The sequence below is a fragment of the Helicoverpa zea genome, chromosome 8 (assembly GCF_022581195.2).
Source record: "Helicoverpa zea isolate HzStark_Cry1AcR chromosome 8, ilHelZeax1.1, whole genome shotgun sequence".
NCBI classification, from domain to species: domain Eukaryota; kingdom Metazoa; phylum Arthropoda; class Insecta; order Lepidoptera; family Noctuidae; genus Helicoverpa; species Helicoverpa zea.
Genome location: NC_061459.1, coordinates 4,785,609 through 4,857,697, shown reverse-complemented (window position 1 = coordinate 4,857,697; position 72,089 = coordinate 4,785,609). Strand labels below are relative to the sequence as shown.

Sequence of the window (72,089 nt, the reverse complement as noted above, 5' to 3'; positions counted from 1 at the left end):
TACGATCCCCGAACGCGAAATCTTATGTTGCGGCCAAATTTATGGCCTTAGAAAATAAAACACGACTTAATTGAGCATAAAATATTTAAGATAATGTTGACAATGGATAATCCCACCCTTTCTTATGGTGACCATAAATTAAGTGCACGAGTGTACCGAACGAATGCAGAGACCATTAGACGCCCCACGCAATAGATACGTGCACAAATCTGTTACCCTAGTCGCGTGCATATTTTTTGCAGCTACATTATTAATGTAAAATGAATCCTAAATTGTGACTGTCAAAGTACAGAATTGAGTGCATTTGGTCTTGAAAATTAGAGACCTTGAAATTAGAGCTTTATGCTAAGTGCATAGAGTAGCAAATTCAGTGGTATTTTACCAATCATAGATATAGTCTAGTGACCTACATCTCTGGAGAGACTAAATAGCATTAGTAGTGTCTATTGGGAATAATATTTATTGGGTGCATAATGCACATGACAGTTTTATGTTTTCGGCGTTACGTCGATAGAGAACTATTGTTGCAGAAGTCCTTTTTATTTGTTGGACTTCGTTTGCAGATTGTATCATTCATCATTATTTTTTTCTAGAAAGCCATAGAATGATGGTGAAATATTGATTTTGAAGTATGTTTTTTGTTATAAAGTTTTAGTTATCTGAGTATTTTGGAACATTAATATACTTCTGTTGGTATAATCCCACCCAAAACAAAAATGTGAAAGACTGCCAAGTTCGATAATATGGGAATGCTTCGCCTATAAAAGAAGTGAGATCTGAATAAGTACCAAGTTCCATACACATACCTCAGTTAAAAATAGTTACTTTTTTAATGATGTTACTTGGCAAGTTTTCATACACCTTGTTATAAACCTACTAAACGCAATGAATCAAGTATTTAATTTTCTATTAAAACTTGCCAAGTAATCATCATTAAAAAGTAACTATTTTTAACTGAGGTATGTGTATGGAACTTGGTACTTATTCAGATCTCACTTCTTTTATAGGCGAAGCATTCCCATATTATCGAACTTGGCAGTCTTTCACATTTTTGTTTTGGGTGGGATTTCATTTATTTTTGTAAGGTTGTTTATTTTATTTTTTTCTTATGATGAAGTTAGTTAAAGAAATGTCTCATTTATACTATTTTTTAGATTTTTTAATATGCACTATGTTTCTTACAAAGAAATGAACTAGATTAACTAAATGGACTAGATTTACCAACTGACTGACATGACATGTTATCATATATTATGTTCGTGGATCAAAGTTACACATTCGTTATTTTCGAAAGTAATTCACACTTGGCCGTTTTCAGATTTTTACTTTACTTTGACTAAATACAAACCTTTGTACCATTCGAAGATATATTATATAAATATAGATAAATTTAGTTCGTTTTAGTTCCTTAGGGGAATAAATTTACACCGGGTATAAAACACCTTCATTATTTTGAAACCGACTCACACTTGGCCATTTTCAGATTTTTCCCTTTAACTTGACATAAAGACCTACCTCCATGCCAAATTTCAAGTCAATACGACCATTGGAAGTGGTCTAGGTTTTTGATGAGTGAGTCAGTGAATAAGTGAATAAGTGTATAGTAAAAATAGCGATTTTCTGACGTCAATATCTCAAGACCTACAATAGGTATATTAATGAAATTTTGTATTTTAGATAAGTGAGGGGGTCTCAACAGATACTAGAAATTTGATATGCGTAAATAAAATAGATTTTGAGTTACAGGGGGGTCGAATTTGGCCCGAAATGGTTCGTGTAATATAACCCACGGCCGGTGTGTCGCTTTTTTGCTCGAACTTGGCGGACACACTGCCGTGTGTCTAGATTTACTAAACTCTTTCTTATTTTTTTGCAAAGTATGATAACCTAATAACATTTATGTTTGGTCAAGGTGACATGTGTTTAAATTGTATGCTGATGATCGTCCGGGAATATCTAGCCTGCCGAACATAACAGTACGTGAACTTACCATTAACTCAGTATAAGTTGGATAGTTGACATTTATAACTTTTATTAAACCTCTGAGAAAGGCCTAAACTTCTGTTTTATTTTGCTTAAAAAAATTGGAACTTCACAAATATTTATTTAGACTCAACAAAAAGAGGCGAAGGCATTTAATTCAAACAATGAACAATCCTTTGTTCTTGGAAAGCATGAAATTAACTTGAAATACCCTTAATTTAGGGTCCCTCCAGACTTCCCGAATCAGGTGCTTCTACGAGAAAACAATGAAGCCCTTGACAGTAGTTGACGCCGTTCCAAGAAGCAAGAAATTATTGTTTAATTCTTGTCCCCAAACTCAAAAGGGACTTCGCAGATGGTACCCAATTGTCTACCAAATTGCTGTTTGGATTTCACTACAATGTTATTTGCACATGCAAATCAGCATTTTGTTTTCATCTTGAAACGGGATGACGTCGGGGGTGGGTTGACACAGGGACCGTTTGACACAGATTTGCATAAACTATTAAGAATTAGCAGCTGAGCTTAATATTCCTGTGTGTTTAGGAAGCACGCAATCTCGTTCCAATTTCGGGACTAACATGGAATGGAAATAGCTTGGTGAGTAACTCGCATTGTTTTGTTGAATTCATTACTATTTTGATTTCACAAACGAACATTCCATGCGTACTTTTCTTAACGTTAAAATTTATAATGAACACATTTTCATGAAAAATAAAGCAATAAAAAATACTTTTAATATCTGATAGAAAATAAAATATAAGCATAAAATAAAGCTATAAAAATAAAAATACAAGAACGCGACACCACGCCACTGGGAGCAAAAACTAGTGAAGTTTATCTTTAATTAATAAACCAATTAACTCCATAATCGTTAAAGCTGTACTTACTCATAAGAGATAATAGTTTGATAGGATTATAGTATTTCGATAGCACACTAATTGGGATAATTCAGTGTCTATTTGACCACAGAGTTATCGCGTGTGGTTAATTTAAGGGCCAATGTGTTCTGTAAATAAACGTTTATAGATCTGTTAATAATTTCACTGATTATCGTTGTTTCTCGCAAATTGTTGATATATCAACAAACTATCTATATTTAGATTTGCTTCGTAGAGGTAGGTTCAGGGGCCAAGACCTACATATACAACATCTTTATTATAATATGCAAATGAAGATAACTAGATAATTGAAATTCACTGCAAGAGAATTTTTATTTTCTTTAAAATAATCTCAAAATTCCAGCTTCTATGCAGATATTTTATGACATACGAAGACATGCTAGCTTTAATAGATATACACGTTTCTGTAGACCTAGTAGTTCTTTCGTAAATCCTCATGCATTAAAAACCAGCAATTTATCACACTAATATTATTTCTAAACAATACAAAGCCTAGCGAATATTTGTGAAAAATCAATAGAATATTGCGTCCCCCTAATGCAATGATGGATAGGCTCCACTTATCTGTGCGCGACATCACTGTCCGACAGCCACCCTTTGTCCTACGTGAGCCGCGACGGTGCACAGCGATGAAAAATATTCCTTAAGATAGCAATATGAACAATATTTTCACGAATAATGTGCCTAGTATTACGATGTGTAGTTTCTTCCAGCACCTAGTGAACATACCTAGTGAACCCAGAGAACATATTTAAAGCCTGTTGTAGTGTACGGATAATCATAAGCAATGAAGAATTCAGTAAAAAAATATTACTTGCGTACTTGACGAAACAAACGGATAAGACTTTCTGGATCTAAAAACACTTAAATATTTTTTGTGGAGAAACGAGATGGGTCGGTTAATGGAAAACATAGTCTTCAACCTAATACATAGATAAACAATTTTGCCAATGCAACAAACCCTATTATCGCATTGTGCGCGCTGCAACTAGTAACTCACGTGGGACGTCTGGTCAAATTGTCGTTCTTTTGTTCTGGCTAGCTCATGTTTGGGTTCTGTTAATCAATCAGGTGAAGGGGTTTCATTTTATCGTCTATCAAAGACGATAAAATAAAAAGAGTGCGTTGTGCCGTATGGCGCACCAAAGGGTTGGAAAGGGGAAATCGTAAACAGGGTTGATGTAATGACATCGGCCGGTCAAGAATTATGGAGAGTTGATTTAGTCGTTAATTACGGGAAAAAACATTAACTTTTCGACTGATTTATTTTATTGATTAAAGATAGAAATGTTTGGTAATAAATACGTTTAGAGTCAATACACAATCATAAATTGCTTATAAAATATTCACCACTGTTCCAAAATTTGATAAAAAACTAATCTAGTTTTTTATTTATAAAAGAAATATACTTTACGTTACCTATGTAAGTACAATAAATGATCCATAACAACCTTAAATCACGAACAACACACTAAAAATGAAACGAAATTAAAACAATTGCAACTCGCTAAAATCCATCTGGCAGACACCGCTGAGCTAAAACGAATTAAACACAACTCGTTATACAAAATGAGGATTTCCAGCGCCATTCAAAGTTTTGTACAATGAATAATTACAGCCAGCAACAAATGTATGCCATATTTACGTGTCTAGACGTACTGAAGGGAGCGACAAAGTTCTGTTACAGCTAAGATATCGCTCCATTTATTGGTGATGTTCACGCAATATTTTTCGTACGATGACACAATAGTTGCGCGGAATGCCTTTTGTGGTTTGATGGCTTCTGTTTATGCTGACTGTACTGAAGGGCAATGGAACAGAAATAGAATTCCATATAGTTTTGTAAGTTGATATGCAATATTCATATTGTATTTTGTCGTGGAATATTTCTAAGATTGCGTGATTTAAGTTTCTGCTCTAGAAGGTATACCTACGTATTCTAAAAACGTTTTTTTTCGGTGACTATTCTAAGACCTGGTAATTTGCTATTAGCCAGTATTTTTAGATTATGACATCATTGTTTTTTCAGTGCTTTCGTGGACTCCCTTCTTTGTTACTAGTCAACGCCACTGTAATCATCACCATTTATTGCAATTAATAATCATAAATAACGATAGAATTTGTAACAATATTTTAACATTCAGAGAAACCAAGTTTCTATATTTACAGCTGTCATTCATAAACGACACGCCATAAAGTAAATGCAAAACACGTTTCCCTATTCTAAACTTTCCAAAGCTCGTTCCCACCAAAATAACTGATGCAACAAAATATACTTACCACTTAAATACTTCGATCAGATAGCAAGTTAAATTTCAGCGGGCCATTCCGTCGTCATATTTCGGGGCAGCCGTCGGAAAACTTTAATACGAGTAACTTTGTGAGTAATAGAAGCTTGTTGTCTGAACATTTTAGGTTTAATCTGATGTTCGGACAAAATCTGACCATCATTGTGATGTACTTAGTCTGTAAGTTGCAAATTGTGGCAGTTTTCGAAGGTATTTTATGGGTTATTTGAGCGCTTTGAAGTAAGAGTCGCTTTGTTGGAGTATAGTAATAAATAGCAAGTTTTCAGCGAAATACGTTTTTGTTTACAGAACATAATCATCTCCCTGGTACAAACTATACTTCATAATAATATGATAAAAAGTTGACAGTTACAATCGTTACCTTGTTATTACCTCGTTGTTACCTTAATTGTACCTACTCTTGAAACTTCTACTCTAAAATTAAAATAAAGTGCCTTTTATCGACAAAATTACTTTTAATCAACTTTTGTAACTGTGCACCATAATAAACCACATCAAGTCTACGCACCATACTCTGAAATACGTTTAAAAATTATGAAAAATAAAACATAGGCATGTAGATAAATCGCCACTGAAGAACATTTCTAAAAAACTTTCTGAACAAAGGCACACGAAAATTACACAATGCAAAATTGAAAACAATAGAGTGCAGACAACAAAGTAAAGGTAGAATCATTTTAGAAAACCAGATTCACTGCAAAGCATAAAGGATTTTTAAAAGGAAAATTTAATACAGAATTGAATGAAAGCGTGAATAATGATATTTAATTAAAAATGTGGTTTATTGAATTTTAGTGGCTTATTGCGTGTTCTTCTCAGATTATCTAAAAGTGCCCTGAAAGAGATGAATGATGAAAAATTAGCCTAAACGAAATAATACAAGAAAGGTTTGTGAGTGTGAGTGACATTGTCGAAAATGAAATATGAATATCATAGCCAGATTTATAAAAGAATACTATGGAAAAGGGTTTTTTCACACTAATGGGATAACACAGAACGGTATGGGCTTAGATATAGGTTTCTATTAAACGTTATTTATTAACTGATTCATACGTAATCACGTATTTTCCATTGTTTTATTTCCCCACCGGTAATAGAGGGTCAATCATTCTCTACCAGGAACACATTAATCATCTTTACAAAAACATTATTAAAGAAAAAGCCTTTTACAGTTTATTATAATGGCTATAACGACTGCTTCAGTACATAAGCACATAACCAACACACGCGAACAGTTCTATTCAACACCACTTTTAATACCAAATAACGCATAGATTTCATAGATAATCCCCAATCCGACCCTCCGATATTAACCCGTCCGAGCTAACGACTCCACTATCGCTCATGGGCACACACATGCGTTTGACAGAACTGTTATTACGTCATTAATAAAATTACAAAAGTACGGGCCCATGCGGAGTTGACTATCGCCATTAAACTTTAGAGTCCGTTTTGCCCCATCGCATCGGAAGGGTTGGTGACGTAATTAAATTTGGGCGATTGTCGCAGTGTGTTTGTAAGAACGTTAGTTTGACAGTGACCCCAAGTGAGAATTAAGTGAATTAAGTTGAGACACGTTTTGTATTGTGATGCAGGCGTGAGTTGCGCTTTATGCTTATTTACGAATTGCCTTAATTGTGAAGTAAGTTGTCTGTTGAATGTCCCCATCATTTGTTTCAATGAAGGTGAATTAAATATTTAAAAGTGTAAACCGTAGTTCACGACATCATTTGAAGGTCCCTAATTATTCCCTCAGCGCTCGACTATATTTTTATATGAGACTAATATATTTGTAAGTACCTACCTGTGATCAGAAATAAAGATTAATTCATTGATCATTTTCTAAACTTAGTTTTACTGTCATTACTTTTTGCCATTATTCAGGTAACAGCCTGAATTCAAATAATAAGATTCACTGCGCACTTCTCAACGCCATCCCAAATCATTTGATTCGCCGAAACAAAAACTGCATTCGAAAACAAAACCACCACATGCCCTCAAGCTTACACGAAACACCTGATTTGACTGCAAACGCCATTAAAAACGGCAACAGTTAAGAGATCCGATAAGCACACGTCTAGGGGTGCGATATTAAAAGGCTTACGAGTGTTGCTCTGAAAAGCCGCTGAACATTTTCTGAAGCTCGCCCACTTAAGCACAGTATTAAGGGCACTTTCGGCTTAAGGGCCACCGTATATTATAGCTGTTTCTTTCCTATGTGGCCTGGTTTTTCATGTAAACTGCATGTTATAATAATACATGTGTTTTTTTACCTCAGTATTCGACAAAGAAATATAATGAATACATGCTGTATATAACTATGTACCTGTAATGTAGCTGGTTTTAAGGATAACAGTGCGTATATTAGGTACCTATATAACATATCATATTTTCAAAATTAACTTTTTTGATTACTTGAAACAAAGTCTATAAAAACTCCTTAATCTGAATTAAAAACACATCCCACATACTTACTATAAACCATCGAATACTTGATGGCTTTAAAATAACATGACAAAATCAACAAGTGGACCAACATAAAACTCCATCCTTACACCACTAATTGATTGACAACATTTCATCAGATCACGTTTACGACCGTCCACTCTTCCCAAATTGGGTGCCCAGTGTCCAGTGCCCAGTTTTCCATTACCCTAATTGGTTGGCACACGCTTTTCTGACAAAATCATATATCAGCGAAAAGGACAAAGTCCGATGACACTTAATTTAACAATTAAACCCTAATTTGATTACATACGTCATTGGTTCTGACGTGAGTGGACGATTTGAGGTCTACCGACGGGAGGAGCCGTTGATTTATTTTTGACTGTCGAGTAATTGAGTCGTTTTAAGTGCGTTTTAACGTAATTTCAGTTTGAGTGTGTGAAGTCAGATATTATTGGTGAATAATTTTATAGTAGTGAATTTCATTCGAAGAAATGGAGAGGATTCAATTTTAACTCATAATTCAATGCATTACAGAAAACCCGAAATTCAGTTTCGCAATTGAAATTCCAATCTGCAATCTGAAACTCCACGAAATACAACAGCTACTAGCCCACAAATCACTTCAGCTGACGCAGTCTAGATTTCAGAAAATATGGAGCAGAAACACAATAGAAAAATGCGCACTAGTGTATTCCACGGCCATATATTCTCGAGTATTCTCGAGCCCTCGCCATGATCAGTTAACTTTTAAAGCTCATTAAAATAGATGGTTCATTCGAAACGTGTAAATTTTCAGGCTGGCGGAAAATTAAAATGGCACCCGGGGCGTAGCACACACCGGCGGGATACCTATTGTACTGTGGGTATGAAAGTAGAACGAAAGAGAAAAACTTCGCGTGTTTTCATACGTTTACTTTACTGTAAAAACTTTATCGGTTCGAGTTGGACGGATTTCGTTCCGTTGTTTGAATGTTTGCAAACTGTGTGTCGGGTTGTGTCTTTTGGGAAATTGTGATGCTTATGTGGTTCTGCACGATCAAATCAATATCCTTTTATCTACTGGACACAATAAAAGTTGATCGTAAATACAATCTTAATGCCATAAGTTATGTAAGTAATAAACAATAGAAAGACTTGATATTACATAGCTTTTTAAATTTTTTATGTTGGTTATATACAACCGCTACTATGACATAGAACAACTACTATGTTGTAGTAGGTAGCTGTTATACACCAAACAAGCTTAATTAAAATCAAATTCAACGACAGCAGCTTACAATACAAATCAACACATCAATACAATGTAAGCGCCCCACACTACAAGACAAAGCGGAATCCAATCGGCATGTGTATTAATGTATGTGAGCTATCTGCCTTGCGCAGACGAGGCAACTGGCCGCAAGCCTGCTAAATACCAATAATGCGAGCATACTTAGGAAGAGTGCACGACAGAGATTCGCGGCCATAAATTGAATGAGCCATCCAACAATACGCGCTCATGTTTGGCCCGATTTAAATTCTCATTCATACGTAATGCTTTTGTTGGCTACCATTGAATTTAATTAATGGCAGTTAGATAAGGTTCGCAATGATGGCTTTTGACCGCGGGTTTGCTGGCACAGAAGTGATATTTTTAATCATGTTTGAGTGTCATGTGGACGGTGACGCGTGAGCGCTTTTGTCAAAGCCGAATGTGTTTTTAAGTCGAATTAATGAGGTTTTTTTTGTTTTTGAAAGTGACATTATCTGGTTATAATGTGCACGCAGTCATTTAATTAAGTGCAGGTAATACGGTATTACGAGAATATTAATTACTTTTTTACCCGTGTCACCTCCAAATTAATGAATTTCGAAATCTGAAATACACTGTGCACTCATTTGAATCGATGTTTTAAAAATGTATCGAAACACAATCGACTCGATTAAATTGTCGTTTTGTCTGCGAATGACAGTTGGACTATTACCACACCGGAAAAGTTTTATCCTGTAGACCGCTAACGGTCTAAACTTCTTTCAAAACTTTATTTAAACGAGTTTTTATAGAATAATAGTTGGTCACCAAACAAACTTTTAAGCAAATGCAGTTCAATCACTATTACTCGCACAGCTTCGTTGTTAGTGGTTGAATCTGCCGTATTGACATTGATCTGTCTAATTAGACCGAAAAGGTAGGTACAGCTAACATACCGCAGCCGAGGCGTAATATGTGAACGCCCCTAGAAAAAATTAGCGAATTATTCTGACCAATTAAGTTATTGACGTAGGTGCAGCTATCGCAAAAAGGTGCATCCAAACTAATATTGTTCACCATTACTTTCTATTAATAACGCCTTGTTTATTTTTAGGGTAATATTCTCAACATCAGATTATTACGATACCTAACTACATAGTATTACTTACTTCAGGCTTCAATCTATTGACTTTATGTGCCCATAGTTGCTTAATTTACATCTGAAAGGATTTCCAGGGTTACCCTATTTAGGTATTTTGAGTTCAGTCTTTTGGGTAGCTATCATACATCGTCTTCAACAGTGAGGAATAAAATAAAATGCAATATTATTAGTATTTAAATTATTTTATTAAAAATAGGTATCCAAAGACTAATACAAAAATTAAAATCCATCAAGTTTACAATAATTATTGTGTTGCCATCTATTTCAATGAATGGTCGTATCATATCGCACATAAAAATAGGCCTTTGGGCTTGTTACAATGTTTTTCTTTTGTTATTTTAGTACTACTTCATAAATAGACACCTTGCTGTTTTGTTTTAATGCATTCGTAATTTAAAAGTCTCTCTACACATTACGTTTGTTGACTATCTAAATAAAACCTATATTTTTGCGTCAAGTGCGTTCGTTCAATGTACAAACTGGTGCATTTTGCACGCATTTTTTTTGCGATACGCAAAGGAAATAAAATGGGAGGCATACAAACGTAAATGTGTAGTTAAACCTTTATGACGTTGCATAAATATTGTTTTACGATTTGATTTAGATATTACGAACATAATATTTTGCGATCTCTTTTTTAATTTGCGATTTTATTTAATAAAAGAAATGTTTTTAGTCTGCTTGAATAAACAATAAATGTGGCTTTTTTAATGTAGTTTTGAATAACAAACATGTTTTTAATTTTAATATTATTACGTGAAATGCCTATTGCTCTGATATTTTTGAATAGAGTGCGAGAATAGGAACTACCAAGAATTCTGTTAAGAACCTGCAGTCTAACACCTACGTTATATGAATTTGCTGTACATAGCAAGGCAAGGTATCTAAATAAGGGTGAGGACACAAGATCGCGAATATCGAAAAGCAACATTATGAGATTCTATACGTGATGTAGTGAAACCTTATTATCACAACCGCACAACAGCTCTTATCGAATGATTCTGCCGCTCCATTATAGACTACAAAACAGTCAAAATATAAGCAAATAAGTGGCTAACTTCAAAACGGCAAAGTTATTTGACGAAAGCGGTTTGCCGTCTAGATGCCAAAGTGGAAAAAATTCGGACAAATGCAGATTTTAATATAGGTACTGTCCTTTGCCCAGACTGGTATGTAGGTTGCTGTAGCATTTTAAGATGCGCCTACAGTCTACAGTATAACGTTCATTGAAATGAAAACACGTGAAGTTTCATGATGAACTTTCTTTGAAGAATTCTATAAACGTTTCTCATTTAGATTAATGTCTCTGGCATTCGGTTTTGTCACCGCAACTCGCGATCTTGTGATCTCAGCCCAAAATAGTTTCTTTAACAGTCCACAGAATAAAACAACAGTTGATACATTCATTACGAAGTGAGGAAGGCGAGTCAACTCCATTTTACATTATTTATTTATTTACAAAATGAAGGACTAATTTTATTAACATGTTAGAGTAATTTCGTTTTTTTTTTCTCAGATATGGAAGCGTCCTAATAATAATAACATTCTTTAACTATTACATGACTAAAATACATTTGATATGCAATACAAGTCGTGCTATTTAATATTATAACAAGTGGCTATATAAACTCATATCACATGATCTTACGTAGATTATAATTTTAGTTTTGTAAAAGCTTCATTTGAATTTTATCTCACAACTCCAATGTTACTTTATATTATTTAGCTATGATCTCTACATATGGCACATGAAATAAACTAAATAATAATACTAATTAAATACAGATTAATAGAACTATAGTTCGGCCATTCAGAGAATGCGTTCCTGACACGTCGCGATTGAACTGACGACGTAACTTTGCAATGGCGTTGCAGTTACGATAAAAATATTTTTGCTGGTTGTTTACCGTTTTAACAATTGAGGAGCATTAAAACAACATTATTATATCAATAATCAATGAATGTAGTTACGTCGTCAGTTCAATCGCGACGTGTCAGGAACGCATTCTCTGAATGGCCGAACTATAATAATATAACTTTATTATTCGAATAAATTATTGTTATCTAAATGCAGTACCGAAACAAAACACTATCGTTCAAGTTTCAAATCTATTAGTATTATTATTTACAATGCTATGAATCATTGAATAAGGTTATTTTACTTCAAATTATTGCCAAGCGTTAATTTGTTGTTTCTATTTTAATTCTTTACACTTACACTAATGATATAGGATTACAAATTCGTTTATTGATATTCAGACGGATATATCAATTGAATTTCCAATTCCAATAATAACATTGTAAACATTTATCAGAATTGATTAACTTCACCAAGTTTAGTTACTTCAAGAACATTCGTATTTGTTAAATTATTATTTACAATATTTACAATACTCTATAGATACAAAGACTAGGAATAGTTTGAAAATATATTATTAAAAAAAACATCAAATAAATCACTGTCAGTTATTGTGCGCTGTTAAATAGGCCATACAGTTTTCAAATCACATATTTTATAGGCCTTTTCAGTCCGCAGGACCAAGGATCCAAAACAAAGTCACTCACTGTCACATTTCCACTTTGAAAAGAACAAACGAATCACGATTCTTTACACGAGTATACTGCAACTGTACAACGTGAGGAAGAACTGCGATCTTAGTGACGTCACTACACTATTAGGAAAGATATCGGTCTATACGTCCGTTTGGCACAGGTCGACGAAAACCGGCAAGGCGTGATACTACCGCGTTACAGAGTCAACGCGGGGGTGAGGCGCTGGAGGGGGATGGGTGGGGGCTAGGCTAGGCTTGGCACCTGTCAGCCCCTGCCCCTGTCTGAATGACGTCAGTCTGGCCAGCGTTCGCGTCGCATCGTTGTCAAAATTAGGCCTTTCGTACTGATGCTGTGGTCTCTGCCGCTGCGGCTGCATCGCTTGCAACTCGTCATAACCACCGTCTTCTGGATAATTCTCCTCGTCAGTCTCCTCTTCACCAAATGCTCTATACGTCGATTCCGTTTCGGAATTTTTCCTAGAACTAATCCCATAAGTGCGACCTATTAGGGACTGTGTGGCGTCAGTCTTTGAGTTTTTATCACCTTTTCTATCATCTAGGCTCTGATTGTATCTTATTTGAGCCTTCTGAGTCTTCTCTAAGGAAGGCAAGTCGTAAAACTTGAGGACGTTTGGATGACCTTGGAAGTATTTTTCACTGTACACATTCCTATTATAGTAGCCTCCATTGCTGGCTGGATACATTTCCTCTTCAGGGGCGTATCGATTGTCGAATGAATCAACATTCTTCCCAGTTGGTGGAAACCAGCCCTGTTGAAAATAAAAACTATTTTAATTCCTGCAAAGCATCGAACATTTTTGTGTCGATTGCCTGATATTAATTACATCCCAAACAATTAATTCAATGCAGCTTGAAGCTACAGTTGAGTGAATAAATTAAATAGCTCAAATTCAAGTTGGCAGAGCATCAAATTTTCGAAATCGAGAACATTATATAATTGGACACTTACCAATGAACTCACACATTGCCTGGTATTGGCAACTAAAGTAACCGAGGCGTACGCCGCCGGTGAAGTTGCAGTTTTACTTGTGTTCCATTCATTTGCATTCGCTCGAGAAGACGTCACTTCAGCATATTCAGGTAATTGGTGAGTAACTTTGTCGTATTCTGAGTTGGCTTTCTCTTTGCCCTGATTCGTTTGAGTACCGGACATGCATAATCCCGGTTGATTCTCCATCCACAACAGTGACTCAGTTTTTGTCACCGTGTTCTTGTTGTAACAACTGCTGAGCGGATGAGACAAAGACACGGCCGCTTTTATGTTCATTTGAGTCACTAAGCTCGTTCCGTTGGAATCTAAAACAACATCTCCAATTAGGCATACCACGGATTTCCTTCATTGTAATACCATTTGACAACCATTTCATAAACCGAATGCAAATGATCTCGTTTACTGAATACTTAAAAGATGTAAAACGCAATATAAAACAAACAAAGCGGGGGAAATTGGCTTAAAGGTAACTGGGTGAGTCAACAAACGAATCGCCTGGAGAAAACAAAATAGAAAACATTTACATTTACTGGGTCTTTATTTCTCGGATTTGTATCATTCCTTTGTACCCCGAACGTGAATGCAAAGTGAAAGAGATCCACTGCGCTCACGAGAGGGCTCGCGCTACCTTTCAACTCGAAAGTAATCTAGCTCCCCTCCCTTACCGTCGCATGGCAAAGCCTCCATCAAACAAACGCTCGGCGCCCTGCACCACCCCACGACACCCGAGGAATGTTTTTAATTTTGAAATTCTGATGCTGATTCCTTGGAAAAAATAGCGATTCGAGATAAGCTGAATAACTGTTTATTTTCGAGTTAGCATCGTCAGTTGTTTTATGTGAAAGCGACGTGCTCGACACAATCAAAGGTTTATATCCGAAGCGTTCATTAAAATCGTTGTTGTGTGGGGTGGTGCACTCTATGAACTAACACTTACCATAAATGTTAGGGAGAGCAGACTTTTTGGCGAAAATGTTGTGCTTCCGCACGTAAATAATGCCGCCAATCACAATTATTTTGAACAGAACAATCGCTCCAATCAAAAAGTAAAACCATGTTTCCATAACAAAGTCCCCAGCCACTATAGACACCTCCCCATTTATCGGGTATCTGAAATAAAATAAATATGTCAGGACCGTCCGTCCGATGTTACATGTAATGACATTTCATTTGCGATTATTATATTTCTGCGGATTTTATTTGGGATATGCAATTACCTGGATAAAGGGTCGAGTCCAACGGAGCGAGAATCGATATTTAAATATACTTTTTGGCTGAATGGGCCGAGCCCGACGATAGTTTCGGCGGCAATTTGGACCGAATAGCTGACACCTGACGTCAAATTAGTCATAATTAGACTAGTGGCTTGATGAACGGTCGTGTTGATGGCCACCATGGATTTGTTCGCAGGTATGTCCAGCCAATTAACCAGCACGTTGTAACCAGTAATAATTCCGTTTTGCAAATGGGCCTCCGGAGGGGACCATTTTAAATGAACGGTTGTAGTATTTAAAATTAACATTTCTATGTTAATTGGTGGACCGTCGGGAACTGCAAGAAAAAAAATACGTTAGTCATATTATGTAGACGCCAAAAGACGTTGAATGAAAATAATAAATAATCTGGATATTTACCATCATCCAAAGTTTGAGCAACTCTGGAATTTGAGGGCTTCCCCTCAAACCTCTTATAGAATGGTATGAGGAAAAACTCGTATTTCGTATATTTTCGCAAAGACGTTATTTCATATCCCGAGACATCGTTGGAATGCAAAATAGTTTTCATTTCATATTCGGTCGTTATATTGTCTAGGGGTCTGAAATAAATGAATAAACCTTCCAAGTAGTAAAAATTCAGTATTTCCCACATGAGTTTTATAGTTTTCGAGTCAATCGGTGTAGCTTCAATCAGTTCTACAATGTTGTCGGTTAGAATATTGTTTCTGAATTCAGTATTATTTGAAAATACTCCGGTTTCCCATAAAGAGTTTGCATCGTCACCAATCGTTACAGCGTCGGATACCGGGCTTGGACCCGACAGCCCGTGGGAATTTTCCGTCCGAACTATGAACATATAAGTGACTCCGGGTACTAAAGATTTTGCTACGAATTGTGTATGATGGACCCGCCTCGCCAATACTACCCAACCTCTCGAATTCCTCGGAGTGCTATTCCCGGATAAAGTTTCTCTAGAAAATACTTCTACTTGATATCCGAGTATAGATGATGAGCCAATCTTGTTATTCTGATTCCACGTTATAGTGACGCTCGTTTCTGTAACGTTGTATATTAGGGGTTTTGTTGGTGGTCCGGGTAGAGACGACACATCGGCAGCTCGAAAAAAATGAATATTCGGATTAATCGGGCTATCGACAAGCAACACGCCACTCCACACATATTTCCCATGATGCGAGGACGCGACACACGTATAAGTACCGCTGTCTGTTTTGTCCAAATCCTTCAATATGAGAGTGCCGTCATTAGTAACATTCCTTCTATGATTTTGTATTAATGCTTCCCCTTCGAAATACCAGGCGATGATTGGTTCAGGTGTGCCGACTGCTGTACAGGGGAAAACTGCCATCGATTTTATAGGTAACGTTTGGTTAGAGGGCCCGTTTGTTATGATTGGCGGTGGGCGGTCATCGTCTGACGTCACGGTTAGTTTCCCTCTGACAAACGAACTGCCAGCGAAGTTTACCGCCGAACAAACTATCGTGTTTCCACTTTCATTTTTATTTGTGTCGTTGATTGTTAGTACAGTTACCCCATCTAGTACTGTGGTAGCGTGGTATTTGCCTCTGGATGTACCGGGGAAGATGATAGTTCTGTTGCCTTCTATGCTCCAGAACATAGTTGGTTCGGGTCTGCCTGTAGCCGAACATGTGAATGTGGCCATTGTCCCGGTTTCTACATTCACCGAATTGGGTCTTAGAGTTATTGAAGGCGGATCTAAAAAACACAAATTATTATTAATTAATTAAATTAAAATTACCTAAAAAAGTTTAGCAAAAAGGTAGATACATCAAACATTTCAATCTGAGTACTAACCATAAACAGTCAAGTACCCGCTAGCGCTCACAGCGCCAACAGAATTATCAGCTTCACAAGCGTATTCTCCCTCGTCCCCTAGAATAACGTTGTCGAGTCTGAGGCTTCTGTCGTCAAGAACTTTGACGCGGCCGAGTGGCATGTTTCCACCTCCAGCGGTCCTTCGCCACAGCACGTCCGGGAGGGGGTCCCCCCCCACTCGGCACTGGAATGTGACGCTGCCTCCAGTCTGCGCCACCACGTCCTCCGGGCCCGTGATTAAGTACGGCTTAACTGTGCAGTGAGAAATGTCTCGCTGAATTACATGACAAAAGAGGTGTTCGCGAGAAATGGCTCACAAATGTCGAGTCGCAAACAGAAATTACCGAGTTATGAATTGAATTCAACAAATCTTCGCTAGTTGCGAATTCGAGGTACGAAATGAATTGTAACTCACTGTGTATTCGGAGCATTGCTATGGCCGATTCCCTCGTTCCCGCCGCATTCCTCGCGATACATTGATATCTTCCGGCGTCGGTTTGCCTAGCGTCTTGTATTACGAGATTGCCACCGTCGACTAAATGCATCCTGGGGTAATAAAATATCATAAGCGTTGAAAGTAAACAATTGTTCTAATATTAATAATGAAGCTTTTTATTCCTTCGAACAAAGTGCATAGTAACAAAGTCATTCAAATATGGGGCGGAATATTTCAATGGGAAATTAACATTTAATAAAGGGTCCGGTGAGTCAGAACTATTGAGATTTTTACTTGATTGCTTGTCGAGCTCTTCAAATATCCCCTTCTTTTATAACTTTGATGTACCTCCCTCTCCGCGTACTGCTGTTAATTATTTTTATGCTCCACCATACGTAACTGCGCGCCCTCAAGATGTGACGCTCATAAAAATTCATAGAGAGCCAACTGAAAATTGGCAATATAACTTTTGAGCGAGATTCAATTCACCGTGTTAAGGTTTATGTCATTTCGTTTAAACGAGTTTAAACTTACGTATTAGTTACACGACGTCATCCTAAGAGTGATATCGAGAGATAATTGTCGAGTAATTTTATTTATCTCATTTAGTTTACGACGCATTTAAGAATATTCACAAACTATTGATACAAAGCGAAATAAAAGTATCTATAAACCCTATAAATAAATGGAAAAATCATTGTCTGAAGATCTTAATCAGGTCTCCAAAGGCTCTATAAATATTCCCAGACAGTTAATTGTGACCATTACAAAGTCGCGCTCGTAAAAGATTGTTCGCTCCCGTGGCTAAGATACGCATAAATTAGTACCTAGTTTGATTGCCCGTAAACATTATTAAGTAATAAAAATGGATTGTCAATGTTCATTAATTGTTTTTGAATTTTTATGTTTCTATTTGCTCACATTTTATTGTATTATCTTTCATATCGCAGTTCTCGTATCTTTATGAAGTGAATTACTAAGACATTTTTTGTCTTTAGAGTCACTTTTCTTTATAATCATTTTAATTAATCAGTGAGTTTTGGGCTACAAATCCCTATTATTTTTTTGACTTGAACCTTCTTTAGACACAGTCTCGAAATCCTCGAAGTAACATTAAAATCTCACTCGTACATTAGTCCTCCATTTACTACTTACTCCATGCCAATGAACACGGTAGAAGGTATGAAGATATCCGATATCAAACGACTGTTCGAGTAGCTATTCAAGACTATCATGTTCCTACCATCCCACTCCGGTATGAGCGCTTGCTACCCTCGAATTTGCTTCAAACTACCCTTTATCACGGACGCCGTAACTTCGGATAACATGTTCTTTTAAGGGTAAGTTTGAAATTGCTTGTAATGTTCGTTCGGTTGGTTTCAGAAGGTGGAGTTTTACTTCGATCGGCATTCTTGATCTAGGTACTAAAGAGGGTAATGTGCACTATGTTTTGGACTAGTTATTTTATGATTGTTTCAAAATAAGTTTTTATTATTTAAAGCTAGGTATATGACCGATGGATGTACCTTTTTAACAAAAAAATAAACTGAAATCCAAACTAGAAGATTTTGAAAAAGAATGTTAAACTACCAACCTAGAGTCGCCATCAAAATGCAGCATCTGTCCGTTTTTCTTCCAGTAGACGGTAGGTTCTGGTGACCCTCGTGGTGGAGAGCATTCCAGTATCACAGTTTCTCCTTGCGCCGATTGAGTCGACACTGGTTCCAGTCTGAACTCCTCGCGAAGAACTAGAGAAAAATATTTCGTCATTATATAGTTAGTATTCTAGGTTATTTTTTTGTAATATCGTATTGACTATTCCTTAGCATCGAATAACTTATCTGATAAGATATAAATTTAACTATAGATTTTTTTTTATATTTTTCTCCCGATGCGAAAGGTCCACATCGCCTTCGAACAAAAAAGGTCAACGGCGACCCATATTTGCACTTTACATGGCTTAGCGAATGCGCAATCATGTGGATAAGTACGGTAATCACACGAGCGAATGACCATCTAAACTGAGGTTAAAAGTTCATGCTCCTACTTTTTTAAACCGTTTGCTCCACTTACAAATCAAGATTAAACTGTTACCCATGCAAGAAGAAAGCAGCAATCAGCACAATTACTAAATTACTGAATAATTAACTTACCAGCAACATGCAAAGTTGCGTTTCTACTCCTTGCTGTTCCGTAAGGATTGGTGGCTTCACACCAGTACACGCCAGCGTCGGAGTGAGCTCTTCCATGAGTGGTTCTGAGGAAGAACAGTCCTCCAGCAGGGAGCAAGCTTCTGTGGGTGTCTGAGACTACGAGGACGCCCCCCTTGTACCATCGTATGGTGGGAGAGGGGGAGCCACCAGCGCGGCAGTTGAGGGTCGCAGGCTGGTGACGCGCGACCGTGACGTCAATAGGCTGTTCTATGATGTAGGGTGCTTCTCCCGTGCTGACGTAGTCATCGCTCATCCCACCGTTGACTGGACCTGATGACAACAATGAAGGTTTTAAAGCTGGATGTAATAACAAAATTAGTAGATTATTAAGCCGAGTCTGGAATGGTATTGCAAAAAAATACCAGATTCTTTTGTCTGAGGGCAAACATTAGCACACTACTTCTGCGTCACAACGACCCTAACAATATAAATTACTGTGTAAACACTTATATTCAAGTGTTTATGCAGTAGCGTGTTAGGCCAGCGCCATGAAAGGCGACGTTCGATCCCACCCACTGCAATTTCTCACCAACACACAAGCTTTATTTTAAAATTTTGCCTAACAAAAGCCCTTTCCGACCTAAGTTTTATTTTAATAATAGGTGGAGTATGTCATTTGCAGTTACTCTAAAGCGTCGCACAATAATAATGAGCTATAAACACAGGCTTGCCCATAGCTGAGGGTCCCCCTAGGATGCTGTGCCCCGAGACCCTACTATTTTACTCTGTTTACAACGAACGCGCAGATGTTAGTTTTTGACACTCGAATTGATGTATGTCTATTGTTACTACGCGCTATTGTGACGTAGAAAAAATCGACGAAAAAAATATTCGATTCGGTGTCCGATTTTAGCAAAATGAACCTTCATAATCGATATGCGAGTCGATTTCATTGGCGATGTTGTATTTTGCGAAGGAAATCAATAGGGATTATGCTTTTGTGTGTCGTAATTGTGTTTATTTATTCACGTGTCCCAGAGTTGTGCATGCGGTACGATACAAGGGCTAATCTATAATTGAATCTCCATTCGATTTGCTATCTATGCATTTGTGTGGATAGCCCTATTTTTACGTATTTTGGGAAAGTATTTGGTGGCCCAATTACGTAAAAATAATAATATGTATCTTAGTAAAAAAGGACAACACAATGCATGTATTGCTTAAAATTAATAGTAGTAAACAATATAACACTATCTTGAATGGAGAAAACCTTCAATAATTATTTCTTTCTTTTCTCTATAACAGCATGACGTATTTAGACATGTTTAGCTTTTACATAATACAATCCCCAAAGTTGAGACCCTTCAGAAACTCTCAAAAAGTTGGAAAAAAAACTGTCGTTGTGAACAGTGGATGGTGACAAAAATAATGGGTGGTTCGCGTGTTTGCATTCTTTTATGAAGTTTCTTTTACAACAGACTAGTAAACTATTTTCTTAAATAATATTATTATGTTTACCTATAATATCAAAAACAAATAATAAGACATGAATATTAACAATTTAAGGAAGCATGTTCGATCATTGTATTTGGACAAAACAGGACCGCTACTATGAAGAAGCTACACTTGGGTTACTTATCAAAATAATCATCAGAAAACATAAAATAAATACATTATCCACAAATGAGCTAAAATCCAACCAAAGAACTCCTTTAAAAGGTGGTTTATAAAAAACATCGACCCATAGCACCCAAGAGTCACCATATGAATGGATATAGAGCAAAAAATATTGACCATAGACGACCATAGACCGTCAGTGACGGCTATAAATTAGGTGTCGCCATCGTAAAGAACACAGATATGATACGGTTCACTCCGTAGATAGTAGTGCGTGGCCATAGAAGAAGCGGGAGCGATTTTTGGTCGCACGCAGGCTGTTTCCAATCGGTCTTTTTGGACATCAATGGGTGAGTATATAATCAGCAGTGGACGTTGTATAGTTACATACTTCAGATATACATAGGCTACTTTTGACACATGTTCATGTTTTTCAAAAAGAGCTAATCAATAAGTTGGCGATGGTGTAAATGAAAAACTGACAGAAAATAGAAAAGAAAAAATAGCTAATTAAACAGTTGTGAAACAATACTTTACTCTAAGTATGATACAATTCTCCACAGACGAAGATCGATAGTTTCAAAAATCGCTGATTTCCTAGCCCCACATTCCTGAACGTGCAGAGATAAAAATAAGATTTAGCAGATTGCGAGTAACATAAAATATTGTTTATGTTTATCGCGCATAAAACTAACTTTATCGCTTAGTTGTGCGTTAGAACTCTGCGTATGTAGGTATCGATCATTAGATATATTACACTCGATGTATCGATATATCCTTCCTCAGGTTTATGTTTAGGACGTAAAGTTTTATGATACGATGTCAATATTGATGTATTTTAAAACTGTATGATGCTTTTTACCTAATATCGGTTTTAGTTTCTCCCTTATTTGTATGTATGTGTTAAGGCTACAGAGAAAACAAAACTTGCCCAAGTAGGAACGCTGTTTTCAATTTCTCTAAATTAAATCAAATGCATCGTTACTTCGGCTCGTAACAAATAAGTGTTGCTACTCAAAATTATGATATTTATGTCGCAGGGAACACGCCAACGCCGGCGGGAGTGACTTCACAACTCACACGCGAGTAGTTACGCGCTATTGTTCAAGCATCTTTGTTAAAAAAAAGTTCGCGAGGGTGATTCGTGTCCCCTACTAATTTACTACAGGCACATGTCGACACGCGTCGCAAAAGAAAAGTAAATTTAAAAAATCGGTTATAGAGACATGGCTTTCGCATTTAAGGTGAGCGACACGCGGCCAACCAACTCCAAACCGTTGCAAGTCCGTTTGAACTGATCCGTTAATGTTTTTTGTCGGTTCGAAATTGATAGCTCTCGTATTGCCTCGAACTAATAAACTTTAGAACATACTATTGCACTCAGTTCAATCGATCTGGGTTTATAGATATATAAACTAACGCCACTTTTGATATGGTACACTGATATTCCAATAAAGCTGTCAGTGGGCTCGTTATATCATCAAAGCCATAAAATCCCTTTGATCGTGTGCAGTTAAATTTATTTACGCAGAAAAAATCACATTGCTTCATGTAATTACGTAATTACAGACTGAGTGAACATTTGAAATGTCCATAACTGCCAGAACTGTCACCCCTAGTAACTTGATAGCCGTTTGAATTTCGAATATCTAATTCTAATGGCAGTGATTGGCTCCCTTAGGAGGTAATCATGATTTTTCGAACGAACACGTGTTCAATTTTGGAACCCTTTGCAATATGAAGCGCTAGTCGTTATTAGTTGCCAGTACGTTCGCGACATTACAACTGACTGCACGTACGTAATTAGTGCGAAATTAAAACATATTTTTCGAACGAGTCCTGGCTTTTGTTCTATCCCCCCGGGGCAACGCTCTATGAAGTTGTTATCGCAAATGTTGTCACGCGTCTAATTAGTTTAATCATGCTGTTTTTTATATAACGAGTTCGATGTAACAATAATAATTGACGCTGAACATCCTCCGAGCCTTTTTCCCAATCATGTTGGGGTCGGCTTCCAGTCTATCCGGATTCAGCTGAGTACCAGTGCTTTACAAGAAGCGACTGCCTATCTGACCTCCTCAACCCAGTTACCCGGGCAACCCGATACCCCTTGGTTAGACTGGTGTCAGACTTACTGGCTTCTGACTACCCGTAACGACTGCCAAGGATGTTCAATGACAGCCGGGACCTACAGTTTAACGTGCCATCCGAAACACAGTCAATGGTGTCTAAGATATACTTAGAAAGTACATACAAACTTAGAAAAGTTGCATTGGTACTTGCCTGACCTGGGATCGAACCCGCGCCCTCATACTTGAGAGGTTGGTCCTTTACCCACTAGGCCACCACGACTTTTTTTTTTGAAATGCTGAAATAAAAAAATATATAATTCAAAAGCATCTAAATAGCAGAATAACATTAGTTATCACTTTATCTAGAAAATTCAATATAAAAAATATACAGTGTAGGTAAGTCTACCATAAAATTCCCGACCCGCTCAAAAATTGTAACAATAAACACCATTATCTAACTTTAGTGTTTTATTGGTAGCATTTTGACACATTCAACATAACACGAACACGTGAAACTGATGCCTTGACGATTCCTACTAAATGAACTATACTCACAAACGGCCCAACGACACGCTTAATGAAATAACACTTATATTTTATGGCGCAAAAAAGCAAGAACATGTGCTAAGAATTAGCTCGACGGATGGCCGGATTACTGAAATGTGTTTTTCGTGAGTTACCATGTTTGTCTTGTAAGGCGGTCTAATGCACGAAGGGACAAATTGTTGACACAGTGTCATCTTTCTTAGGGACCGATACCTGGCTGGAACTGGGGCAGCTAGCCGTGTAATAAACAACACCGAATTTCTCAAATGCAAAACGCTGTCCTGCAAAATTGAACCTTATTACGTAGTCCTAAGGTTGTGAAATGTATGATTGATTGTAAAGTTTGTTTGGTTTCGCAAGGTGTAGCCATTTGACAGCGTGTTTACGGAAATGCGTCGGCGACAGTCGCGTCGTCTCAAAAGGAACGGTTTGTTGTTATGTCAGATCGGCGCGTGGGCAGATGGAATAACAGATTTTGATACTACACAAAAAGTTGTTAGAGTTTCGATTTGCTGTTGAATTTTCTTGTATTGCTGTGTTGAGACTCCTACAGATACTTTTATTTTAAAGTATAAGACTCTATAAAAAACTCGATTAGACATGTTTTGTCCTATTCTAGGAGAAAGTTTTAAATACTCAGGAACCTATGTACGTACATGCAACGCTTAATAAATGAAGGGGATAGAGCAACTACTCAAATATAAAGTAGATTGATTACAGAGAGAGATCACTATACTAAGTAGGTAAAACTATAATCCAAACACCAAAAACAGACCGTCTCTTAGAGGACAATAAAAAAAGTTGTACCTATAAGACAACTTCCAAGTCGGCTCAAATAGAAGCCTAAACATAATACAAAATCGGAAGCCATTACTCTTAGAACCAGGTACTTCGTCCAAAAAATACAAAAAGGTAGTTTGCAGACTTAAAGTTATCTGATCTTCGAAACAAAAAAGTTCTCGAAAGCCGCTCCTTGCTTACTGATTAGTTAGCGAACGACTATATTTAGAAAAGAGATAAGAATCGGCTGCGAATTTTTCAAAAACAACGCTTTTTATTTTTGTTACGTAATCTCTCTTTAAAAAAGATTTAGATAATGTAAAAGAAGAATATCTGACTAGAACAAACTAAATTGATTCAAGACAAGGTTCGGTACTAATAAAATATTCGTCAATGTCTTTCTTCATGAAAAGATTGAATACGAAATTAGTGTCTACGAAACAATGATTCAATTCTATTTATGAAAAATAGCCGTTCAAGGCAATATCAATAGTTCCAATTTCGGTCATAACTTCACGAACAAAGCACCATTTAGACTGATTTACATCATGCCTATAAAAATGGTACTCAGTTCTAGAACTTTATGAAAAAATGTAGTTTTATTAGGGGTCGCACACACGTGTCAATGTTCATAAACGTCATACCTTTGTTTGGGCTAGTGGCGTTTGGGATACCGACCGATTTTCAAATATCGAACAATGATGTTCACTAAACGAACAAGCCCTTTGTATTCTAGCTACATTTTTTTTCTGTTGCCAGTGTTAGCACTGTTTTTAGGTTTTAAAGCCAATTTTTCTTGATGCGCAATCATTGTTCGAACTCCACTTTAACTATTTCCGATACTTACAACAATTTTTATGATTTTATACAAGCTAATCTAATTCACGGTATACTTTGCAAAAAATGCAAAAAATGCCCTTGCAAAATACTTTTGGATAATAAAAAATAAAAGGTCTGTCACATATCCCTTTGTACCCGGATAAAGCTTGAACGTGTATTTTTACTCCATAACGTAATTTTCCCATAACCCCATCGACGGAAGCTATTGAACACAGAAAACTCCATTAAAACTCCACCAATTTTAGGCGATCCATAAACAACAAATGGATTTTTTATAAAGTAAATCGGGCCACAGATTATTTTGTGTATGAAACTAGAAGGTCCGAACTACAATGAAACCTTGTCTATGACCGCTGTAACTATATGTCTAGACGTGAAAAAAATCATGTATCCTATAAATAGCTATAAAAAGCCTCTATGCTGGCTATTTATAGATAAGTAGTGTGTAGATAGACATTTACAATAGGTGACTGTGAAAAACTGAAAACGTTTATTAATGATCACATTTCAGAATTATTTTTAGTCCTATCATATCATGAGTGTTTAATATCTAAAAATAAAGGTTTTAATATTAGATCTTTATAGATTCGGAAGGCAAATGTTGATAGACTCGGAACTTAGCTGTGCTAACAATGTTCATAAAAAATAGCAGAGTACAAAAAATACTATAAATCATCATTTTGATACGCTTTCAATGCATGTTAAAGTTTTTTCACCGTATATTGTTGTTAAGCGTTAGTTACAAAAGATGGGCTTCATACAACATTAGCTTAACTTCTTTACGCTTTGATGGGCAAATTCTGTCCTGCTTTGAAGTTCTGTAGGGTAGTGGAGAAACCCTGCTGTGATTCTAGTGTAGTTTAAAAAAAATGCTGTGATAATGTGATCAATGAAAGTGTTTTTTTTTTAGTTTTGATGTTGATAGTTCGATAGATAAATTATATACCTAATACCAGTATCCTATGAATGGTTAATATTTATTAATTTAAATAAATGTACAAAAAATGGTACATTGGTAGACTTATTGCAAAGAGCATTCTGTACCAGTCAACCATCGGCTTGTGTCTATAAAAGTCTTGAATATGTTATTGCCAGATTATCCAACAATGAAATAAGATAAACATTTTTATTTCAATGCAATCTACAACCCCCAATTGTACTTGAAGACTGATATTATTTCATGTGTTAGCTGTATATAAAATCTTTTTTTATATTTATTGACCAAAACGGCATTAATTCTTAAAATCAACTTGGACAATGACCAGATACGGCATCAAACCGCCATAGACTATAAAATACGCGACAGACAGATGCGGCACACACATGTGTTTTGTTAAACTAATGAGATTTGTCAATAAGTTACGCTTCCCGCTTACCATTAGTCCCGGGAGTATCATTTACTTACTGTGTTTATTTTGTAAAACACGATTTTTACCGCTTTGAAACAGTGGTCGTTTTTATTGAGTGTAAAATGGTTTTTTGGGTTTTTTATTGGGTAACGTATATGAAGTTGAATTTAGGGTTGTTACTCTTCCATTTTAAGCCAAAAATAGAATCATAGGAATATCTTCTGAAACCAACTATTCCTAATTAAGTATCGGTTATAAAATCTTAAATACCTGCATCTACCTATTTCACAAAATCGATAGAATCAAGAATCAAATTATGTTTGATTTTTAGTAAGTCAAATATCTATATGCATACCCGAGAAAACTAATGCAAATGCAAAAGAAAACTAAAAAATGCAATTATATTTTTTACAAACAAACATTTACAACCCTAATTTGTCAAGCCAATTAAACAAATAAACAACAAAATTATCCAAAAGAATAAGCAAAGTCAAGGTTCAACAGTAATAGCTGGCCTTGGTCCCATGGGGTTGCGATCCCCATACATTCAGTGCCTTGCGGTACCATCTAAGATTTGTGGCAATACGGCCACCGAAATAACCGTGTCAACGATTCTATTGGCTTTATTTATCACGGTGCGGAATTAGGGCCGCTTTGAACAGAAGTCAAATTTAGAATAGAGACAAATTGCTGGCCTAATTGTCTCTCTCGTTTTTCTTGCTAAATGGGGAAATATTTATTTGGAACTTGCTTTCGTTCGTCTTTCATTGTATGACATCTACTTAAGAGGGCAGACTGTAGACTAAGCAGTCAACCGATACTTAGTTGAGCCGATGGTTGGCTTTTTTTAAGAAAATCTTGATTCTAATCAAAGCTTTGAGTCGCCCAATACTGGCTGAAAACCTAATAAAAAACTAATCTTTGTAATGTGTGTATTACCATTCATCTTCATACTTATTTATGATCCCAAACAAACTATCGGCCTACTTAAAGTTTACAGTGTGCTCTTAGGCAACTATACAGTAAAATATTAAGATAAATAGGTTAGGAAGTGCTAAGTAGCTTTTAGTTGCTTTTAGCTGTGTCCAATATATGGAACTGGGACATCGTGGACTACAGTCGGACAATAGTGCAGCTTCGCCTACGTGACGATTATCATGCTAAGGACCACTTAAATCAAAGTGAGCAATGACTTCTTCTTGTACCTAGGAAGTTGCTTTCGATTTTACATTTTGTATTGAATAAGTTGAGTATTACGTCATTTGAGGAGAAATTTTCTTCCACAGGAGAGGTAGAACGTGCTATTTATGGACTTGATTTTGTCCAAAATATTTTGTCGATAACCGTATACTGTATTTTACATGAACTAAATATACGAGTTTGTAAAAATTGTTCGGTAATGAGACGCACCTGGCAGATGCTTATCTATATGTCTAGTCGTGATCTGCTACAGACTGTGTTGAATGTATTGTATTATTTTAGTTATTTTAATGAAGAATCAAAAAACTTAGGCTTGTATAGAAGTTTAACTTAAGTCTTACCTGAGCAGAAGCATATCAGTCCAAGTAAAGACGTCACCACGGCGAAGGTATCCATGGTGGCTGGCCACTACCACATCTTCAGCTTAACGAGTGATGTTCCTGGACGAAGGGTTTCTTTAACATTTTCTTGCTTTTCTATCATCTGGAACAAAGAAAATGCTTATGTTACAGTTAATTATTACCTATATAATTTTAGTCTGTTAAACTAAATATAATTTTGACTTAACACTAACTTAATTTAAGATACTTTAAGCGTTGACAATACTTTAATCACTACAAGTACACTTCATTACATTGACGAGTACGCTGTAAATTCAAATTAACTGTACTTCACCTAAATTAAACTACCCCTTAGAAATTACTACATTTTTTGCCCCAAAATAAACACCTTTATTTTCATTCAAATATCCGCTGTAATTGTATTAAGTTCATCAATTTAGGGTCTTTTCGTAATTTAGTTTAGTTACACGTTGGATTTCAGAAAACCCTTGCTTCCTTTATTAAATAATATTACGAGATAAGAGGACCCGTGGGTCTGTCCGTTGTAAATTTAAGGAAAGAATGGTTGCGCCTATGTTTCTATTCTCCTTATTATGTGGGTCATAAGTATCTGCTACAAAAGGTATAACTGGGTAAAATGCTGTGTCTTACTCGTTACCTTTTTAATATGTTTTCTGTCTGCATATTTATAAGTTCGATACTGCATATTGATTGACATACAAATATTGGAGACAACGTAAAAAATATACATGCTCTTATACTAAAAAAAAAAGATAACTATCTTGCAAAGCCTGGTTCAATTGGCAATTTTTAGGGTTCCGTACCTCAAAAGGAAAAAACGGAACCCTTATAGGATCACTTTGTTGTCCGTCTGTCTGTCTGTCTGTCTGTCTGTCTGTCTGTCTGTCTGTCTGTCTGTCTGTCTGTCTGTCTGTCTGTCAAGACCCTTTATCTCAAGAACGCGTGGACGTATCAAGCTGAAATTCACATGAAGTACTCAGGTCTATTGTCCCTTTAAGCTGTGAAAATATCAAACTTCTAAGCCAAGCCAATCAAAAGATACAGCCGATTATGTCGATATTTTCAACAAATTTTCGGCACTCGCAAAGGAATCAAAACCTACAGGATACTTCCCGTAAACTCAGAGTCTTGAAATTTGGCATGAAGTATTGTCATATAATGCAAATATAGGAAAAATTACGAAAATCTCATTTTTTCAGTTATATAATGTTAAAAAAAATATTTTAATAAAATGAAACTTACTACCTTATTTCTCACGAACGAATAAAGGTATCAAATTGAAATTTATACCAAATACCTAGGTCTATTGTCCCTTTAGGCAGTGAAAAAATCAAACATCTAAGTTAACGCGATCAAAAGATACAGCAGTTATACCGACACCTTGGACGAATTTCCGTCACACGCTAGGGAATCAAAACCTACAAGGTACTTCCCGTGAACTCAGAATCTTGAAATTCGGCAAGAAGCAACGTTATATAGTACAGATAAAGGAAAAATTGCGAAAATGATAAATTTGAAGTTACATAAAATATTAAAATATTATCAAATCAAATCAAATATTTTCCTCATTTTAATGGGGAATTTAAACGACCAAGTTTGACGGATTTGAGAAATCATCTCTTTCTAGTAAAAGAGTATACTCGTCGTTTATTTCCATTGTCATTCGGTCAGGATCTGATGATGGAAATCCTGAGAAATCGAGGGCAACTATCAGAAATTGTAGGCATGCATAGGATTAAAACTTGATTCTCAGATGTATGTCTGGTGATACTATCAAACAGTGAAGGTTTAGAGCTTTCTTGATGATGGAGACGTGAGAAAGTCGAGAGAACTCCTCAACGGTATGATTTAGTAACGTCGTGTTTGGGCTTATATTATTCGTATTGACGAGAACTTTTCACAAAAGTTAAAAATAAAAACTTTTTACAAAAAAAAAAACAACTTCTAAAATCAACAAGAAAACTGTTTATATGCATCGGTCTAGATCTCGGTGCTAAAATAAATATAATGCATCCTCTAGACACCGACTTCTAGACCGATGCACCTAACATCTTTTTAATTTCTTTCTTGCTTTTGTTTTCTTGTTGCTTTTTAGGGTTCCGTACCTCAAAAGGAAAAAACGGAACCCTTATAGGATCACTTTGTTGTCCGTCTGTCTGTCTGTCTGTCTGTCTGTCTGTCTGTCTGTCTGTCTGTCTGTCAAGACCCTTTATCTCAAGAACGCGTGGACGTATCAAGCTGAAATTCACATGAAGTACTCAGGTCTATTGTCCCTTTAAGCTGTGAAAATATCAAACTTCTAAGCCAAGCCAATCAAAAGATACAGCCGATTATGTCGATATTTTCAACAAATTTTCGACACTCGCAAAGGAATCAAAACCTACAGGATACTTCCCGTAAACTCAGAGTCTTGAAATTTGGCATGAAGTATTGTCATATAATGCAAATATAGGAAAAATTACGAAAATCTCATTTTTTCAGTTATATAATGTTAAAAAAAATATTTTAATAAAATGAAACTTACTACCTTATTTCTCACGAACGAATAAAGGTATCAAATTGAAATTTATACCAAATACCTAGGTCTATTGTCCCTTTAGGCAGTGAAAAAATCAAACATCTAAGTTAACGCGATCAAAAGATACAGCAGTTATACCGACACCTTGGACGAATTTCCGTCACACGCTAGGGAATCAAAACCTACAAGGTACTTCCCGTGAACTCAGAATCTTGAAATTCGGCAAGAAGCAACGTTATATAGTACAGATAAAGGAAAAAATGCGAAAATGATAAATTTGAAGTTACATAAAATATTAAAATATTATCAAATCAAATCAAATATTTTCCTCATTTTAATGGGGAATTTAAACGACCAAGTTTGACGGATTTGAGAAATCATTTCTTTTTAGTAAAAGAGTATACTCGTCGTTTATTTCCATTGTCATTCGGTCAGGATCTGATGATGGAAATCCTGAGAAATCGAGGGCAACTATCAGAAATTGTAGGCATGCATAGGATTAAAACTTGATTCTCAGATGTATGTCTGGTGATACTATCAAACAGTGAAGGTTTAGAGCTTTCTTGATGATGGAGACGTGAGAAAGTCGAGAGAACTCCTCAACGGTATGATTTAGTAACGTCGTGTTTGGGCTTATATTATTCGTATTGACGAGAACTTTTCACAAAAGTTAAAAATAAAAACTTTTTACAAAAAAAAAAAAACAACTTCTAAAATCATCAAGAAAACTGTTTATATGCATCGGTCTAGATCTCGGTGCTAAAATAAATATAATGCATCCTCTAGACACCGACTTCTAGACCGATGCACCTAACATCTTTTTAATTTCTTTCTTGCTTTTGTTTTCTTGTTGCTTTTTTATATGTTTGAAGTTGGATTTGTTTGTAAAATGCTACAAAATAAAATAAAGCCGACTTTATAAAACAAAGAAAGGGACAGAATTACACTTTTGTCAAGGCTCTAGAAACATAAAGCCAGCAGCCCCGAATCCTACTCTCTAGCAGTCGTTGTTACAATTCGACAGTTACAAGTCGTCAGGCAGTTTCGAAAAAAACCTGAAACTGGGGCTCGTTAGGTGATTAATCCCTCAAAAATAAAAGATCCCATTAGTAGTGAATTCTCATCACCTAAAATAAAATAAGCTCCAACACAAGGTTACGTTATAAATTGTAAAGGAGTTCCCATAACTATATCTGATCTTTGCTATCGATCCCACAATGGCAGTCAAACCTATCTATGTGGAAAGTTGCGGCTGGCGCGAGACTCGCTTTTTATCTATACAGGATTTGTACGGAACCCTCGGTGCGCGAGTCCGACTCGCACTTGGCCGGTTTATTTGAATACTTCTAGCTAATTATCTGGCTAATTATAAAATCACACAGATTTTCTATTAATGTTTTTTTATTATCATAATTCTCATTTCATTAAATCTTAATTCAAACGGTGTCAGCAGACAACAAAAACCATTCACTAAATCAAATTCAACCACAGCAATCTGCCAATTGGTGGTTCAAAGTTCATTTACATCTGAAATTCTAAATCCAAAACACAACTTTAAGGGATTGAGCAACCACATCTGTGTCAAGTACCACTGGGCCTTCATAATAATATAATTTATACAAACAAAATAAAGAGTTACTGGCGACATTTCCCCTTGCAGCAATGTAAACAACTTCATATTATTTATTTGGATTTATCAACTGTAAACAGCCGTCAAGAAAGATTTGGGACTCTTAAATCAGTTTTGAATGACTGGCTGGAAGTATTTTGTGAGTCATGCTGTAAAATATACGTGGGACTGGGAGACTCTTAAATAATAAAAAAAATATAAATAAATGCTTATTGTTTTGAGTTGAAAATTATCGCCATAAAGAGCTGTGTAAGGTAATGAAAGCAGAAGTTAGGCTCCAAGCTCAAATACTGTTTTTTTTTTCACGACTTTTCCTGGTGTAATATTAATTTTAATCATATTTGTTTTTTGATTGATTATAAGAGGTCACGAATCACACGAAAAATTAAACAGTTTTCATTTTGTAACACTAAAGTCAGCTACCAGAAAATAAACATAACATTTCAACACATGTAGTTATTAAAACTGACTGTGATCAAAAACTTTATTAATATCAATGTTTATAAACATTTAATCTCGATCATCATCCATGTTACAGCATGTAATTCGTTCAATAACTGTCTTGAAGTTCTGACGACGCGCGGTTCGGGAAAATGTGTCATGTTTATAAATTTCACGAAAAGAGTTACCGGCCACAAGTCGGAAGACATTAAAAATAATGATTTTTATTAATTTTGTTTCACCTACTTTTGAAACGTTAAGCAACGTTTAGCGAAGTTTTGTTTATTTTAAATGGATGTTTATTTTGAAAATTTATTGGGGAATATGTTAGATGTTGCGTCTGATGTGACAAATTAGTGCAATATCAAGAGTTATTAATGTACGCTGCATGATACAGGCGGAATCTGTCTACAAATAAATAAATGAAAGCACAAAATTATTTGAAATCGGCGTTATTTGACTTCGTAAAATAAATAAATGCTATCATGATTTTTATTGCATTATTTCAGGAAAGAACTTAGTCCACATAGCTAACATTTTTCCAAAGATTACCAGAAAATCCGTTCGCACTATGACTTGACATCCTTCAAGTCATGTGTCAGAAAACATATACCAAGGTTTACTGGTAAATACAGACAAGACACGTAAAAGTACGCCAGTCATTTGTCATCCACGTCTCGGCGTAAGCCGCTGTGGATGAAATGTGGAGCAAGTGACAACTGGTGTGTAGATTTTAAGACCTGATATTACAATATTATCACGTATATAACTTTCATTTATTACGAGAAGGACATTTATAAGGAAATATTACATGATTTATCTTTAACTAGCTTTTGCCCGCGACTTCTTTCGCGTGGAATAGTAACTTCCGGTAGGTTTGACCAATAGGTGGCGCTATATGTCCGGAATAAATTTTATTTTTATATTTTTTTGTAATAAAAACTATCCTATGTCCTTTATCAAGTTTCAAACTATATCTGTACCAAATTTCACACAAATCGATTCAGTAGTTTAGGCGTGAAGAAAAGACAGACAGACAGACAGACAGACAGACAGAAAGACAGACAGACAGAGTTACTTTCTCATTTATAATATTAGTTAGGATTAGGATAGTTAGTATTAAATGGCCATAAAATTCCCGATCAAAAATAGATTAAATTGCCAAGCAAACCCACCGAATACTCATAGTTAACACAAACTACTAAATCAACCCTTCAAATAATCTGTGTTGTACGTAACCACTTACGTACGTAAACACTTTGAACCACTCCAAAATCTCGTCGAACTTCCAAAGCAATTTCATGATTGACAAGGATGTATCAATTAAAACTGACAGTCTCTCCATTGATCCAATAATATTGATATGTCTGATTGGTAACAAATATCCAATACTCGTGTTTAAGTGAAAAGCTGTGTGTTGATACTTAGTTTTCAGGCAAAGGATTGTATACTTTATGTAAGAAGTGGTAGGGTTGATTTTGGGTTGTGAGCGTCGAGAGTATTCGATTATGTTCTGCGGGTACCTAGTAATATGTTAAGGAAGGATTAAATTTTATTTGGCGTTTTTTGTTGTTAGGAAAGAAAATAAATAAAACTGCTTACTTTATTTTTATTTGTTCAGCAGTGTTTCAAAATATGAAAAAAAACCGCAGTAGCTCAAAGCTTAAATAAAATGACAGCTTAATCTTGAAATCTTTCATGAAAAATAAGTACCTAAGTGTTTATTGATTGGTAATGTAAATTGATAATATGGAAAATAAAACTATTTTTTTTTCAATATAAATAGCAAACCTAACCAACTGCTTCTACTACACTATGATACTACTAGTATACAATGTATCCTCCGAGCCTTTTTTCCCAAACTATGTTGGGGTCGGCTTCCAGTCTAAACGGATGTAGCTGAGTACTAGTGCTTTACAAGGAGCGACTGCCCTGCCTGACCTCCTCAACCCAGTTACCCGGGCAACCCAATACCCCTTGGTTAGACTGGTGTCAGACTTACTGGCTTCTGACTACCCGTAACGACTGCCAAGGATGTTCTATGACAGCCGGGACCTACAGTTTAACGTGCCATCCGAAACACAGTCATTGGTGTCTAAGATATACTTAGAAAGTACATACAAACTTAGAAAAGTTGCATTGGTACTTGCCTGACCTGGAATCGAACCCGCGCCCTCATACTCGAGAGGTTGGTTCTTTGCCCACTAGGCCACCACGACTTCCCCACTAGGCCACCACGACTTCCCCACTAGGCCACCACGACTTCCCCACTAGGCCACCACGACTTCTAGTACTACTAGTATACAATGTGTGTAGACTACTAGTATACAATGTATGACCCTGATTTAACTTTTGACTGGTTCAAATTAGTTTATCTGAACTGAAGTGCTCTTGACAACTTCCGTGGCGGGTAACATCCACTTATTGGCTACATGATTTCATATTATATCGAATTAAATTGGTAATATATTGTTTGATCGGATGAGTATGGGAAATATTTAGGTACTTGAGATTTAAGGAATGTTTGGTTAGGTGAGTTACTGGCTCGTAAAATTGGTTAGTGTTTTAAGACCTTATATTAACTGAGACTAAAAACTGAAAGAGATTTATTCAGGATTTTTTGTTTAAAAATAAGAATGAATAAGCAATAATTTCGTTATATATTGGTATATTTCTGAGAATGGTCTACTAAATGATTTCTGTCACTACATTTAGAACAGTTATGAAACAAATAACACAAAGTAAGGAGCACTTTGACTTGAACCTTTTGACCTCGGCCTCTGAAATTGAGACCATTGCCAGGTATAAATAACGTTTCTAGGAAATTGTGTCTTAAGAAACAGAAACATATTCCTATTTTATCTTTTTACTTATTTAATTTTTGTATACAAGTAGCTAGCTTGAAAAATTCTTGTGCAATTCAAAGGCAGCACAAGACAGTGGAAGTTAGCGTCATTTCAGATTTGAATAAAATCGCGTTTTGCAATTTTAATTTCTCGGAACTCGGTGTAATTAATGTCGTGCTTTAGTGTTTTTCCTTTTGTTAATGGCCGCTGCTTGATGAAAATATTCTGTTGTACTGACATTAATATTTAGGAAGCTGGAGAAGAGAGAAACTGGGGAAAATGATTCTCTGTAATGTATCTAACGAGGCTTAGTAATACTTGATGTGTACATATCCATCTGCACAAACAGGATTAGAATACATTCTTTTGACTATTGTTAATCCGTTTTTGAATAACACTGTTTTTCACTTGTTTTTATTATTTTTTACGCAATAGACAAATGCGGCTTCTTGGTATGTGCCTATAATTTATTGGTTACATATTTGTAGTATGTGCTTGATAGTAAATAAGTCACGCTATGGGTCATAGAAGGTTTGAAATTAAAACATTACTTTTTATATATTTCTAAGTAACTCTATATCTATAAAATGGAGATCAAATTTTATAGCGACGTCCCATTTTTTGTGAAACACCCGAAGTGGAGCGAGTTGATTGGGGCCATAAGTTATTCTTTCGAAAACATTTTGTTATGATATTAAAATCTCCTGTAATAAGATGTTTTGGCCGACAAGATAAGATACCGACAACGCGTTGTAAATAAAAGGATTAAGGGTTTATATTGGTTTGGTATGTAAGCTTTTTATTAGATCGCTGTTGAACCGAAATATATAAATTCACATTATTCAATTATAGGGACAGCTACCACATTTATAGAATAGTTGGGTCAGTTATGCATAGTGAAAATGTCTGTACATAGGACTTTTTATAAGGCTTAGTTAAATATAAGCTTCTATGGTAATTATACCCAAGACAATGGAAAATCAATTATGTCTCGCGCATATCTGCGCTGGCTTGCCTACAACGCGTTGATTGTCAACATACCTCCTATCCGATATTTCATAATATGATATTAAAAAAGTCGCCTATCACAGAGGAAGTATATAAAGCCAGTAACACAACGGATGCTATTCAGTTTAACGACACATTACACTGCAATGGGAAACTGTTAACATGAAATAAACCTGATTGCATCAAAATAGATGCAGCAGTTGCAGTCATCTCCGATATTAGTGCATTATCGTGATGGGTAATCTGACAGTTTGGAATTCAATCGGAAATCTGTTATGTTTTAGTTGTTTAGTTTCGTGTTTGATTTGTAGTATGGTTGATTTTAATAATAGACATTATTTGTGTTCCTTCCACGTGTATATATCTATACTAATTTTATAAAGAGGAAAACTTTGTTTGTTTGGTTGTAATGGATAAACTCAAAAACTATTGGACCGATTTTAAATATTCTTTCATCATTAGAAAGCTATATTATCTGCAAGTAACATAGGCTATATTTTATCCCGGTGCGGGCAGTAGCTCCCACGGGACGCGGGTGAAACCGCGGGAAAACGGCTAGTAATATATATTTATCAGCTCTTTGATATATCGTATTTTGTATGCTTTGTTCCAGATATGCAAACAAAGTGGAATCTACTTATTTAACGCTGTGACATCTTAAAAACATCTGAAACACAGGTAAGTTATACATAGGTACCATTTTTTTAATACGCTGAAAATTTCAATGAAGGGTTACTGATAAAACACCCACTCAAAAACACAGAACCAAGTAAACAATCAAAAACCAAAAATAAATTAATACAAAATTCTCACGGTGCACATGTCTACGCACATGCGTTGCAGCGTCATTCAACGAAAACAAACGTGACCAAGGTTAAGTTTATAATTTATAGCCACTACAACGATGACAGGTCACTGCTTGAAAATAATTACCCGATTGTATAAACAAAGGGTCCTTAGAAAGAAGTACTTGCGGTCATTAAAATATTTCTCTGGCTATAGTTATTTGTGTTAATAAACTTGCATAGTTTTGTACAAAGACTTCTGTATGTAGGTTATAAATAAGAAATGAGCATGTTTTCGAAAGCATTTCTTTTTGTAGTGATTGTGTAATCATTGCTTACAACTTACTAGATATCACGGCTACAAGGTACTGTAGCTATCCTTATAGGTTAGAAAGTGGTATGGAAATAACAAAAATCCATGTTTGTCGTTTATATTTGCGTACATGTGACAACTGCCTTCAATTTCGGACCACACTAAAAGACATAATAGCTTTGTTGACTGTTTCACTTTCAAAACGCGACCCAAAGATAGCTTCAGCAAACGTCCTAAATGTCTGTACTTCAACATGTTTATTCTTCACATGGTTACATTGCGACTTTGTATACACAACTCGTATATACAAAGCTTACATAGATTTCCCTAAAATATCAACGGAATTTGCCCATATAATACAAGTGTAATATTTACTGTACTCGGCCCTATAAGTCATGTCAAAACGCTTATAACATATGAAAATATTTTGACTGCAGCCTTTCAAGTTTATAGGTAAGTCTCACGAAACCTGCGCGCTCGCACGATCACACGCGGTTGCCGTAAACGTGGGTGTTATTATAAAAATAAATGAAAACATCCATACTGAATAATGTTTGTTTTGAACGGGTTAACCGTGGAGGCGTGGACCCACACAAAGAGGGATTGATCGCACCGAACTTGTAAAATATTAACCGCTCTACTTTTGGAATTGATTAATTGTCAGTTGTGCGTACAAAACGCGAGTGCCTGCCTGTTCCAATTTAAGAACAGTCCCAAATGTCTATTTGTCGACAACGCAGCCAGTTTTTTAATTGCCGTTACCATCAATCGCTCAGCCGACGTTGATTTACAAGCTAACGACCCATCTTAATGGACAATTGGAATTCAAAATAGACGTTTCGTGTGAAAAGTGTTTGACACGGGACGATTAGTTTTTTGGGCGGTTTCGACATGGTAAGGAGGGTATTGTCACTCGGTGCGTGTACCCGAAATTGCACAAGTTTTTACGAAAGTTTTGTACAATGCGCGTCTCGTTGTTCACAATGGTATATTTTTGTTCGTGCGGTCGGTACTGACAGTTCGCGTGATGTATTGGGCTCGGGCAGAGGATTATTTTTACCCATTTCACAAAGTTTGCATGCATCTATTGTGAACGGCGGAAGCGGCTTCACAAAGAGCCTAAAAGATTATTGTTAAGAGGGAATTTGGGATGCTTGTGAATGATTGGGGATTTGAAATATAATATTTTGCAATGGATAATCATCTTACTCATTTGTTTTGGTCAACTGTAGAGCTGAACTCTAAGTATATGCCTACGTAAAAACTTGTCTATATTTTTAGAATGTGGACCAATTTGGATAATTAATTCATTTACTGTATATTGATCACAATATATAAATAGAAAAAGAAGAGCAAAGATTTAATTTTTCTTTTATGACTTCATAGGTTGTATAAAATAACTTTCTACCAATCTCTTAAACCAAGTCTAAATAATTAGATACGTAATCCTTGCTGAATGCTTACCTACCTAACTTCAATTCATCATCAGAATACCCAATACAAATAAAGCTTAAAAACAGAATTACAAGAAACTTACAATCCCAAAAACAACCTAAAGCACCCCGTCCCATTCAGTAAGTAAATAAAAAGAGATTATTAGCGGAGGCGTCAAAGAATCGTCATGTACCAAAAAAATAACAATAAAAGGGACAAAGTTAACACCCCCAGCTTAAGTTAGTGCCAAACTTTTATAACGTTGGCACAGAAAAAGCATGTCGCACCTGGGACAATTCTTTATTCTTTGTACCTTTAGATTTTTTATATTTTTCAATATAGCAAAAGTAAATCGCCCGTAAAAATGTCGTGACTGATGTCATTTGTTGTTATTTTTGCTTTGACAATGCTTTCGCATGCATTGATATACTTTCGAATTTATCTACAAAAGTTATATGTTTCATTCAGAGGCGCCAGATATATTCCTTTTTTTAATTTATAAATTAGTTTGTCATTCTAGAACTGCCAAATTACTGCATCAAATAAAAAAGAGCACTAATCATTGATTTAACAGTCTAATAAAAAATAACGTCTTTTCATCATACATATTAATATAGTAAAACTTGAAAGAGACATAAAACCACAGATCGAAGCGCCACAGACATAAATATTAGGGTGCGTCCACATCTGGCGAATGCGCCGCGAATGCGCAGCACGCGAGCCGATCGCGAGCTACGCGCGTGCAGTCACTGCAATAGTTCGGTGCGCCTCTTTAGCGCAACTCACGCAAGGCTCGTATAGAGCGCGCGAGCGGCGCGCGATCTGCGCGCAATCAGTTCTCGCCCTTACAGTTCCGTATATTGGCTCAGTACTATCGAAGATGGCAGACGTCGCGCGCCGCCTGCGCGCCGCTCGCGTGCGGCGCTTAGGTCGCGCGCGAGCTGCGCGCGGGCGGCGCAGAAGCGGCGCACGAACAAATATGCACGCGCGCAGCTCGCGGACAGCTCGCGATCGGCTCGCGTGCTGCGCATTCGCGGCGCATTCGCCAGATGTGGACGCACCCTAATAGAATAACGTGTGCCAACTTTGAAGTCGTTGTGAAATGTCAAAACGTCTAAAAGAGCAAAAGTTTATGTTTTTATGTTAGTATACCGATCAAAGTTCTGAATTCCTTTGCGGTTGGCTCAGAAACTGCAGCGAGATAAATATAATTTGAAGAATTTTACGATTTTGTTTTATTTGAATTTATTTTATTAGGTTGCGACATTGCTTGACGACTGAGAGACTGTAAAATATATAATTAGTGTTTTATTGTCGTTTTGATTTTTTTATGTGTCGTTTGTTTGTGCGATAAAGTGTATTTGAATGTGTAGTTATTAGCTACAAGATATCCAGTAAATATTATTTTCTATTCATGCATCACTTCAAAAAAGTAACACTCGTAAGCAAACACGTTAAAAACTCAAACTTAACCGACCCCACCTAGAATAATTCACATTGATACATAAAACAACAAGCTTTTATACCATCAACATTCCAATTATTATCATTGCATGCGATTCAATTAGCATTCAATTAACAGCAAGTACTTATTAATACATTACATATTAATGCGTTTATTGATTTCGCAAAACGCCACCATTGAGTGCTTACACGGTTCAACAGAAACTGTCACAAATGTCCCATTAATTATTGAAGATAAGCTAATAATTAATAAAGTGTTGATAACCTTTTTGACACGATTATCTGTCGTATCGTTGAATTCTTGATCTGTTTTGTCACAAAATTGTAGACTGGTTAATTGAAATGTTCATAGATAAGTAGTTGTTGTTTAGCGATAAACTGAAAGTATTAACATAAGCTACCACGAATTCTTTGGCTGTACACTTATTTAAACTCACCCTAGAAAATATTTTTCCCAAGCCACCATAAAAAAATATATATTATCTTGTCTCCTAAAAGGCTTTTTTTCTTAGCGATAATTTAACAAACATAAAATTTCACTTTCGCCCCAAAGTTACGTAGGCAAAAAACTACGAAAAGGTCTTGTTTCTCAATGGACCATCAATTTCCTAATGTTTCTAACCTATTCTTATCAATCAATTAGGTACCTACACCTGCTATTGTTTTATATTCCCATGGGAACTTTCATTTTCCCGGATGTTGAAGAATATACGTTCATCTGGTAGCGATATATCAGACTCCTTGAAGTATATTCAAGATTCTGTCAGATGTTGATAAAATTGTAAATAAACATTTTTAACTTCATCGCACTTTATATGAAGAAAATAATTTTAAGATAGGTACATAATATGTACTTTCATTTAGTTACTATCGGCAAACTGTTAGGCTTAGCGGCCAACATTGAATTATAGGTTTTTGAAAGGGTATTGGTTGGTCTTTCGATGCGCTATCACCAGCGTTTAGCTAAAAACTTCACGTAGAAGGTAATAAATACGTCGAATTAATAAGTACATATTAAGATAAAGAAATAATGCAATAAAAAACATTGCACAGTGGCTATAAAATATTTTCATTTGGCATCTCAAATAAGTTTAGCTGAAATAAAAACTGTTATTTATTATCCTGCTGTGAGTTCAGCCAAGTGGAGCGGTCAATAAATACAGCGAGAACATTTTGTGAATTTCAGAATGACTCATAAGTTGCAGAAGTTAAGACCTATTGTGTAGTGAGAGAATAACCTGGTTTTACAAAACCAGAGGAATTGTTTACTTATTGCCTAATTTACGGCTGTTTTCGACTGTAACTTTAGAGCTGCAAACCCGAATTGTTGTGCAGATCTGTGTTCAGACACAATGGTTCAATTGAATATAGGTAAAATGTATCGTAACTGCAAGTATATAACACATAATATAGGTACATTTCTGAATGACTGTTTTATTATTATAAAAAGTTTATCCCGGAAAATAGGAAAATAAAAATATGTTCTAGATAGACAGATAAAAATTACTAGGTAATTAGACAGATAAAAATTAATAGGCCGCCCTTATATTTTCTAGAAAATCAATTTCGAATATGCTAATAATGTAGGCCACTACTAACTTCATTGCCGTGTTCCCTAATAAATTAAAAGTAAACAAGTTTTATGAGTACAACTAAAAAAAACGTTTTACAATGTAATAAATAGTACACTTCGCGTGTGCCTTTTAAAGCTTTTTAATTTTAACAACCATGTAAAACTATATCGAACCTATTCACGGCATTTACATGAGAACATGTAATATGCAAAATACTTGATATAAAATGTAAGGCTGTGTGTTCACTGGCGTTGCCACGAGGCAACTCGGCCAGGCACCGAGGCAGCTGTGTATAAATCTCTCCGAGCCGTCAATAAAATTTTGAATAATTTGACTCTCGCCCACCGCCCTCGGCCAAGTGTCAAATTTTCCACGTCATTAAACCATGCCTTTAACTTTAAAATTAGAGTTTTAAAAAATTACAAGCGGTTTTTGATTCGCGCCGGGCACGTATTCAACTAAATCATGTTATGCTGTTATTGCGAAATTGGGTGATTATTATAAATTGATGGTACAATTAAGGCAGCTGATTAAATATTTATCGAAATACAACATATAAACATGATGTTCCAGGTAACATCGTGTTTATTTATATTGGCTCAAATAACGTATTTACTTATAACGTTATTAACTATGAGTAATTATAAACGGCCCCTAAAAATCTTCCCAATCAAAATAGCTGACATACCGCTCGATAAGGTACAGAATATAAAATGGAGTTCCGCGAAACTCCCGCCTTTGAAGTTGAGGAATTTCTCGAGTTAGCGGTTGATTCATCGCGGAGGATATTTCTGGCGCCTGAACTCCATGACTATACGTACGCGCGTGGCGAAAGCGCGGTTACATTTGTTTTGCCGAGACGAGCAGTTACACACGCCGCAACGATTAAACACCCATACAGTCTTGCTCAATGTTTGACCACATGTTTCTACCATCATCGTACCACGCGCGCTATCAAAATATTGACCCTCTTATCCACATCGCGGTTGCATTGGTACTTTATACAAGTGTGTCCACCTCTTTATTTGCTTACCCTATTAGCGGGTACTTAATGTTCAGGCATCTGCCATTAAAAATATTGATTTAAGTGGCGTCTGTCCGGCAAGAGTGAAGGAATTTCCTCTTATCACACACGAGAATTACGACCAATTACGGCTACCTACTACTTGTTTTTTCTGTCGAAGCTCCAAATCGGCTCGTTAGGGTCATTTATTTAGGATGAGTTTTTTGTCAAAAAAAGGGATGCTTAACCCTAAAGGGTGGGCTGCAACAATTAAGGAGCCGTTAGAGTTAAAAAATGTCACCCTTTCAAAGGCTCTTCGCGTGTGCAGTGTCCAAAAAAGTGGACAGTTTTTATCACCTGGGTTGGAAGTCACAAAATGTTTATCGCCACTCGACGGCATGTTGATTTATGTTTCCACCCCAAACGGGGACCCAACCGAAATGAATTAGATTGTTTAATTGGTCATTTATTTTCGATGATAACGTCGGTTACAGCGTCGAATGATTTTAGGTCAGCAAAGTGGTGTCCCAAAAAATCAAATTATGATTTAATATTTTTTAAATGAACTGAATTTTAGATGTAAAAGCTTGATGTAGAAAATAAAGGAAAATAAATTTAGGCATCAGCTGTTGATCTAACGTGAGATTTATTACACATAATTGCTATGAGGAGCACGGTATCTCATGTATTATGGATTATGCTCGAGAAATATGGTGTAAGACAAAAGATACAAGAGCTCACATAAAAACTGGCTAATGACCGCCCCACACTTTCCTTGGCCCACCCGTGACGTAAAAATTAAAGGCTTATCTTAAATTATGCTTAATTGAAGGGTCTAAAAATACAGATTGAAATTCAAAGGGTTTGATTGATAGCTCTTACCTTAACGTGGTGTTTTTGATAATGGATAAAATTTAAATTCCGGAATTTATTAGCCTAATTATCATAAGATAAGTTACAGTGTACAGTCTGTAATAAAACGTTTGATATTGATACTGAAGGCGTTTAAATTAATAAAATTTGAATCAGTATCTCATCTTAAAGCTAAAGAGTTTATTAAACAAATGGATTGATAAGAAATGTGAAAGTACTTATGTCTTTACAACCTGTAAACATATTTTATTCATTTAGTATGGTGATTTGGACTTTTCTTACTTTTATCAGTACGTCGATTCTATAAAATTCAGACAACAACTCGCATTTCACTTCGCTATTCACTCTCACTTCGCATTCGGTTCAAAACGTTCTAAAAGTCATCTCATACTTTATCTGTCAAAATCTCGAGTTTAATTTAGTCCAACTCGCAAACACGCTCGCAAGAGTAGCGCTAGTGTAGTTTGAGAATGCCAATCACGAAACTCACGGCAGATTCAGATGCGAAGTTAAGAATGAAGTCTTACAGAATCACACCACAGAATCAATAAAAAATAATTAACTTCAAAGCCAAATACTTTAAAAAAACGTAATAAAAAAGGTGTCTATATTAAGCTCAAGCAAATATGAATATTAAAATAAAACATTTATGCCAAGATGCCTCACATTCATTCCTACTAGAATAACGTAAAGAGCCCGCAAAATACTGACGGAACTTGATACAACACACCGAAACAATACAAAGCAAAAACCACTTAAGGACTACTCACACAGCTTAAATTACAATTGCACAAACATAGCACTCTCTTTGACAAATACTAAACTACTTGTAAATTAAGAGGATTACTCGAAATAAAACCTTTGTAGTACATGTTGCTGTTTATGAGCCATAACATGATTCAAGCAATTAAAGTCTTTTTGTAATGGATTTAATGACTTTTTTACATCGCATGCTCAGACGCAGCCTCGTTAGCGACAAAACAGCGCTCAGACTTTGGTGGCAAATTACGGTAGCTAATAAATTAGTATAAAAAGGAGTGTGTCTTCTATTACGTGCACCTATAAATACTTATACATGTACTAAACTTAGATGGTCTCTTATGCTTTGAGTTTGATGAAAGAATAAAAGAAAAACCACGTAAGATGACACCGTTGTCAATATCTGAAAAAACCTAAACTAAAACTTCATGGACAAGCATCGCAGATAGAGCCACATTAGACAATAAACTTACTTTCATTTAAAAAAGAAACATTTAAGCCAAAGCACCGAAACCTGAACAAATAAAAAATGTATTTACTATGCAATCTATAAGCTTGAAAACACAAAGCTCAAAAACTACTTTCACGAAAGCTCCTACAATTGTTGTCTAAGTCCAAGAACAGAAACTCGCATTTTGTTAAAAGAATTCAACGGAACCATCGCATGGAGATTACCTTTTTACCCAGCTGAGAGAAAACAGGTTGTATCAAATAAATTAAACAAACAAATATCCAGGAAAATGTTTTCTTCTAACCCTACTATAACCGACATCTGTATGCGCGAGAAAAAATACGAAGTACATTTTTTTAACACCAAAAAGGTTTCAGTCGTAATCAAATCCTGTTAATATTCAGGGCTCCGGTTACACAACCAATGCTTTATGAATTCGGTTTAGAGATTCCATTATGTTATTTATGGGTCGAATCGACCGGTATTTATGGCACAACTAATTACGAACATTTGCATTTTAGTGTTTGTTTTCCCACAGCGCGTTTATTTCCTGCTTTCTGTGTGTGTGTGTGTTTTTTCCCTGGCGGATTAAGCTTTAGTGATGGCGATAATCTGATTTAGATTTTGTTTGGTTAATGTTTTAGGCGAGCTTCGATTTGTTAGTGCAAATAAATGGTGTGATAAATCAAGGGCGTGTACTAACATTTCTATGTAATGTATGTGCATAAAACATGCCTTAAGCCAGACAGTAACATAGTACCAACTTGTTCTGTTACTCGAATTGAAATGTTAACACAGCTCCGAGCATAATAAAACCCGAAACACTATTATAAAGAGCTCTTCACAAACTGAGACCAACAATACCACGTGAAATAAGCTCCAAATGAAACAGTTTATTAACACAAAACCTCCACATTTAAGTCTGAAACAATAGAACATTGTTCGTAACAATACGTGCACTATTCTCCCTCCTAATTCCCCTTAAATCATCTAAATGAGGGCCGCTTGAGTGATCCGTGAATTTCAATAACACACAAGAACTATCGTTTTAATTAGCTCAACAAAAACTTACACTGAGAAACATAAAGGTGTTTTACAACAACAGATGTTCGAACAGAGAGAGTCGTTTACGATGTTTTTGCTACTGGACGTTTAAGAAAACGCATATGTTTTTCTTGAGAGGTTTTTTGTGAAATTCTGTTAGCAAAATGGTCTTGTTGAGTTTGAAGTAGCCTACTTTAGTCTGGTAATTTTAGCAAGCTCTCGGTTTTAGTGCCGTGTTTTATTTTTATACGTTCGTACTTACAATGCGGTTGCATCTGAACGTAGCTGCGTAGCTTTGTTTGTTCTCGTTATATAAATAAAATGAAACATCAAAACCTTCAGGTTCATTTGATTTTAAAATCTTGATATGCCAGTTAGAAAATAAATAATAAATATTTTTCACGTACATAATACACAGTGTATACATATAGCTTAATGGTCTGTTTCTAAATAATAAAAGCATTCAATAAACTGCAATTCAAATACTAAAAGCTCAGCAAACTTAAATGCAAAAGTTAACTATCCATTCACAGGAGCACGCGTTCATAAAGGCTAGGTCATTATCACAGTTCAGGATCAGCAAGCGAGACAAATTCAATGGGGACCATAACTCGAACGAAAGAGCCGAGAAAAGTCTGGCCAACGTCAATGGGGCGAAAGGACCGAAAGACCGAAGGACCAAATAGAGATGGCCATCGGATGTGGGTGGGAATGAGACAGTTAATTCTAATTATGACCGTATTGTGTGGCGAAATTTTATTGCTATCTCATTGGCGCGCTCATTACTGAGTCGGGCGGTAATTGTGTTCTATTGTAGTGTTCGGCAGACGACAGTTTTTTTGCCCCAAACCGTGTGAATGTGGGACGGGGGTCGCAATTTGAGTGGAGATCGCTGACATTGTGTTTCGTAGATTTTTGTTTAAGTGTCCGTGATTTTAGTTTGTATAAAATTTTGTTTGTCATGCTGCTTGGGCATAATTTTAAGGGTAAGTCATGAGGGCAGAAAAATATCATTGATTTAATCATTAATCATGGGTTAAACTACCAAAAAATCACCACAACTATAACGGTTAACAAAAACATCATAACATTTTAAAAAGCATCCCGGATAAAAATAAAAACTTTACATTTCAACATCGCGCAATAATCCGATAAATTGACTTTACACCATCGAATTCATAAATCGAAGTTGTCCAAATCCTTGAACAAACAATCGCATTCTATGCGTTAAAGTAACGACCTCTTCGGCTTTCGCTAAAAGGATAACAATATAAATAACTCCGTTTATTGTGTATCTATTTCTGAACATGTTGGCCTTTTAGAAGACCACTGATGGATTCTAAAGTTTCATCGCGGCCTGTCGGAGCGATTAGCGCCTTGACAGCTAATTTATGTACTCAACTTACTGTTCTATTCCCGGAGGGAAGGTTGTAGACCTTGGTACGTATAGACACGGCAAAATGAAATTGGGTGACTGCATTTTTCTAGTATTTTTAAGTTTTATAAATTGATAAAATTGAGTCATTTTTATGAAAAATGTATATCTGAACTAAAAGGAACACTTTTGTCACTTAATACTATTGTATCAAAATAATAAGCGAAAGCGAATAAATGAAATTAAATTGATAAATAGTAACTGCTGACAAGCTTAGCCTAATGACTAAAAACCAAACATTATCCCACCATGCTCCCACTATTAGCCAGTACGCTAACAGTCTGCTTAATAAACATAAACATATATAAATGGGCATATTAATTCCACGACAGCCAATTGCTATCAGTATCGTAAATTCGGCTAAAACCAGTGCATTGCATGCAACAAACGATCATTATCGACTATAATACTGGCAGATGCGCGAAGCTCACACCTCATTGCTTTTTCCGTGACATTGCGCGATACTATAAAAGATATTGACTTTTGTAATAATATCAAAAGATCCTGTTGATTTATGATAGTTTTGAGAACTTCTGTTGCTTTAGAAGAACACTTACTAAATTACATTATCTATGGGACATGAAAATTAATGTTTTGGATAAAAGGACCAGAAGTTTTTGGTCCTTATGTACAGTCAACTGCAGGTCAGTGGTAACAGTTTTATAGGAAATTGTACTTATTACTATTGAGTTGAGGTGCATGACAGTTACCACTGATGTGCAGTTTACTGTACTAAGCTTCATTCTAGCGGGTGGTCTTTGTGTCAAGGTTATCAAGACTAGGTTCATTGCGCGACATAATTACTCTTATGAATGTTTATTTTATTCGTTATAATTAGTCACTACTATCTTTATAATTTATTACTTTATCCAGTCGGGTCAGTATATATTTTTTTTTTCCTGTAATCAGTTTTTTTTAATAATATTTTGAAACAGGCAAGTCTACGGTCTATTACTTAGACTAGTTGACATTGTTACAAATCCCGAACATTGTGGCGTATTCAAACCCCTTTGCCTCTAAATCTGGAACAATTTTCGGAATGGAACGTCTTGACAAATAATTTAAGGACAAATTGGTCCAACAGTTCAACTATTAAATGGGTTTGTTTATGTAGTTAAATATTTCACGCGCCACATATGGAGAAATAGAGCTTTTACTTTTATTTTCATTTTGTTAGCATTTAAAGTGAGTGGGTGGACATGTTAAATACATTAGTAATCTGTTTAAAAATAACCATCTTTCATAGATGACAGATTGCATTAATTTATACTAATATTATAAAGAGGAAAACTTTGTTTGTTTGTTTGGTTGTAATGAATAGGCTCAAAAACTACTGGACCGTTTTTAAAAATTGTTTCACCATTCGAAAGCTACATTACCCACGAGTAACATAGGCTATATTTTATCCCGGTACGGGCAGTAGTTACCACGGGACGCGGGTAAAACCGCGGGAAAACGGCTAGTTACACTGATATTTTGGTCTTATAGTTATAAATTATTCTCATATAGCTCTATTATCTGGCAGAACAGTTAAAGTTCAAAGACGAACCGCTTAACAAAACCAAAACTTAATTCAATTAACCGTCCAGTATTAATTATAGAGATATATTAGTTAATTGCCGCAAGCGTTACCACCTACTCTACTAAACACCGTAATTTAATTCAATATTACGATCACTATCAAGATAGATCCAACAATTTTTAAAGGAAAACACAGTTAATTTCGTACCGAAATATGTAAATATTTCAAACTGTAATATCTACTTCGAAACCCGTATGTGAGTATCAGAGTGCCATCACTTATCATCTTTACAGAGACATAAATTCACGAAAAATCGTTATTCCAGGCCATCACCCTAAAAGCAGGGCTGCTTGTGTGCATTGCATGCTCGTAAATTACCCTACGACGACGCACTAAAATAGCGTAACACCCCAATACCATGGGAACGAAGGACCCACCCCACGACCTCACGCTAAATGCCTTCAAATCTGTCGTTCGAGGCCGAATCAAAAAGACATCCAGATAGACGTAGCGACGCGATTAGAAACGCCCGTTCAATAAACAATTTATAGGGGATAAAGAAATTTCTCAAACACGAATGATAAATGCATCAGTCACGCGATGAAAGAGCTGCGTAAATTGGAATGAGGCGGAAGACGAACAATGAAGGAGCAGGGACGCAGCCGGAAGCATCGCGGATTTTTCCCTGTTATCCCAACAACAATGGAAGTCAGTTTCAATACTCACCTAGCCTACCATCTTTTGTTTAATTAATTATCCAACGGACAGAATAATTAAGCTCAAATTCGAGGCCGTGATTAAAGCCGCTCTATTCTAAAATATTAATAATATCAGGTGCACATTGTTTGGTTGTTAAATGGAGGTAATTATCTGCGTGCTTCGTGTAAATTTATTGCACAAATTTTATCAAAGACCACCCCAGAGGAGAATAATTTCGACGTGTTTGTTTAGGTGAAATACATATTTTCATGTTTATTTAGTGATAATGCGAACAGTATATCAATTAATGTAGATGTCGATAGTTATGAATGGAACAGTAGCAGGAATCGGTGATCGGTCACTCAGTGACACTGGTCTCGATAGACTGGCGTCCAATGGAGCGGGAACCATCTATGGTTTCATGGCACCAGCCGCCATCAATCAGAACGTTCGCAATACGCCCGATAATGTATCGCCAACAACCCAACATTTAATTGTTGATGGATCGCTATGAATCCCCGACAGGCGAATTACATGGGCGAATATAATATTCTCGTGCGAAGAATTTTTTCATTCGCTCCAGCCGTACATATTCGATACGGATTTATTATTTTCATCTTTACATCTTACCCTCTTTTGGGCTAGGAAGCGATACGTGAAATGACGGAAGATATGAAGGGCGGTAATGGAGGAAAATTGTACTTTATTCGATTTTGATAGACTTGGATGGTGGATTTAGACCCGATGTCACTGAAGGGTTTCGATGAGCTGTGATACGTTTTTGATAAGGCGACATTTTAGTTCAGAAACAAGACTAAAAACGTCGTGGGCAAAAATAAACTATAAAATAGTTTCCTTAATCAAATATAAGTTTAGACAAAGTCTACGTTTATCATAATCTGGTTAATTAAAAAGAATTTGATTAACTAACTGACGTGTACGCCTTGGGTGTCCTCCAACATAAAGCTATGTTTTTTTAGACATCATTATCTTAGTTCAACAAGGACAACTTCTGAAGTAGCATTTTGATATATTTGTCTTGCTTAGATAAGCTCCCGGCTCAAATGTCAGTTGGTTTAAAAAGTAGGTAAATAGTTTATTTAACTAGAGCAGAACCTTATATCAATTAATGTGCCTCACGAAATTTTTGTGGGTTGCTTTTTAAAAATTTCTGATATAAATAGGAGCAGTTGCCAGAGTGAGATTCCGAACAAACAATAATCATGCAATTATGAAAATCTGAAGTTGAAACTCTTTGTAGAACTTGCCTAATTATTTTATTTGTTTATATGTTATCTCTATTGACCTCATGAAACTGACCTTTTAATATAAAACCGGCGATATAGAAAGTAGGTCCTGTATAGAATTTATGTGACAACCGCAATGGGCTCTCTATCATAAATATCGTCAATGTCAAGTTTGTCATACATCAGAGATGACTTCGAAGTCTATAAAGCGATGATGTATGGGAAATTTGTTGATCTCTGACGTAGTAAAAACTAATTATTCAAACTGACAATTACGATAAGAGTTTACAGCAGTCATCAACACAAGCTGTTACTTCAGCACTACCCTAATAAAAAAAAAATATACTTGCTATAGTTTAAGTTAAGAAAGCACGCAATTTCGCAATATCCTATTGAAAATAACGCACAATTATTTTCATCCCCCAAGGTCAGATAAAGCGGATGAAAGGGATTTATATCAGTTGTCCAAACCACCCGATTGATTTCAGATAGTATAATTTAATTTATAACCCCGTATCGATAACCCATGCGCTATGGGAGCGGTCGCCCGCACTCACAATTACCTATACGATAAGCGTCTTATTTACGAGCCGACAGACGGCTCAACGAATTAAAATTCATTGTTTCTTATCCTGAAAATACATACCCAAAGATACACTTAGGTCAGAAGATATCTCTGCATTATCTGTAACAAGAATAGGCTTTTAAAACGAGAGGCGCTTGATACCAAGTGGAATAATTACGTGACCTCTTGAAATTGGAACTTTCGAGGCGGACAGGACTTCCAGTCATCCATTTGTTTCAAAGTTAAGGTGATATCGGATTTCGTGAATGGATTCCAAGTTTTCGATTATCGGGTGTTAGATAACAATGGATGATAAGGGTCGCTTTTATAGCTCAGATATTCTCGTAAAACGACGATAAAAGTTTCATTTCATGGAGTGAAAAGTTTATCGCAACTGATTGTTTGTATGGGTTTTTTATTTTTGTGATAGCGTTTAAATTGTTGGCTACTTTGGAATTTATTGATCTGGTATTCTGTAATCCTGTCGGGGCTCAATTCATTAGTGTTAGAGCGAGCAGTGAAAGGTAGTGCACCATGTTCCGGCGTAGCAGACCGCTCTAAGCGCTTTGCAGTGTACAATTGCACGCAAAAGCGCGTACTGTAGTGCATGCCGTGGGCATCGATATTTTTTGTAAAAGTAACGATGAAATAAAAGTTCGACAACCTGCCAATCGACTGAATTGCAACTGCGAACTCTTGCGAATCCTCGCAACGTAGGTTTACTTCACAAACAACTGGTAGTAGAATTTATTTTTTTGCCCAATGTATGCAGAGCTTTGAAATTATTCCTGTTAAAACAATGATGAATACTAATAAGAAGGCGCACGTGCATGAAAACGTACCAAAAATATTTTTCTTAATTTCCCCCTTCATTTTGCAAACAGGACGGGGTTTTAAGCAGTGAAGGGCTGACGGTGATGCTGGTAAATATGCGCATGTATCAGTATTGTATGTTAAGCGTATGATGGGCGCAGTTACAGATGACCTCAGAGGCTGGGAGCCGGGAGCATCGGGGGACGGATTCGAACCATTATTACTCCAATAGCTGTCTCGAGATGGAATAATTCATTGATACTTTTGAGTCACTGTGTGATTGTTCACTCACATGGTGTTTATTATTTTTATCGTCAGTTGCTTTTATATTGAAATTCATCCCTTTGTTTTTAGATAACGTAAAATATTCATTAAAAATATGTTTGCAAAAATTAATCTAAGTTCTGTATTAGAAATAGTGTTTATTTATAATAGCTAACACCTTGCTTGGGCTTATCTAACCCTTCACAACGCATACTTGAACAAACATATTCAAATTCAACTAGGTAGGTACCTTTGACGTTTATTCTGTCGTCATGTTGTGACAACTGTTGACAAGGGATAGATAAAAAAACAAACTGCTCATTCAAGTGACAAGTACCTAAAACTTAAACTTTTTTTTAATTCTTATGTTAACACCACAATTTATTTGACCCTTTTACTATTTGCGATAAAATGACTTAACTTAAATCTATTCTTACCTCAGGATAAAAACTATTAAACAAAAAAAACTGCTACATATTTTATTTTTTATTTCCGTCGCGCTAAGTGAACGTAAAATGGATGTATCAGATGTTGGAGTTACAAGAACTAATGTATCTATTTGTAACTCGTGTTTCCTGCTTTTTACTGTCTCGATAGCTCGGAAATACATGTACATGTATCTTTTAACAGGATTATTGTAGGTATTGGATATACAGCGTGTGTCGAAGGGTTAACTTTTTGTCATTTACTGGGCAATTAATTTTAGAAGTGTTGCGTTAATTTTCTTTTTTATGTTAATTTATTTATTCATTTAAGTAATTCGTACATTACCTTTAAGTAACGAGTATTTTATGTGCAAGGATATAACTATAATACATTTTATATGTCCAAAGCCCAAGTGCCAAGAATGACAATAAATTACAAGTTTTGACTTTTTAGATATCAAGTATTTGCTAAAAGTAATGTATGTTTCAAATACTTCTAATTATGACCTTATAATATAAAAACAATCACAGCTTTTTTTTTGCAAAGGATGCGATTTTTTGCCGTAAGCTTATTTCCCGTCCTACATATTTTCAGTACATTTTTGCTAATTCATCTCGTCTCCTCGGCGTCGATAAGTGGTCGGCTTGGCCGGAACTCGGTTTTTTCATGCCGCAAACTCTCAAGAGCCTCGCAAAATGTCTTCGAAATGGCTTTTTCTCTTTTTTAGTACATTTCAACATTTTTTTTACAATGCCAGCACTTAAGTTCGGTGGTGTTGGGATGTTGGAGCCAATGTTTGTAGAACTCATTCGCTTTGGACAGAATTTCTCTGGTTGCGGCTTTATGTCTTTGCTTTATTAGAGGATACTTCGAAGATAAGTACTGTTGGTTTTTAGATTTAGTGTGTTATGTTTGCTTGTTGAGATCCTGTTCATAATTGTTAACGACTAGAGTAATCAGTGATAAGCATACATATAAACCGTAGTAAGTAGAAACATACAGTAATAGATTATAACGTTGATTAAAAAATTAACCTATAGGTATCACAATCGGTTCATCATACATAAATAATTTAATGAAGGCACATACATAACAGTGTAACAATACATGCATATTTCTGTGTTATCATAACACAGAAATATGCATATACCTATTGCAAAAATTTTGGAAAACGTTAATTTGCAAAATAAACAAACAAGAATAATAACTTACACGAATAACAAATCCATTACAGAAACCACGACAGTCATTCACTAAAACACTCAACAATCCACTAGAATTCTAAATTCAAAAAAGTCACGTAGAATCACACTGACGTTCAAAATTCGCGCCAAAGAAACGAAGCGCGCGACACCCTCCCCGCACGAACGTTGAGGACGAACTAAATCGGTCTCGTCGGCAGTCTAGACAAGGGCGGCTGAGGAGAGCGAGGGGAGGGGATAGGGCGAATCAACCCCGGCCAACATTTGCCCAGAAAACGGCCAAGCTCAAACATCAATAAGGAAGTATCTTATTAAGTATTAATAACGACGACTTTGTACTTCAATTAGATAAAATCATTTGACGTGGTATCCCGAACAGAGATTTGCTGCAGGCGATACCGAACCAAGATAATTAAGGCGTTTTGGTATTGGATCGAAAACTTTTTGCCTGTAAGCAAAGTTTGAAGTTGGAACTTTATTTATTCTTCGGTTGGGGCGGTTTGCGTTATTTGTTTTTCAGTTTTCAGGTATCTTTTGAAACAATTTGGGAATATTTGAGATGTAAAGGGCAAATGGTCGATTTTTTCTTCCCCGACAAAAAAAAACTTTTGCTTCGTTACGTACGTTGAACTTAACTTGACCCTCCTAAAAACCTTCGTAGTATTATGTAAATATCGTCTTGATAACTGATAAAATTTTATTATTTAAGATTTTTTAAAGAAAACATTTTCAGCAATTTCGCAAACACCAAGTACCTATTCAGCCGAAAATAATACAATAGACATATTTTGTCTGCAAGTACACTAGAAATAGATTTTCTTTATGAAAATAAAATCTGCTTGTACAAGAAGTTATTGAACTGTAACAATAACAAGTGCGAATCTTTTACTTTGTTTATTATTCTTAACAACATTTACTATAAACAAATTCCATAGTTTAATCCGAAACATTCGTTGGTACAGATATTTTTGGACTTAAGAATAAAAAATAATTAACACAATTAAAAGTTCGATGGTTTCTTCAGTTAAGGATTTCAGTTCTTAAAATGATTCTGTTGGTATGAAACAACATGTCCGAATTTTTTTAAGAAGCAAATTGTTAAATTTATTTTGAGATGTAGTTATACGTAAAATGGAAATGAATAATTCTATATCACAGTTTCTATAGTTACTTAATATTATTAGAAGTTATTTGATTGATCGCGCTCATGTAAGGAAAAACTTTAGAGATTAGAAAAAAATACCATAGTAATAGGTATTTCTGAATAATTTCCTTTAATTCTATAAACTCAGTCACAGCCTATTCAAAGTTATTTTAAAGCGTTACTAATGGTAACGATGACTTCTATGGTGTAATGTTATTATTTGGAGCACTAGGAACGAAACAGTTTTCAGAACTAATAAATATTATTATTTCTTCGTAGAATCAACGCTCTGACAGTTGACTGATTTCTGTTTAGCAAATAGTCCAATAAAAGTTTCATTGGTGAACGTTTTATTGCGAATGGAATTAAACAAGCAAAAACAAATATAAATTGCTGAAAGAAATGAATACACATTGATTTTCTAGTCATCGGACTTGAGAAAAGTGCTTCTTCATCATCAAAATTAAATATTACATTATGTACCTATTACACTTTTAATTCCCCAGCAAAAATAGATTCATGAAAAATTCAAAAAGCTTAAAATTCCATTCACAAAAAACTATCATCAAATTAAGCTATCTAAAACGAACCCCACTTAATATCGGACCAATTTTTATTAAAACCCACGCTATCATCAGTTAGAAATAACTAATAGATAGATAGGTATTCTATTAATAAAATGTCTGCATTGTTGCATTGAGAATAATCCGTATTGATCGAGTCTAAATTTAGTTCCGCGCTTAAAAGGAAATGTTCGAAGCGCAGAATCACGTGGACACCGATGCGAAAACCGTTTGGAAGCTGTAATGTTTTACTCTAATTGCTTATTGGACTTATCTGTCCTGTCCTGTGTCCTTTAATAACCTCCTGTTAAAGTAATAGGACAGACAAATAGCTACTTTTTATTTAAAAGGACATTTTAGCGAATAATAAAAGTCTATTGGATAAAGGACGAAGTTTGAAGCTGCTTTTTTATTTTGTGTACGGATCTAAGCTTTTTTGTTTTAATGACAGTTTAGAATTGTTAAAATAGACGGATGAAGTTTTAACAGGTTGTTAAGCTTTTCTTTTTACGAGTTTTAGATTACAGATATTATCACTCTTCTCTTGTAACCATGTTTATTTCAATCGAACAGTGTACTACAAAATCCTCTATTTGTTTCGCAAAAGTTGTTACATTAATCATTACTTGCATAAATGCTTATACTAGGATTCTAGACATGTAAATACAATTATCATATTTAAAAATAGAACACGAAATTAGAGCCCTAATCCACGGTTACACCTCAAACAGAAGATGCGGGTGTAATGACAAATTGATGCACTTATGACGCGTCGGTTTAAGCCTACGCATGTACAGGCACTGAATAATAGAGTCGTGATGATGGAGCAGAATTCTGTGTATGTTAGCTATGCGGCATTCAATGTTCTTCAATGTTTGAATAAAGAATTTTGTGGTATGTATCACGAGAAATTGTTGAGAGTATTTTGTTTTAATCGCCCCAAAGAATAGAATGCCTGCAAGTGCATAGATGTGTGTGAATTTCAATAACTTACCTTTCTTTGGATTTGACGAGAGATAGGAATTTGACTTTGCTATTCTGGGGTTCTAGTGTCAAAAAATCTATTGCTCGTTAGCAAATTCACAGGTAGGCAGGTCGAGTAAAATATAAATTATTCTGTTCATAAACGTCAGTAAAATCTGATACGAAAAATAATGTTAGTTAAAAACACTTTCCTTTTTCGCGATTATAGTAGTTCACTATAATAATCCTAATACATCATTTATTTATAAACTAATGCCAAATGGTTTACTAAACACTCATTTATTCTAAACCAATGATTGTTTACTGCTCAAACCAAATAATATTATTATTTTGAACTATGCCAATAACGCAAAGAATGACATTCATAACAAGCGTATTAGAAAACAATTGACCGGTCACCATTTTGTTTAAACTTGCCATTTCCTTTGGCCATTATCAAAAAAACTTCGCTTTCAACTTGCTTAGCTATCACTCATAAAATACCTGTTACCTACGGATAGTTATATTATTATTTTAGTTCAGTTATATTATCAGTTCGATATTTATACATTTGCTTTATCAATAGAAAAACAACAAAAAATATAAAAACAGTTACAGACTTTCCACAAAACTTTATCACAACGCTCGATGCGACAGTTCCGTACAACCGTCTATTCTTAGAACCAACACGGAATGTTTACGTAAAACGTATAGTGACGGCTAATAGACGGTTTAATCGTGAAGTTTGCTTAAAGTACTGTAGTACTGGTTAATCCCCACGTCGAGTTAAGCTCACAGAATCTAAAGATAAAGTGTGTAGCCGGCCTTACGGGCGCCTGTCTGAACATAGCATTATCTTTTGTGAACATACGTGGGTATTTGCATACCGTTGTTTAGACTTTAGACTGTACCTACCTATTTTTTTTCTTTTTAATGAGGTTGTTTATAAAAATGTGTTTAGGTAGCCTACGCAGAGAAGCTAAAATGTGCCTCGATTAATTATACTGAAGTTGTATATTCTTGAAAATTAAACAGAAAATTTTTGTTTGAAGCTTCCGATCAATCAAAGTTGGCGTCAACCATCCGTCATCGGCTTTATTAAGTTGTTTACGGCAAATTTTCTAGTGTTTTTTATAAATCATTTAGGTTGTAAATAACACTTTGAGTAAATAATTAATATCTTTGCTTTTGTGAATGATTATGACATAAATGAAAAGTATCTTACAATCAATTATATTGTTATCAGCATCTTAATTTATAAGTACGTAGTAAACGTAAACACTGAAATACCATTTTGCATATTAACAGAATACTCGAGAATAAAGCTCTGAACATCTTCACTTTAAAAGTAATAAAGCTGCATAAAAACCATCTCACTTTACCATCCGTCTTCGAGCGTAATACAGTTGTCTATTAATATCGGTCACTGGTTTAAAAGAAAACAATGTTGTCTATGCCAAGCCATAGTCAACAGTGGCTATGACAATAAAACAATGGTCCGAGACGCGGTCGGAAACACTTCCTTCCTAAATCCATTAATTTCACAGCTGTAGACAGATTTAAGAATTATAATAAACTGATTTAAAGCTATAGGTACTTTTACTTTCTGTAAAAAGGGAAGGTAAATTGTAAGGTAAGATTGGTGAAATATTATTTAATACTTTTTAGTATTCTAAAAAAAGCTGCTTTGAACTTTATCATAGAAACTATTAAATCCAAAATCAAGCCAAAAACTGCTAGACCAAAGGATACAAGTGAGCTCGATCTACGTGAATCGGATTGTTAATAATTAACAAAATGTAGGGAAGCTGTTTGTAACTATAATATCAAGACTACCAACACTTTAGTCTGCCCGTGACCACAGATTTTATCGCGGTTATATTAATATTATTTAATCCCGATTTTCGGATCCTTTACATAATATTTATGTTAGATATGAATCCTCCTTGCTACCAACCTGGACTGACCAGGCTGGTATAGAAGAAGAAGTTATGACGGAGAGAAGGATGACGGACGTTGAAGATGTCACATCGTGATCATATAATTAATTATTGATATTGTATTTGCTATTCAAAGTTGGCTTCTGCTAAATCCTTTGTAAGAAATAAACCTTACCAGGTTAAATGTTTATAGACGTGTGTTATTCATTTTCAAGTACCACTTCTGATCTGACCTCTAAGAATACATATAATATATTACAGAATAAAGGATCCGAAAATCGGGATTAAATAATATTAATATAACCGCGATAAAATCTGTAAAAGTAGTTTTATTTAAATGTCTAATATTGCAAATGCAAATGTTAGTGTCAGAAATCATCATTAAAAAAGCTGGTTTTGTTTTTTTTTTCTTAACAAGTGTTATGGACATCCTAGCCTTTTTCCAAAACTATAAAGGTACAACTGTGCTCAATATAATATTGGGATTCTTGGAATTCTACTCACTATCTGGGTAGACTTCCAGTCTACTCAGACTCACTATCTGAGTAGACTGGAAGTCTACCCAGATAGTGAGTTAAATATTACAGACAAAATAAATAGCTAGCTGAAAACTTTATCCGTACTAATATTATGTATAAATGTGAAAGTAACTCTTTCTGTCTGTCTGTCTGTCTGTTACGCTTTCACGTCTAAACCACTGAACTGATTTTAATATTTGGTACAGATATAGAGTTGACTTTGAGAAAGAACATAGGATAGTTTTTATCCCGGACTTTTGAAGCGTTCTCTTGGAAACGCGATATAACCAAACTTGAAGCTAGTTTTAATATATTTATTTATTTAGTCTTAGAAATGGAATAAACATGTATATCAAACAAAGGACTGTCCATTGTCCCACGGAATTAACGAAACTTCGTTCAATGAGACAGGTAAATTTTCTGTTAAATTAAACAGTTTAAGTAGCTTGGATAAATTTAATTAATGTTTCGTGAAAAGTTAATTAAAACTTAATTTGACGAAATTTTCTAATCTGAGAGCGGCAACGATTTATTTTTCGAGATAAGCTGTTTTAACTTTTTGATGTCTTTATACACTAGCAAAGACTCGCGGCGTCGTCCATATTATATGTATGAAGACAACATAAAATAGAGTGCAGTACTTCCATATATTATAGCAGTTTATGAATCTTATTATAAATCTGACAAGTTTGTTTGCTTGAATGTATTTATTTCAGAACTGGTCCGATTTGAAAAATATTTTCAATGTTAAATAGTTCAGCTCGTCTGGGTGCGAGGAATAGTTTCCAAGACCTGTAACTGAGACTGCTGGTGGAAACTAGTCACAATTTTTTTATGTAGTCTATGGGTTTTCATGAATATTTTTGGATAACGCAATATCTGATAAGACAAAATGACATCTTTGATAGATCAGTCCCACACTTTTGATATTTAAGGTAACTTCATTTAGATTTTGTATAAAATCCAGAGCAGCCATGACAAATCATCATTAAAATTTCACAACTTCCTCTCGACCCAGCTCTAATTTAGCCCACGCACTAAATATTAATTAACACTAGACGCTGTTCATGATATAAAAAGACTAATTACCAGTTAAAAGCTCTTTAATTTTAGATAATTAATTAGCGAACTAATTATTTAATGCAATTTCACGCTTCGATACTGAAAACTAAGCGTCAGCGTCGTTCCTGTTGCGACTCAATAAGCGAAGTTGAGCATTAGGTACTAAGTTCCGCGTAATGCTCAACTATGCTCAAAGTCGAGTCGCAGCATCGAATACTTTGAGCGCTCGACTCGATTCGTGCGAAATTTTCACCATGCGTTGTTAATTTAACAAGTGAAATGTATTTAATGAAAATTAATTTCGTAGAAAATGTTACATTTTAACTTGATTTAAAATTATGTTGTTTTTCGCGATGAAGTATTATTTATTAAATTGCAATAATGGAATCATTATGAGATTCCTATGAAAGCATTTTACTGAGAAACTTTTTCATAATAGTATAATTTTTGCTCCTTCTTTGTACTTTACGAAACCCAATTAAATTACTTTGTTTGATACTTCTAGCATTTCCAACTTGAGCTAGATTATTCATTGTAGTAAGCTGATTTTGTAGAGCCAGGAGTAAAATGTGAATAGAGAATTCCGAGTGTGTGTGCCAAGTCACATTTATGTTGAAACAGTTACTTACCTTTATTTTACTAATGCATACTTGTAATATTGTAAAAGCAGTTCGGGTAGACATGTTATTATGTGACGCAAATGTAAAATGATATTTTATTAACACGGACATTTTATTATATGATATACTGTTTTCTATTAAGCTTTTCTTCTTAACTTTTTGGTGTATGTTTGCTTTTGGTAAATGTAAAATACTAGCAATGCGTTTCTGTAATTATTTTTGAGTAAATAGGGTCTTAGTAATAAAATGCAAGTAAAGACATATCGAGTAGGGTTGGTTTGTTGAAAAACTTATGAAATAGAAGAGTTTTTTGCTATGTATAAATAGATGCTTGTTATTAGGAACTCTGGGCTATAATTATATATCTTCCCGTAGTCATATCTGAGAAAAAGATTACTTCAGTTTTTCCTAAGGCATGGTTACTTAGTTTAGTGTAGGCAGCCATAGAAACTACTTAACAGTACAACTAAACCTACTACAGCTTAAGTACACCCTCAAGGGCAATTACACTTGATGCATTTGTAAGGCAACATTTCTCAATTAAAATAATAACTGGTGCTCTGCCAACGTTGGACGTAAACACAATTTTCCTCGCAGCGGTCAAGTCTACTGTTTACAAGACAGCCTGGAAGGCTTCCAAAGTTTCACTAGCAACTCATTATGCGACTAGTGTTAACTGCGAATGCCCGTGAAATCTTTTAGTGGGCACTTCACTTGCCCGTTTTAATTCTGTCTCTACATTGCGTACTTCGTTAAACTCGAGAGGCTATTTGGCTCATGTTTTTGAGGAAGAGGGCTGGTCATTATTTTTCGTCGTATGAGCAAATTATGTGGAGTTATAGCGGGTGCTTAAAATTTTGAGGGTTGACGGCAGACGACTGTCGCGTCTGCGAGTTGAAATTTACAGCTTTTTAAATGGGTACGGAATGCAAAGTTAGAAATGAAATTTTTTATATTATTTTCGGTGTAAAACTTGGTTTATGAAACCATGTTTTTATGACGCAAGTCAAAATTCAACTTGGAAACTAATAAATGTTTTAAAGCACTATCCTTAATCATTGAGGGATATCAATAGACATACCTCATTTCGGTCCAATAGGCAACCTCTATAAAAACACAGCTGCCATCGACAAAGAGTCTATTCCCAATGGTCACTTATTGTTCAACACCGACCACGGACAATAGACAGCACCGATCACCCGTCTCTCAGCAACAAAACGACCTCGGTTTGTAATAAGCTTTAGAATCGATCACAACTATACATATACCCAACAATAACATACTTTTTCGAACCATACTCCTTATGACACACAGAGTAAAATAGCCCTTATTATACATACTGGTATACTGGCTGATTTATTTTAGCCATGTATAGTTTTTCGTGTGTGATGTCCCCATGTTACGCGTAGGTCGATGTCGTTTTATTTTGACAAACGGACGTGAAATCCCTTTGTTGTCTTCAGTGCGATATATCAACGGTTGACACTTAATTCTGAACGAAAATAAAAAAGTGAATGAAACCTTTTTGGAACGTGAATCGATAAAGTTTAAAACGTTCGATTATTGAATGGGACGATTTCAATTTATATCGTTATAAAAAGTTTCTTTTGCATCGCTGCCTGCATTCATAATTCAATTTTAAAAGTGCTTTAAAAATTTTAAGCATACGTTACGGGTCAAAAAGTTTGTCAGTGATAACAAATGATCTGATTTACATAGAAAGACACCTGTTGTAATGGAAATAATTAAACGAATGGTTTCTAATAACAGAAGATTTATCATCACGCCAATAGAATTTCAATGGACACGACCACCCGTCGCAGTCACTAACGATGTCGTTTTGGAGACAATAGTGTTGGTACAATGCAAGAATAACGACCTTCCGAGACACTGCCATTGATACTGATGCTAGCTAAACAGCCAAAAACAAAAGACGAATATAAATCACAAGGGTCCCGTACACGCGTCTAAATGCAAATACACCTGCCAGCTGCTCTTCAAAATGACACTCTAACTCAACGCAATAAGATGTCCAAACCATTGAACGTGTTCGCTTTAAATAAATTTTTAAATCATGATGCCCAACTCTAACCGCTTCTGTGTAAACAATGGTCGTTAACAATGTAACATTATTACGCTGGTAACATAATTATTGGGCCTTTGTATCAGCATACGATTCCCGAAAATGCTTCATGGGTGTTAAATGGTTTTACAATGGCGGGCTAGTGGACTAAAGTGGACAAAATATTGTTACCGCGCACTCGGAACGAATTAATTGTAAGAACGTTCAATTGTTCCTTTTTGCAAAGGATGCAAAGCAGTAAAGTTTTTGAAAGTACTAAAAGAGATTTATGCACATTAGTAATACTAAAGACATAAAGGTTTTTGAATAAAGACTTTTAGATAGTCATTGATGAATTTATGACCAGTATTATAAGCTTTTAGTGTCAATAAATCTTCTTTTGAAAGCACTTATTTTTACCTTATTTATTTCAGTAACAATTGTACATGCTCATCAAATCCTAAAATATTGAATTTTATTAAAGAATTTCCGTCCAAAATTAAACTCAAAATAACGATCAACTTCTTCATGCAATTAAAAACAATTAAGAATAATTTACGTAAATATTTTCAGTAATAAAGGCGAGCGACTGAGTAAACTCGTAAACCTGACCACAGCCGTAGCCTAATTACCCCTTCTGCGTCCCTCTCGATGTCTAGGGAAAAGAGAGGGAGAGACAACTCGATAGACACCCCTTCTGGACAATTTACGGGCGTGGAGCGTTCCTGCTAATCTAATTGGCGCTTTCACGTATAGTTTGAAGTCGCCTTGACCTTCCCTAAATGCATTTTATATGTTTTATGTTGTTGCCTTTTGACAATTAAGCCATTTTACGGCTGGCATTTTACAGGATCGCCTGTTTGATTTTCAACGTTGATTAAATGTGTGAAAAGGGTTAACTGCGTTAGTTTAACGGGATAAATGAAAGGTGCCTTAATTACTTCACCATGGAGGTACATATTAAAGGTACGTGTTTTGGAAGGCACGTAAAATTTTTGGGCCTCAGCTGTAATGTAAAGATTTCATTGGTTGTCGTTCCGGTTACGGCCATGGGTATGCAGGTGCTAAAAATGTTGGACAACCAGTATAATCAAGAGTTATCGAGTTACCCAAGTAACTGGATTTAGGTAGGTACACAGAGGCAGTCGCTTCATGCAAAATGGTAGTACTCAGCTGCATGTTTTTCTCATGATAAGACTGGAAGCCGACACCAACTAGTGGTTTCACCAACATAGTTGGTGAACACTAACTATGTTGGTGAAACCCTAGGTAGATGATGGAGGTACATACTATAGATTTTCATATAATTTATGTAGGTATAGGTCCTTCTTCACAATAAGTAATTTTGCCAATGATCTTATAACGAAGGCTATATTACGATCACCTTGAAGAGTCTTTCGTAAAGCAATTGGGTTAAGGGTTTGACGCAGAAAGCGGAAGATACTTGTCTCGTAAATATGGCCTCATTGTTGAGTATCTTGACTTACTTACACCAATACATAAAGGTGAAGAAAAACAATTTCAAGAGAGCTTTTTTGCTTCGGTTTTATTTAATTTGATCGTGAAAAAGTACCAGAAAAATACAAAACAGCCAAGACTTTGACAGCGCAAAAAAATCCCCTCACAGTTTTAGAACACTAATCAATCAGACTTTCGAAACGGGAAAAGAAAACAGAAGTGATTAGCCAAACGCTTTTTTCGCTTACACGCAGAACGTAATTGCGTGCGTACCTTTTGTGAGGAGTGACGTTCCTCAGTGAGGACTGACGACCCTCACAATCCGTACATTGTTGTTACTCATCGCATGACAGGCCAAATTAACACATCGTCCAATCTATGCCCCCTCTGGCAGTTCGCGTATGTGTGCACAAGAAAAGTTTTGTAATAAACGAATTGATGTACGGTCCAATTAGAATTGTACCTGGCAATTTTGGTGAATGTCGTAAATGTAGGGGACAGGGGATTACATGGTACCTGCTATTGGATATTTTGTAACAGGAATAGCAGTATTTAATCTCCGTGCAGGATGAGTGAGCACATTTGGGATGAGTAATAACGAGCACAGTCGTTTTAATCACAATAGTTTATAATACTTTTCATTTCCACAGTTGAATAGTGAACATTGCTTAGTTCAAAATGTTATTAAGAGTAAAGTCAAAACATACCTATGCTATGTATCAACATAACGCCAAAAATGAGTATCCTCTCCTGAATAACGACAAATAGTGTCGTTGTTGATTAGCTAAATAACCCGTCAGTTTTAAAACAAATAAATATTATGCATTAATACTTTAGTAACCGTTTGAACAAATGGTTAATTCTGAACAGAATAAAGAGTGAAAATCTGTAGTAGTTGTAGGAAAGAGAACTATCAAACAAACTTCGAAACACTAATAAAGCCCTTAGCTGAAACCTGTCTTCAAAGATGGCCAGGCAATTAATTACGAAACTAACAAACAACTATGAAGACCATATTTCAACCGTCATGATACATACCACCCATCGTGAGAAAACTTGCGACGTAATGTGGGTAGTAGAAAATTTTGGTATCGCGTGTGTGCCGGGGTACCTCACGCGATCCTATTTTCTTCAGTGAAGAAAGCGCTTATGATTTAATGGCACGCTTCCAATGGATGTTTTACTTATCTTAGAAAGGATTTCGTAGGTTTTTGCGTGGGATCATAATTTGTTCTTTGTGTTCTGTGACGTGTTTTATTTAGCTGGTCTGTTGTATGGTCCGTGGAGATGATACGGTTTTGGATTAAGAAAATAACGTGTCCAAAAATGGGCTGATATTAAACTAGTTAGTAGCTGAGGTTTTTATCTAAATGTGCACCATAAATACTCTTTCTGAAAGAAATATGTCTTTCATATTTTTTTATTGTCATCCCGTGAGAATGATTTTTTATTGGTGTTAAAGTTTTGGAAGATATCACCTATATTGACACAGTATTTTAATAAGTACCGTAATGCCATTACCTTATTTGCCGTCAAAGTAAAAGAGAACTAATTTGCCAAGATAAAGGAAATGGCTCGTTTTTTCTTGAAGTTAATTGAATAAAGTAAACCATTTACCTTTCAGCGTCGCACTTACGTAAAAGAAAAACCGTACAATTACTCAAAAGGTTTTCTCACGAAGAATTTTATGAAAATAGTCTGCCTAAAAATAGGCAGCACCTAGATTAATATTCTCTCTACGTACAAAAGTATTTTTGCTTACACAAAGTAAAATTCATTGCATATTTTACCAGATAAAAATAGTGTACATTGTTAGGACAAAAATAGAAGAAAATGCTATCCGAATTCTTTCCCAAAGCGCGTAAGAACCGTTTTCTAATATTCAAGCTTCAGTCAATTTATTAAAGAGACCCGCTTTCATCATAGTATCCGTAGCATTATGTTTTCCTATTACTTTCATAATATTTATTTTACATGGTCCAACTGGCTTTAACTTAAATTGGACTTTATTTTTAATGGCATAAAGCTCCTTTTATGGTTATAAATAGAGGTGTACCCAAGACTGTTTCAAGTTGAGCGAGTCCATTTCTTTCGCCGCCCATAATAATGTTTGGCGATTTATCAAATCGCAATTTCGTAATAGATACCACCCGCTTGATGTGAAAGATGATAAGAAGTTATATATTGTCCCTTCATTTACGCTAAATTGAAACGGCCATTTTGGTCAAATGACTGTTTAATGGTTAATCCAAGTAGTCCTATGGGAAATTCGTTTAGGAACAGATTAACAATTTGAAAAGCTTTCTGTATTGAACTCAAATTAAAATCATGTTTATAATTTATCAAAAGTTTACTTTAATATTAATCAAAACACAAATAAAAATGGCATAAAAATACTCGTTTTCTGATTTTCCCTTTGTATTAATAATATAATATTTTTTAATTTAAGACTATTAGTAAAATGCTAGTAAAATTATGAGATCACATTATTGACAACAGAAAGTTACAGGAAAAAAACTACAAAAAGTATTGTTGTCATGTAAAACTACGTATACTACACAATGTTTTATCCATAAACGTGGGCTATATTTATACGCAATAATATCTTTTGTTATAGCCTTTTGTGCCCGCTATCTGTTTTATCGCTACCTCTTTGTGTCACGACAAATATTAGAATAACACCATTTTTTTACCACACAACTTCAAGCTTCTTAGACTTAAGGTTGATATTTGAATGTCAAAGAGTTTCCGAGCTACATTTCCTTATTGTTTTCTTTAGTGATACACCGAAGATGACAATAGATTTAAATGACTTTATTCCTGATGGTTTGTGTCCGGTACTGTCGTGTTTGAAGGCGTCCCACTTATTTATGCTGGTCTTTTTAAAATCGTGTTATACGATGTTGGTACAAGTGAAACAGATAGGGTCTAAGAATAATATTTGAATAATCGTGAGTCGGATCTCCGAGGGATATTTTTGTTTGGCGATGACCTTAGCTTTTGTGTTCACGAAAGAGTTTAAGGCTTGTTGCTCGAGGTTCAACTTTTTAGGGTCTTATTTTAATTTTAGTTTTTTTTTTCTTCTTTTACAACAGATATTTCCATGTAACTCGTGTGCGGTCGTAGTCGGATTAACAAAAGACTGATATTAATATCAAAATAATTACTGTGAGGATTAAAATGTTTTTTCACACGCAATTTTATTCAGTTAAGTGATACAATTTGCACTTGCACCCTTTCAAATTAAATTCTGTGAACCGTGTGCTAATTCTGTTGTCGTTGGTTGAATTAAAGAAAAACATTTGGCAAAATTTTAAGCTAAATTACCTACTATCGGTGTCCTTTTTCTATTGTAGTTTTAAATATATATATTTTATTCTGTTTTCTATTAAAAATTGAAAAAAAAAGCTGAAACCCTTTACTAAAGATTAAATAAAATTGTAACATCTTCAATTAAATATTATATTAACAAGCGTTTCATTCATGGTACATAAATCGTTGGTCCAGTCATTAATATTTTAATATAGGGTCAAAATAAGACTTGAAAAAATTAGTAGTATGGGTTGAAAGTTCCTTGAAAACTCGTTCCTTAAAGAATTTATACCTATCTTGTACTACAAATAAATTTTAATAATTGCACTCTAAAACCTCAAAATCGAAGTTTTTGTCCAAGTAGATGGTAACTTACCATCTACCTGGACCATTGGTAAGGTAGCAGAAGGCTACAGAACAGGGAACCATATTATGAAACTGCAGGCTATTCCTAATGAATCCTTCCTAATAAAATAAAGCAGTGTGCATATACTTAAAAGATGTATAAAGTCTGCTCAGTCTTCATAATTGTCATTTAATTAATTTAAGTATCTCGTAAGAGCATTTCATTATGTGTTGATTACGTTATTAATTTACTTAAATATACACATGTTTTCCTAAACGTAGCAACGATTATAACAGTGAGCAATAAATTATATTTTACTATCCATTCTCAAATAATATCACGCTACGCTTTACGCCTTTATTTGTGGTAACCACGCGAAACTTTATAATTATTGTTTGTACAAGCAATAAAATGCAGTTTTTCTTTATTTAATAGGGTCTCTTTTATGGGACTATTAATTTCTTTTGAACGCAATGTTTACTTGTTTACGTTTTTCTAGTTAGAATTTACATAACGTTTTTCCGTTTGCATCCTAATTAGAACGCAGGAAAACTTGAAACTAACCAAAATAAAATATCTACACATGGAAGTTGGTAAACAAAATATTAGTGTCCACATAATGTTTCATTCATGAGTGATAAATCAAACAGCATTTATGATAGTAAACACTTGGTTTAAAATAAAAACAAAAAAAAATCTTATAAGAAAAAAAAATACTTACACCAATCCAAAAGATCCATAAAAACCAACAAGTCCAATCACAAATCAACAGTCGTTCGTTCACAACACAGCACTAGCAAAAATTTTACCGGCGTTACGAATTTCCCGTGGGCGGATTTGCCGCCCAAATGCGTGCACCCTCCTCGGCAGCCAAAGCGGCACTGAGGGGAGGGAAACGGACCAGGACTTCGGGAGCACAGATGCGCGCGTCTGTACCTTAAGCTAGAGTACACGGCAAGGAGTCTTCATATGTTAGGTATCAGGTAGCCAGGATTCGAAAATGGAACAGCTGTTGAGTTTAGAACGGATTGAAGGTGTTGCTGGATGTCGACTTGAGATATTTGAAGTACCTACTGGATGCGGTTTTAGTGTATGGTATCAAAACTTGCGTTTTGTTCGAAGTGATAAAAATGATGAAGTAATAAACACTAACTCTTCCTTAAACATTTTGATGGTCGCGGAAATTAAACATAGAACAATCCTGCGATTATTTTGTCGTGAATAGATAAACTATGGGACGCGCTCTCACTGTCAATGTGACCAGCACAGAAAATGTTTAGCTCAAAAGTTTATACGCCTTATTTAACATTTAGCTATGAGTTAGAAAATGTAACGATCTCTATATTGTAGAACTAACTAAAATCTATAAAAACTAGAACATCAATAAAGGTTTTATGTACCAAATAACAATAACGTACAACATAACAAAGCGAATAAAACTAACAAGCCCTCTTACAACCCACTAAAAGAATAACAAGAAAAATAAACAAAAGCGAAACTTAGTTCAAGCACTAACACTTAAGCACTTAATTAATCGCCCGAAGAAAATCAACGGAGCATAATTTTTATTGCCCTCTCTAAGATAAATGCGTACATTGTGTCACATGTCGACGGTACGGGCAATATATTTCCCGGGCAAGGAAAAATTACGCACAATAAAAACTGGAGTTCCCGAGAAATTAACGATGTACCAGTTGACAGCAACTCAGCTTATCTGCGGCTTTTAATGGACGGGGAAAGTGACGCAATGAGAGTACATTTACGTTACGCCACAAATTATGGCTCTAAGAATATGCTCGGTAAGGAATAAATAAATTAACAACTTCTTTATTGTCATATTTATAATTTACGAATTTCTAATTACCATGAAAGTATGTAGATACGTTGAAAACGACATATTATATTTGATTTGAAACAGTCGGTATCATATCATATCGGTATTATATCTAAAACCATTATTTCAGCATCAAATCATAACTGTATGCTGTCTATTGCATAATAGTTAAGACATAAATAAATAAATAATCGTTTATTAACTTAATTTGCACATAATTTTACAATAATTTTCTTAATTCTAAATAAGTGCTATACAATTAGTTTGAACTATGTCTAATGTTCAACTTTAGCAACAAAAATATTTAATCCAGCATCCAGTGGCGTATTCTAAATCTGTTTCAGGTTTAATATCTCAACGTTCTCACATCATACCATTAAATGTTTTTCTTTTTTCCTAATGAAATGTTTTCCACCATTTTAATTCTTTTATATTTTTGTTGTATTGTGTTTAGGCCATTAGTCTTGGAAATTATATTTAATACAACTGATGTATATTATGTGCGGATTTTGCTTTGCCCATTAAGACTAACCTCTATTTATAAATGTGGGTTTCTGGATAAAGCGAGTGTCTGTGGACGTGTTAATGGGGTATTTATTATAATTGAGATTCTTTTGAAAAATGTGACAATAATATAGGCCTATAAAGTCAGCTTAGATATCGACAATGATAGAAAGAACCTATCTGTAGTGAATGAGTTAGCTCCTAAAAAATATTATCTTAGACACACCAACAAACGAAAAATTTGCAAAATAATGTAACCAAAAAATAAATACAATTTAATAAATAAAAGCCACACACCACGCTATCTCCCAAAAGCCTTTAATACTAATAATGTGGCAATGACACAAGCGATTTCCTTTGGAACTCTCTACCGTACTGCACGCGCTCTTGAAAACACCTTACGGACCAACATATCTAGACCTCTGATCATAGTTCATAATACCCCCGCGCCATTCAACCAGTGAAAGACAAAGGGAGGTAAGGAAGCTCTTGATAAACTGGTCGAGTAATAAAAAGTGAGATACATATGCCTTTTACGACTATTAATCACTGTCCCCTAAAAGCCTCCGTGCTACACAAAAAATTAACACAGTACAATTGTATGGGAGAACGTTCTCATGTGGTTGCCATTGTTATACGTACTTTATCATACTATAGTTATGTATATTAGTCGTTTTGCTGGCCCCTAATGGTCATTCGTGGGACAAGAGGTATCTCTTTATGTTGTCTGCTTTTGTGAACTGCTTTCAGGATTTTGAAATTAGATTTGTAGATAGTAATTTGTTAAGGTTGCGTGTTCAAGTATCGGTAATGATGTCATTTAATGTTTTTCCGTGGGATGTTAGTGTTGTTAGAAGTGAATAGATACAGGTTTTGCTGTTAGTCAGTCCTGATTTGCAATAGTTGACTTTACCTATTGCTTCACTGGATTTCAAATGTCTGGTCTAACATGACGTGAGGCAATCACTTTATTTTTTTAATAATTTATGACCTCTTCAGGTTAGTAGACGTCTTTTAGACACCAATAGAAAAAGAACCACGTATCATTTCCAACCTCATAATTTAGTACAGGTATTAGTACTGCCTTTATTTACCCAAAAATGCTTTCACAAAAGTCTTTTTTTTTTCAATCTATTCTTAGATAGGTTACAAAAACAAAGGAGTCCCAAAATAACCAACCTCTTTCAATACGTTAAAAAGTCGAGCTAAGTCCAATAACGTTAAAACGGTACGAGTAGATTACGTTTCGACATCACAATGACATTTAATCCATTTACTTAAAGTCCCGACCGTTCTAGACTTCGCTATAGACATTTCGCAGTACCTAAGTCTATTTTAGGCAAGACAATTTGAGAAGGTATTCTGAATTCACGATGTTCTTATGTTTTAATGAACTGGGTATTGCCGACTTCAAATAGAAGG

The 72,089-nt window shown here is 35.4% G+C and overlaps 1 protein-coding gene across 3 annotated transcripts; it reads right to left on the bottom strand.

The window, feature by feature from the left end:
* Window positions 1–12,056: 12,056 nt before the first annotated feature.
* LOC124632690 (roundabout homolog 1-like) lies at window positions 12,057–69,191 on the bottom strand. 3 transcript variants are annotated; one of them, XM_047167632.1, is made up of 12 exons: window positions 69,051–69,191; window positions 51,718–51,756; window positions 28,005–28,146; window positions 19,260–19,589; window positions 18,701–18,854; window positions 17,086–17,216; window positions 16,650–16,922; window positions 15,234–16,550; window positions 14,817–15,150; window positions 14,537–14,709; window positions 13,558–13,904; window positions 12,057–13,357 (listed from the first exon to the last, which is right to left on the bottom strand). In XM_047167632.1, exons 3-12 carry the CDS (start codon window positions 28,057–28,059, stop codon window positions 12,776–12,778), a joined length of 3,696 nt encoding a protein of 1,231 aa, XP_047023588.1. In that variant the 5' UTR covers window positions 28,060–28,146; window positions 51,718–51,756; window positions 69,051–69,191; the 3' UTR covers window positions 12,057–12,775. The 3 variants fall into 3 exon arrangements, with proteins under 3 accessions (XP_047023588.1, XP_047023587.1, XP_047023589.1); XM_047167631.1 differs by lacking the exon at window positions 69,051–69,191 and adding an exon at window positions 54,352–54,501; XM_047167633.1 differs by lacking the exon at window positions 51,718–51,756.
* Window positions 69,192–72,089: the final 2,898 nt, after the last annotated feature.

Coding starts and splice junctions, on each gene's coding strand:
- LOC124632690 (XM_047167632.1), bottom strand. CDS start 28,059: ATGGATACCTTCGCCGTGGTGACGTCTTTACTTGGACTGATATGCTTC. Junction 17,217..18,700: donor CATTTTGATGGCGACTCTAG/GTTGGTAGTTTA, acceptor TTATTACCCCAG/GATGCATTTAGTCGACGGTG. Junction 13,905..14,536: donor TGCTCTCCCTAACATTTATG/GTAAGTGTTAGT, acceptor ATGTTGTTTTAG/ATTCCAACGGAACGAGCTTA.